General features: G+C 38.1%; 1 protein-coding gene across 1 annotated transcript; it reads left to right on the forward strand.

Annotated features, from left to right (window-relative positions):
- The first annotated feature begins 21,509 nt into the window (after positions 1-21,509).
- On the forward strand, positions 21,510-36,460 carry INSIG1 (insulin induced gene 1). The gene is made up of 6 exons (XM_053713810.1): positions 21,510-21,735; positions 23,789-24,140; positions 29,042-29,166; positions 29,886-30,052; positions 32,123-32,222; positions 32,610-36,460. The coding sequence occupies exons 2-6, from the start codon at positions 23,807-23,809 to the stop codon at positions 32,637-32,639; spliced, it is 756 nt and encodes a 251-aa protein (XP_053569785.1). The 5' UTR covers positions 21,510-21,735; positions 23,789-23,806; the 3' UTR covers positions 32,640-36,460.
- The last annotated feature ends 35,629 nt before the right edge of the window (positions 36,461-72,089 follow it).

Genomic DNA, 72,089 nt, shown 5'->3' on the forward strand with positions numbered 1-72,089 from the left:
CTTTCTGGCCTCTCAGGAGGCATGGGTCAAAGCACACATTTTACACAAAAATAAATGTTTTATCTCCATTCAATGCCAATTAATTTGCAAAATACAGTGAAGGGTGCTATAAACTTCAAAAGCAGTTAAACTAGTATGTTATACTTGTCATTTTGGGTGTATGGTTAAATAACAAATCTCTGGCTTAAAATGCCCAGGCTTATTTTTGGTCCCAGTCCGGCTCTGGCATCCACCAGTCAGCAGATATCTCCCAGCAGTGGTTTGCTGCTCCTGAGCCCACCTAGGTAATTATTCTTTTAACCCCTTGAGTGCTAACGACGGCTCTGAGCCGTCGCAGAGTTTCTCACTCAAGTGCTAACGACGGCTCAGAGCCGTCACTAGCACTCTCCCACCTTGAGGGAGATCTGGGGGCTCCCACCCGCTCCTACCCCGGTGTTCGTGCCTGTAGAGTGACATGCATCGCCGGGGCTTTCCGTTTTGCGTGGTGACATCACGCGTAATGACGTGATGACGTCACCGCGCAACTTTATTTAAAAATGACAATTGACAATATAGGGAAAGGGGCATGCTGCTTAGAAGCCTGTATCTCAGGCATCTAAGCAGCTACAGACCCCCAAGACCCACCGTTGGAAAGGTAATCGCCTAACCTTTCCAATAGTATAAGTCTCGGGGATCTGAAAAGAAAAAAAGTTTAAAAAAAAATATTAAAAAAAATGTAAAATTAAAAACCCTTAAAATGTGCTTAGCACCCAGGTGGGAAAGTGCTTAGCACTCAAAGGGTTAAACAAGGGTTGGAAAATAAAAAAACAAATTAGATAATAATAAAAAATGAAGTAAATGTATGTTGTTTAAAATTGCATGCTCTGTCATCTGAATAATGAAATAAAAAACTGTGTTTCATATCCCTTTAAAGGGACAGTAAAGTAAAAAAAATAAACTTTCATGATGCAGATAGAGCATTCACTTTCAAACAACTTTTGATTTTATTTTTATTGTCAAATTTTCTTCATTCAGGTGAACTTATGACAATATATGCCACCAATCACCAGTTAGCTCCCAGTAGTGCATTGCTGTTCCTAAGCCTATCTAGGTACTTCAATAAAGGATTCCAAAAGAACAAAGAAGAATTAATAAAAAAAAACATAAGCTGGAATGTTATAAATTGCAAGCTCTATTTGATTCATGAAAGTTTGATTTTTACTTTACTATCCCTTTAGAGATTCTAAATATCTGGTATGCTCAAGATCTTGAGAAAAGGAAATTAACTCAGTTTGAATCAACAGTTTTTCCAGTTGAAGTACAGAACAAAATGTAAGGTACATCTTACAGCATCTGACCATTTGCTTTTGAGACAGAACGTAAAGTAAACCAAAGTGATTTGTCCAATTTATAACTAAGGGGTAGATTTATTAAGCAAGCTGCATACACAGCTTTTTTGGCTAGGTTGAACAGGTTTGCATAAACACGCCTGCTGCACATATAACGCTTCTTTCTCCTCTCCGCCACCTTAGAAGCAGCAAGATCAATCACCCCAACACATGCTTGTTTGGGGTGATTGACATTCTCTGCTCTAGCGCAATTGGTTGTTGTTAAATTTTGCAGTGCCATACAACATCGCAAGTGGTAGATGCAGGCGAACAGGTTTACTACTTGCAAACCTGTCCGCCTGCAGGGATAGTAAATCTATCCCCAAGAACTACAATACACCAGAGCAATGTTTTGAAATATATCCAGCAGAGTTTTTGTAAAAAGTCAGTACTTGTTAAAAGGTGCAGTGTCTGAAGTGTGATTTCTTTCTTTAGTGCTGGTAAACAGAGACAAAGCTGCAATTGGAATACAGTTGTGTTTAGTCAGTGCTGGTCAATGTTATGCCCTATTTGTAGGGCACTGTTTATAATTAGGATCAATGATGGACAGTGGGACTAGGACAGTGTCTGTTGAAAAAACCCACATGTAATACCGTAAGTGAAGTTACATATCATATGGTCAGTAATGTAATTTACAATGTAAAAATTGTATGCTATATATATTGTCACTAGTGTGTTTGTGCAGGTTGTCACTAATAAAAACTTGGTGGACGATAAAAGATTCATTTTGTTTAATTTAATTTTAAGATTTCACTGGCTGTGTTTAACAATTAATGAAAGTGGTAATAGTGGTAAAGTGAACTAGTATTACAGAATAGTTCAGATTATTTTATGATCTACAGTAATATACATATGCAATATAGTGAAAAGAAAACTTTCTCTATAATTTAATGCATTTTTATTTAATTACCGTTTCATTATTTGCAGAGCAAATATTCCTCAGGCATTTCAACATCACCTGAGCAGACACACCCTCTGGTTTTTTTTTTTCTACTGTAGATATGACCGAATGTAACCTGTCTTATTCGCCACTCTCATTGCAGAACAGGATCTACTTCAGCAGAAAAATATTCTTTCAATGTGCAATTTCAAATTCTCCAGGATAATGATGAATATCTAACTATTTTTCAAGATTTATAATGTATTTAAAAACGAAATACAATATCAAGAAAGAGTATAAACTATTCTTACAAACTCAAGAGACAGAATCAAATGTTGCACTTTTGGGAGTAGCATTTATAAAGTTGTTTTTGCCTATAATTCCTCACTCCATTGGTTCATATCTGCTAAACATAACGTTTTAAAAACTTGCTCACAAAGATCTTTGTGCTTTGAAACACACATTTGTAATAGTTACATGGAAATAAACAATGCATAAAATAACTATAAGAATACTTATGTGCACATATAATAACATATATATTTGCACTGAAATCCCAAATGTCTAAATAAAAAAGAGCCAAATACAATATAGCAATTAATATATAATATGTATAGCCTTACACAATAAATTATGACATAAATAAAATGTAAATGTTCTATTAGACCTTTAATTGAGTATATTTTGGTAACTATTTGATTAGTACACAATATAACCAATTTTAAAGGGACAGTCTAGTCAAAATTAAACTTTCATTATTCAGATAGGGTATGCAATTTTAAACAACTTTCCAATTTACTTTTATCATCAAATTTGCTTTGTTCCCTTGGTGGTATTTTTGAAAAGCTAAACCAAGGCAGGCTCAACCTGATTTCTAAAACCATTGAAAAACCCCTCTTAGCTCAGAGCATTTTGAAAGATTTTCACAGTTAGACAGTACTAGTGCATGTGTGCCATATAGATAACATGGTGCTCAGTCCCGTGGAGTTATTTAGGATTCTGCACTGATTGGCTAAACTGCATGTCTGTCAAAAGCACTGAGATAAGGGGTAGTCTGCAGAGGCTTAGATACAAGGTAATCACAGAGGTAAAACATATATTAATATAACTGTGTTGGTTATGAAAAACTGGGGAATGGGTAATAAACGGATTGTCTATCTTTTTAAACAATAGACATTCTGGTGTAGACTGTCCCTTTAAATGCATTGAATATAATAGACTAGCTGTGGTGTGAGTAAGTGAGATTATATGGTTTTGTCAAAACATAATACTAAGTTGTTTCTAGCTAAATTATATCCTTCAGCCACAGCAGTCTTTTAAACCACGCTGTTAATAGTTCACATATGTGGAAGTTACTCTGATATATTCCACATTATAGCATAGTTTGCACTGAAGTAATGTTTTTAAAAAGAGCCATTGCCAGCAAGGTAATATAGTTGGTGTATAGTAACTAAACAGTACACAAGGATACACTTCCACCGAGACTTTGTATCGCGGCTTACACTGCCTCTCCACTCTCTCACATCCAACTGGGTGATGGATCGGCATATTTCCTTAGTGAATTGTCTTTGAAAAACACTTAGAAGCTTGTGCAATTATATATAAAATTGTATAATCTTGTATAAAATAGGTATTGTAGCATCCAGAAATCAATGAAGTGCAAAGTCTGAAAAGTTATGGCTACTGATCTGATCACCCCTTTGGGTAGATCTTAAATGGGCTCCAGCAGTATATTAAAGTGTTTTATATATATATATATATATATATATATATATATATATATATATATATATATATATATATATATATATATATATATATATATATATATATACAGTATCTCACAAACGTGAGTACACCAATCACATTTTTGTAAATATTTTATTATATCTTTTCATGTGACAACACTGAAGAAATGACACTTTGCTACAATGTAAAGTAGTGAGTATACAGCCTGTATAACAGTGTAAATTTGCCGTCCCCTCAAAATAACTCAACACACAGCAATTAATATCTAAACCGTTGGCAACAAAAGTGAGTACACCCCTAAGTGGAAATGTCCAAATTGGGCCCAAAGTGTCAATATTTTGTGTGGCCACCATTATTTTCTAGCACTGCCTTAACCCTCTTGGGTATGGAGTTCACCAGAGCTTCATAGGTTGCCACTGGAGTCCTCTTCCACTCCTCCATGACGACATCACAGAGATGGTGGATGTTAGAGACCTTGCACTCCCCCACCTTCCGTTTGAGGATGCCCCAGAGATGCTCAATAGGGTTTAGGTCTGGAGACATGCTTGGCCAGTCCAACACCTTTACCCTCAGCTTCTTTAGCAAGGCAGTGGTCGTCTTGGAGGTGTGTTTGGGGTCGTTATCATGTTGAAATACTGCCCTGCGGCCCAGTCTCTGAAGCTCTGCTTCAGTATGTCACAGTAAATGTTGGCATTCATGGTTCCCTCAATGAACTGTAACTCCACAGTGCCGGCAGCACTCATGCAGACCCAGACCATGACACTCCCACCACGATGCTTGACTGTAGGCACAACACACTTGTCTTTGTACACCTCACCTGGTTGCCGCCACACACGCTTGACACCATCTGAACCAAATAAGTTTATCTTGGTCTCATCGGACCACAGGACATGGTTCCAGTAATCCATGTCCTTAGTCTGCTTGTCTTCAGCAAACTGTTTGCGGGCTTTCTTGTGCATCATCTTTAGAAGAGGCTTCCTTTTGGGATGACAGCCATGCAGACCAATTTGATTCAGTGTGCGGCGTATGGTCTGAGCACTGACAGACTGACCCCCCACCCCTTCAACCTCTGCAGCAATGCTGGCAGCACTCATACATATATTTCCCAAAGACAACCTCTGGATATGACGCTAAGCACGTGCACTCAACTTCTTTGGTCGACCATGGCGAGGCCTGTTCTGAGTGAAACCTGTCCTGTGAAACCGCTGTATGGTCTTGCCCACCGTGCTGTAGCTCAGTTTCAGGGTCTGGGCAATCTTCTTATAGCCTAGGCCATCTTTATGTAGAGCAACAATTCTTTTTTCAGATCTTTAGAGAGTTATTTGCCATGAGGTGCCATGTTGAACTTCCAGTGACCAATATGAGAGAGTGTGAGAGCCATAACAGCAAATTTAACACACCTGATCCCCATTCACACCTGAGACCTTGTAACATTGAAAAGTCACATGACACCGGAAGGGAAAATGACTAATTGGGCCCAATTTGGACATTTCCACTTAGGGGTTTACTCACTTTTGTTTCCAACGGTTTAGACATTAATAGCTGTGTGTTATTTTGAGGAGACAGCAAATTTACACTGTTATACAGGCTGTACACACACTACTTTACATTGTAGCAAAGTGTAATATCTTCACTGTTGTCACATGAAAAGATATAATAAAATATTTACAAAAATGTGAGTGGTGTACTCACTTTTGTGAGATACTGTATATATAAATATACAGTCATAATCAAAATTATTCAACCCCCATTGCAAATCAGATTTATTGTCAAAATGTACAGACTTCCAGCTGTTTGCAATAATCAAATCAAACAAAGGCAACTGAAATAGCTTAACACAACGAACGCTTCAAGTGGTTCCCCAAACTCAACTGAAAATGCAACTTTTAATGAATTTTGCAGTCTCAAAATTATTTAACCTCCTGAATAGAATCCCTCACAACAGCACACATATGCAAAACAGATGCTGTCTCAAGCACATCTGATGCAACTAATCAAGGGCTTCATTAGTTGCACAGGTGTGCTTGGGTGTCACGTTTGACTGCATGGTAAAAATATGGCTAAGTCAAAAGAATGGTCCAAAAAGTTAAGAGAAGAGATCATCGCCCCTCACAAATAAGGAACAGGATATAAAAAGATATCAAAGGCACTGAATGTTCATTGAGACACAGTTGGAAATATACGGCCAGTTTTGCGTTATGAGCTGTGCAGTGCTAACCTGCAGCTTTTTTTCACCGCTCACTTACCTGCAGCGCTAGTATTACAGGTTTTTACAAACCCGGTGTTAAAAGACAAAAAGTGAGCATAGAGCAAAATTGAGCTCCACACTACACTCCAATACCAGCGCTGCTTAAGTCAGCGGTGAGCTGGTTGTACGTGCTTGTGCACGATTTCCCCATAGACATCAATGGGGAGAGCCGGCTGAGAAAAAGTCTAACACCTGCCAAAAAGCAGTGTAAATCTCAGTAACGCAGCCTCATTGATTCCTATGGGGAAACTAAAGTTATGTTTACACCTAACACCCTAACATGAACCCCGAGTCTAAACACCCCTAATCTTACACTTATTAACCCCTAATCTGCCGCCCCCGACACCTACATTATATTTATTAACCCCTAATCTGCCGCTCCAGACATTGCCACCACCTACATTATATTTATTAACCCCTAATCTGCTGCCCCCAACATCGCCGACACCTTCATTATATTTATTAACCCCTAATCTCCCTCCCCCAATGTCACTGCAACCTACCTACATTTATTAACCCCTGGCTGCAATCAGCCAATAGGATTGAGCTGGCATTCTATTGGCTGTTCCAATCATTGGTTTGATTGGATCAGCCAATAGGATTGAAGTTCAATCCTATTGGCTGATTGCATCAGCCAATAGGATTTTTTCTACCTTAATTCCGATTGGCTGATAGAATTCTATCAGCCAATCGGAATCTAAGGGAAGCCATCTTGGATGACGTCACTTAAAGAGATATTCATTCCGAAGAAGACGTCGTTTGAAGAGGATGCTCCGCGCCGTATGTCTTGAAGATGGAGCCGCTCCGTGTCGGAAGGATGAAGACAGAAGATGCCGTCTGGATGAAGACTTCTGCCCATCTGGAGGACCACTTCTGCCCGTCTGGAGGACCACTTCTGCTGGCTTTGTTGAGGGCATCTTGCCACTTGGATGAAGACTTCTCCCGGTAAGTGAATCTTCGAGGGTTAGTGTTAGGATTTTTTAAGGGTGTATTGGGTGGGTTTATTTTTTTAGGTTAGGGCTTTGGGCTGCAAAAATGCTAAATGCCCTTATAAGGGCAATGCCCATCCAAATGCCATTTTCAGGGCAATGGGAAGCTTAGGTTTTTTTAGTTAGGATTTCATTTGGGGGGTAGTTTGTGTGGGTGGTGGGTTTTACTGTTGGGGGGTTGTTTGTATTTTTTTTTTACAGGTAAAAGAGCTGATTTATTTAGGGCAATGCCTTTTAAGGGATATTTGTAGTTTAGTTTAGGCTAGGTTTTTTTTTTTTTGGGGGGGGGCTATTTTATTTTGATAGGGCTCTTAGATTAGGTGTAATTAGTTTAAAGATCTTGTAATTTGTTTTTTATTTTCTGTAATTTAGTGTTTGTTTTTTTGTGATTTAGCTAATTTAATTTCATTTATTTAATTGTATTTAATTTAGGGAATTGATTTAATTGTAGTGTAGTGTTTTGTGTTAGTGTAACTTAGGTTAGGTTTTATTTTACAGGTAAATTTGTATTTATTTTAGCTAGGTAGTTATTAAATAGTTAATAACTATTTAATAACTATTCTACCTAGTTAAAATAAATACAAACTTGCCTGTAAAATAAAAATAAACCCTAAGCTAGATACAATGTAACTATTAGTTATATTGTAGCTAGCTTAGAGTTTATTTTATAGGTAAGTATTTAGTTTTAAATAGGAATAATTTAGTTAATGATAGTAATTTTATTTAGATTTATTTAAATTATATTTAAGTTAGAGGGTGTTAGAGTTAGACTTAGGTTTAGGGGTTAATAAATTTAGAATAGTGGTGGCGACGTTGGGGATGGCAGATTAGGGGTTAATAAATGTAGGTAGGTTGCGGCGACATTGGGGGAGGGAGACTAGGGGTTAATAAATATAATACATCATATTAATGTACTTAATAAAGGCTTAACCTTTGCACCCGCAACAGATTTTGATTTATTCAGCACTCTTTTAGACACAAATAAATTTGTAAGAAAAGTAGTACTAAAAAAACATTTTTTTGGTATAGACACACAATCACACACCCCCACCACAACTGACACACACCCTAACACTATTGGTTTACTATTTTCTGATTTAACAGACCTTACCACTCTCACCACACTTCAACAACACTCACCCAGTTCATATACTCATTCCTTAGGTACCACTCAGCAATACACTTTTAAGGATAAATCACATTTTTACCCAGTTAATGCACGTGATCACATAATAGATTTATTTCAAAGGACCGTAGAAAAGGAACTAACTGACCTTCACAAAACACTCCAGTCAACCACAATTAGTAAAGCCAGAGATAATTTAAGCCGCCATGAGAGAAAAGCACTGAAAGATCTACAAGATAACCCCAACATAGTCATTACTAAGGCGGACAAAGGAGGGGCTATTGTTGTCTTAAACACCACCGATTACTTAGATGAAGTACACAAACATCTAGAGGATAAAGATCAGTATATGAAACTCACATTTAATCCTACCATAAATTTCGTAAGTAAATTGAAGAGTCACTTAGACACAGGCATTGAATTGGGCTACCTAACGGAAGAACTAGCGTCATTTTTTCTGATAAAAGACCCTACCATACCAAGTTTTAGAACTGTCCCTAAAATTCATAAAAATCTCACTAGACCACCAGGTAGACCCATTGTGGCAAGCCAAGGATCCCTATGTGAAAGGCTTGGTGGGTGGCTTGACCACATACTTCAACCAATTGTCCAATCATTACCAGGCTACATTAAAGATAGCGGCCACCTAATCCAGCAACTTAACACAGTTAACTGGAATAGTGAATACACTTGGCTCACAATTGATGTAGCTGCTCTTTATTCAAGCATTCCCCACACGACAGGCCTCACAGCGCTTTATGAGATGTTACTTAGACATACTGACTATGACACAGGTTTCATTACATTCATAGTAGAAACTGCAGAATTTCTACTAAAACATAACTATTTTGTTCATGAAGGAATTTATTATTTACAGCAAAGAGGCACGGCCATGGGGGCAAAATTTGCCCCGGCCTATGCCAATATTTACATGGGTTGGATGGAATTTTGTTTTATTTTCTCAACTGAATTCCAATTTAAAAACAATATTAAACTATACGGTCGCTTTATTGACGATCTTATAATCATTTGGGACAAGACAGATAATGAGCACACTATAGAACAATTTATGACCTATATTAACAACAATCAATTAAACCTTGTCTTTACACACAAAAGTGACACCCAATCCATTGACTTTCTAGATCTAAAACTTAGTGCAAATTTATCGAAATTAAGAATTTTTACTTCCACATACAGAAAACCCACCTCAAAAAATACAATTTTAAGGGCAGATTCATGCCATGTCCCACACCTCAAAAAAGGTATACCCAAAGGTCAATTTCTACGACTTCGTAGAAATTGCTCCAACTTAGATACCTATAGGCAAGAAGCTAAAGAATTAACCAACAGGCTAGTCAATAGGGGATACAATAGATCAAAACTAGATCTAATTAATAAAGAAGTAGAAAGCACACAGAGGAATATGTTATTCCAGAAAAAGGATAATATACAAAATGAGGAAAATATAGTGTTCTCTACCCAATTTAGTAGGCAATACTATAAAATCTGTAAAGTAATTAAGGATAATCTAATAATATTAAAGAGCGATGACACATTGAAACAAGTAATATCTAAAGGCATTAAATTTGTTGCTAAAAAAGCTCCATCAATAGGAGACTTAACAAATAAAAAATTCTCAGAAAGACCACAAACACAAACTAACTGGCTGGGCCTCAGTCCTGGATCTTTTAAATGTGGCCATAGACCTTGCAAAAGTTGTGAGTTTACCAACATAACCCACACTTTCACCTCTAGTAACACTAAGGAAACATATACTATTAAGCAAAGGATAGACTGCACTTCGCAGTATGTAATATACCTCATTACATGCCAACTTTGCTTTCAGCAATACATAGGCATCACTACACGTCCGTTAAAAGATCGCATTAGGGAGCATTTACTATCCCTCATTGAAAAAGAAGCTAGAACTCCAGTGGCCAAACACTTTCGGCAACATGGAATAGGTACTGACCACTTCTCATTCCAAGGAATAGAGAGGGTTGTCAAAGAGGCCAGAGGGGGTGATAGAACTGCCAAACTCCTAAAAAGAGAAGTCTTCTGGATAGTGAAATTAAATACTAGATACCCTAATGGGATAAACAGAAGACTTGATGTGGATTTATATGTGTAATTCATTCCACTTGGACACATTCTAACCCCTCTAGAACTAATCAAATATGTACTGAAGTTAAAAATTCCTCGAAATATTAGATCTAATTACACAATAGATACATCTTCAACACCAAGATTTGAATACATATAATCAATACGACTCTATCGATTCAAGTTATTCAGTATACATATACAAAAACATAAACAATAACAACAATAAAACTGACTCTTCTATCTATTAGCCCTCCTTGTAGTCTCCCTAGCAATACATAACCATCTTATATATATATATATATACATACTCCAGCTAAGACGTCTATATACATTTACACACATATAAGATACCAGCTGAGTTCAGTATAGTCTATGATACCTTTAGATCTTATAATCCATTATTTAATTATCAATGGGATAAATAGTTTCCTTAATAAGATTGACCACTACAAACAGTGTTTAAAACTAGATTCTAGTCTTCCTTAGAAAAGATTTTCTTATTTTTTCAGCCTTTTTTAACACAACATGAATAATACATATAGGTAGAAAAATAAAAATACAAAATATATATAAAGGATTAATTTCCCCCTTCAAGATGAAGTGCACTTATACTCAATTAGTTAGCATAGATATTTAGAACCATATCTTCTATTCTGATGGTAGGAAATTAGTTTTTACCTATTTATTTATTCATTGATTATTTTTCTTTCAATTTTACTCACATGTTACATTTTTACTTTTATTTTTTACTTTTTATTTTTCACTTATATTCTCAGCCTTATTTTTACTTTTTATTTTTCACTTTATCATTTCATATTCCTTGTCAATATTTTTACTCATTTATTTCTCATTTAGTTTTTATCTATTTATCAAGGCATTCATTATGAGAATTATTTATATTTATTTACTAGTTTTTCCAGTAATCCTTATTTTTCATTTTTTTACTTCTGTTATATTTAAACAATGTTTAACAATATTAAGTATTTTATTTATTGATGTGTACCTATCAGTGTTGCCGCAAGAGTTAATATTATAAGCCTCAGTAACAAGCTGAAGATACTTAATAAAGGCTATACACTCACCGAGGCAACACTGATTGGATTAGACCACAGTCCCTTCAGGATTGGTGAAAACCAGGTTTAAAAGGCTCACACTGTCACACTCCATCAGCCTCCGATGAAGCGCATGTACGCATGCGCGAAACGCGTCAGGCGTTCCTAACTGTGACCCTGTATACCTGTACCTGTACTTATTTGGTCTTCAAATAAATTCATGATTTCCAGCAATTCCACTGTGAGCAAGCGTACCTCTCTTTTTGCCTGTTAATAAATATAATGTAGGTGCCGGCGATGTTGGGGACGGCAGATTAGGGGTTAATAAATATAATGTAGGTTGTGGCGATGTCCGGAGCGGAAGATTAGGGGTTAATAAGTATAATGTAGGTGGCGGCGATGTTAGGGGCGGCAGATTAGATGTTAATAAATGTAGGTAGGTTGCGGCGACATTGGGGGAGGGAGATTAGGGGTTAATAAATATAATATAGGTGCCGGCGATGTTGGGGACAGCAGATTAGGGGTTAATAAATATAATGTAGGTTGCGGCGATGTCCGGAGCGGAAGATTAGGGGTTAATAAATATAATGTAGGTGGCGGTGATGTTAGGGGCGGCAGATTAGGGGTTAATAATATTTAGTGTTTGCAAGGCGGGAGTGCGGCGGTTTAGGGGTTAATATGTTTATTCTAGTGGCGGCAATGTCCGGAGCGGTAGATTAGGGGTTAAAAAATGTATTATAGTGTTTGCGATGCGGGAGGGCCTCGGTTTAGGGGTTAATAGTTTATGGGTGTTATTGTACTTTTTAGCAGTTTATTTATGAGTTTTATGCTACAGCTTTGTAGCTTAAAACTCATAACTACTGACTTTAGAATGCGTTACGAATCTTGGAGGTAGAGGGTGTACCTCTCACTTTTTGGCCTCCCAGGACAAACTCGTAATACCAGCGCTATGGAAGTCCCATAGAAAAAAGGGTTTACGAACTTTAGGTAAGTAGGTTTGCGGTAAGCCCAAAAAAGTGTGCGGTGCCCCTAAACCTGCAAGACTCGTAATAGCAGTGGTATTGAAAAAGCCGCGTTAGGACCTGTTAACGCTGCTTTTTTAGCTTACAGCAAAACTTGTAATCTAGCCGATAGTTTACAAGTTCAAAGTTAAAGGAATAGTGGTTACACTACCTGGACGGGGCAGAAAAAGAAAACTATCAACGGCTGCAACCAGGATTTAACCCCATAGTAACTTTCTGGTGGGATTTGAAGAAAGTGGTTGCAGCACGCAAACCCAAGAATATTACTGAACTGAAGGCCTGTGTTCAGGAGGTATGGGCTAAGATTCCTCAAGAATGCTGCAAGAAGCTGGTGTCTGGCTATGCATCTCGTTTGCAGCAGGTCATACCAGCAAAAGAGTGCTGTACTAAGTACTAAAGATGCTTGCCATGAAGGTGTTGAATAATTTTGAGACTGCAGAAATCATTAAAAATTTAATTTTCAGTTGACTTTGGGGAAAACACATGAAGCATTCGTTGTATTGAGCTACTTCAATTGCTTTTGTTTGATTTGTTTATTGCAAACAGCTGGAAGTCTGTAAATATTGACAGTAAACCTGATTTGCAATGGGGGTTGAATAATTTTGATTTCAACTGTATGTGTATATATATATATTCGATATTTAGGGAAATTTGTTTTCCTGAAAATTTGTTGCCTGCTCTATTCGATTTACGTTTAGTTTCAAATTAAATGAAAATTGAATTTTCATTAAACATTTACATTTGTTTTCATTAAATTAATTTAAATGTTCCAAAGTTACAGGTGAAAAGTTCACCTATCTGGCAGTCTGATTGAAGAATCTGTGTGTGGCATATGCCAGGAGAACTCTACCTACCAGAATGCATAGCACCAACTGTAAAGTTTGGTGGAGGAGGGAAAATGGTCTGGAGATGTATTTTAGGATTTGAGCTAGGCATTTGGTATCAGTGAAGGGTCATCTTAAAGGGAAATTAAATACTAAATACTGTACATTATTTAAGAATAGTATTAAAGTTATTCCCCGCCTCCCTCTAGTCATTGGTGCCACCATGTTGAACTCTGTCTTTCACAACATTCCATTGTTGACGTGTTTACACATGTGCAGAAACTCTCCTTCAAATACCTACAGTGTAATCTAGGTTCCATAATGGCAGCAACCATAATTAGATGCAGGTGCATGATATACATTTAGTACAGTGGCTCTTTAATGCTGCAGGATACAAAGACATTTTGGACAGTTGATTGCTTCCACGTTTGTGGCAACAGTTTGGAGGAACGCCTTTCTGTTCTAGCATAACTGTGCCCCTGTGCACAAAGTGATGTCCATGTAGACATAGTTTGATGAGTTTGGTGTGGAGAAACATAAGTGGCCTGCACAGAGCCATGACCTCAACCCTTCTAACACCTTGGGGATAAATTGAAAAGTCAATATTGAGCCAGACCTTTTTGTCCAACATCAGTGCCTGACCCCACAAAGGATCCTTTGGCACAATGGGCACAAATTCCACCAGACAATCCACTTACAAATAGCTTATTTTTTAATTTGAAATTGTGGCTTTTTCCTGCTCTAACCGTCACCTATCTTGATAATACTAAAGTAATGTGTACAGAAAATTATATAAACAAGAACCAGAGGGAGCTTATACTCACAGTGGAAGGTGGGGGAAGATAGTTGCTAAAGTGCTAAATGTAGAGCGTACTATAATGTTTTCTCTTATTAAAGGGGTTCTCAATGAACTTTTAGAATTGCTAGGAATTATTAAATTGTTTACAAATAGATGCTTTACCTTTATCATTTGAAACAGCTGATTTTGTCTGTTCTATACTGAAACTTTAACCACTTGTCGCCGTTAGGACATTCTATGTTGTCCTAAAAGCAATGGGCTTAAACCCCTTTAGGAACGTCGAAACTTTTGTGGCGTCCTTCTCTATTCTGAAACGCGGCTGATCTAAGGGACGTGCCTAGCAACGCAGGCAGTTCCCCAGGAGTCAATCAGCCCCATTTTTGAAGCACATGATCACAGTGACGATCATGTCCTCAACAGGTAAATTAACTTAAGTACTGTTATAGAAAAACTAGAAGGTTTAGATAAAACCATGCTCCCAGTGGAGGATGTGACAGAGAGATACTAAAATGTTCATGTTTCTTCTTTTTCTGTATATTTTAGTGTTTAAGTAAACAATGAGAAGATAAAGATTTTGTTTAAATAATTAGACATCAGATGTACTTATTTCGGTCTGTTTTATTTACAAGCTCAGCCCCATTTCACTAGGATGTGATGTTAATTAGCAAAAACAGCTATTACTCATACACAAAATATACCTAAAGGTGTAATTTCCCATACATTTTAAATTCTGCAGCTGGAATAACAAGTCATTTAATTTGTAATTGTTACCTCAGACACAAGGATGCTTTGGGATAGATTTATCATATGTCGGACGGACATGATCCACTGTAGTGGATCAATTCCGCCCAACATTGCTAAATGCCGACAGCATACGCTTTCAGCATTTAAAGGGATACTGAACCCAAATTTTTTTCTTTCATGATTCAAACAGAGCATGGAATTTTAAGCAACTTTCTAATTTACTTCTATTATCAATTTTTCTTCATTCTCTTGCTATCTTTATTTGAAAAAGAAGGCATCTAAGCTAAGGAGCCAGCAAATGTTTGGTTCAGGACCATGGACAGCACTTGTTTATTGGTGCTGTCCAATCAGCAGGGACAACCCAGGTTGTTCACCAAAAATGGTCCGGCATCTAAACTTACATTCTTGCTTTTCAAATAAACATACCAAGAGAATGAAGAAAATTTGATAATAGGAGTAAATTAGAAAGTTGATTAAAATTGCATGCTCTATCTGAATCACAAAAGAAAAAATTTGGGTTCAGTGTGCTTTTAACATTGCACAAGCATTTCTGGTTAAATGCTTGTGCAATTCCGCACCCTGCACATTTGCCGCCAACCGACCACTAGCAGGGGGTGTCAATCATCCTGATCGTATCCGATCGGGATGACTGCTGCCCGCCACTTAAGGAGCAGAGGTCTTATAACCACTGCTTCTTAACTTGAGTTTCAGGCAGACTTGAAACTTCCGGAGTAGATAGCAGCATCCGCTGCTGGATAAATCTACCCCCTTGTGTTTATTTAGAGTAATGATATAATGAAGTCTGTTCTACTTGCAAACTCATTATATTTTAATGGGTTTGCAGTTCCAAAGAACAAAAACCGCTACAAAAATAAATCTAAATGTGTTACTTTTGATACACCTTAACAAGTCATTAGAAAATAGGAGTGATGATCAGGCGTCCACATACTTTTGGCCATATAGTGTATATTAAAGATTTTTGTGTTTTAAAAAATATATATGCCTAAGGACCAGATTATGAGTAGAGCGCAATTTAACCCTCCCGCTCAAGCGTTAATTGCGCTAGAAGTAAGCTTTTTGTGCTTGTCAGGTTTCGCTCATATTATGGGTTGAAAGCATACTGTTTTTGCTCGCGCACTAACCCGACAAGCACAAAAAGCCAAACTTACAATATCGCATGCACGTTCAAGTCTCCCCCATAGAAGTCATGGAAGATAAAAGTGGTAAAAAGCCTTATACCTTACTCTCGCGCAAACCTGATTGCATATTCTCAGGTGCGCTAATCCGACATGAAAATATGAATATTTTGCATCCCAATGTTCTTCACATACAAGAATATGCTCTATTTATTCAGAAATATATACAGTTGTGCTCATAAGTTTACATACACTGGCAGAATTTATGATTTCTTGGCCATTTTTCAGAGAATATGAATGATAACACAAAAACTTTTCTTTCACTCATGTTTAGTGTTTGGCTGAAGCCATTTATTATCAATCAACTGTGTTTACTCTTTTTAAATCATAATGACAACAGAAATTGCCCAAATGACCCTGGTGATTTTGGCCTGATGACATGCACACAAGTTGACACAAAGGGGTTTGAATGGCTATTAAAGGTAGCCATCCTCACCTGTGATCTGTTTGCTTGTAATTAGTGTGTGTGTTTAAAAGGTCAATGAGTTTCTGGACTCCTGACAGACCCTTGCATCTTTCATCCAGTGCTGCACTGACGTTTCTGGATTCTGATTCATGGGGAAAGAAAAAGAATTGTCAAAGGATCTGTGGGAAAAAGGTAGCTGAACTGTATAAAACAGGAAAGGGATATATAAAGATATCCAAGGAATTGAGAATGCAAATAAGCAGTATTTAAACTCTAATCAAGAAGTGGAAAATGAAGCGTTCTGTTTGATAACATACTGCATTAACCTTGCCATCAATTCTGACCAAATTTCATGTGCCTTTGTAGCTCACACATCCCCAAAACATCAGCGATCCACCTCTGTGTTTCACAGTAGGAATGCTGTACCTTTAATCATAGGCCTTGTTGACTCCTCTCCAAATGAAGTGTTTATGATTGTGGCCAAAAAGCTCAGTTTTGGTCTTATCACTCCAAATGACTTTGTGCCAGAAGGTTTGAGGCTTGTCTCTGTGCTGTTTGGCGTATTGTAAGCGGGATACTTTGTGGCATTGGAGTAGTAATGGCTTTCTTCTGGCGACTCGAACATGCAGCCCATCTTTCTTCAAGTGCATCCTTATTGTGTGTACATCTTGAAATAGCCACACCACATGTCCTGTATTTCACCTGAAGTTAATTGTGGGTTTAACTGAAGTTAATTGTGGGTTTGTCTTTGCATCCCAAAAAAATTTCCTGGCAGTTGTGGCTGAAATTTTAGTTGGTCTACCTGACGGTGGTTTGGTTTCAACAGAACCCCTCATTTTCCACTTCTTTATTAGAGTTTGAACACTGCTGATTTGCATTCTCAATTCCCTGGATATCTTTTTATATCCCTTTCCTGTTTATACAGTTCAACTACCTTTTCCTGCAGATCCTTTGACAATTCTTTTGCTTTCCCCATGACTCAGAATCCAGAATCATCAGTGCAGCACTGGATGAAAAATGCAAGGGTCTGTCAGGAGTCCATAAACTCATTGACTTTTTATACACACACACTAATTACAAGAAAACAGATCACAGGTGAGGATGGTTACCTTTAATAGCCATTCAAACCCCTTTGTGTCAACTTGTGTGCATGTTAACAGGCCAAAACCACCAGGGTATGTAAACTTTTGATCAGGGTCATTTGGGTAGTTTCTGTTGTCATTATGATTTAAAAAGAGTAAACACAGTTGATGGATAATAAATGGCTTCAGCCAAACACTAACCATGAGTGAAAGAAAAGTTTTTGTGTTATCATTCATATTCTCTGAAAAATGGCCAAGAAATCATAAATTCTGCCAGGGTATGTAAACTTATGAGCACAACTGTATATATTTCTGAATAAATAGAGCATATTCTTGTATGTGAAGAACACTGGGATGCAAAATATTCATATTTTCATGTCGGGTTAGCGCACCTGAGAATATGCAATCAGGTTTGCGCGAGAGTAAGGTGCTAGGCTTTTTGCCACTTTTATCTCCCATGACTTCTATGGGGGAGACTTGAACGTGCATGCGATATTGTAAGTTTGGCTTTTTGTGCTTGTCGGGTTAGTGCGCGAGCAAAAACAGTATACTTTCAACCCATAATATGAGCGAAACCTGACAAGCACAAAAAGCTTACTTCTAGCGCAATTAACGCTTGAGCGGGAGGGTTAAATTGCGCTCTACTCATAATCTGGTCCTTAGGCATATATATTTTTTAAAACACAAAAATCTTTAATATACACTATATGGCCAAAAGTATGTGGACACCTGATCATCACTCCTATTTTCTAATGACTTGTTAAAGTGTATCAAATGTAACACATTTAGATTTATTTTTGTAGCGGTTTTTGTTCTTTGGAACTGCAAACCCATTAAAATATAATGAGTTTGCAAGTAGAACAGACTTCATTATATCATTACTCTAAATAAACACAAGGGTGTAGATTTATCCAGCAGCGGATGCTGCAATCTACTCCCGAAGTTTCAAGTCTGCCTGAAACTCAATTTCAGCAACATCCACTGCACACGGTACAAGCAGCACCAAACCGGAGACAAATAATAAAGATGCAGAGGCTCAATAAGGTTGAGTTAAATCGTCTGTATTCTTTGTATTCAAAAGCCAGCCGATGGCCACACACAGAGCGGATGTCTGAGCGCGCTCACGTTGTCGCTGTGCCTGAAACTCAAGTTAAGAAGCAGTGGTTATAAGACCTCTGCTCCTTAAGTGGCGGGCAGCAGTCATTCCGATCGGATACGATCAGGATGATTGACACCCCCTGCTAGTGGTCGATTGGCCGCATATTCATATTCTCTGAAAAATGGCCAAGAAATCATAAATTCTGCAGGGTATGTAAACTTATGAGCACAACTGTGTATATATATATATATATATATGATGTTTTTGTCTTACAATATATATCTATGTATATATATATATATATATATATATATGAATATATATTAAAATATACTTAGAACATATTCTGGTATGTGCAGAAGATAGGAATGTGAAATAGTTACAGTAATGCACTTATATTTATATGCCCATACATGTATACATTTTATTTGTGTTTATGTGTATATTTGTCTGTAAATACATAAATATAAATACATATCTACAGATATATAGACATATATACATACATATCCATCTTTAAAGATGTATATGAATGTATCTCAATGTTAGAGCTCTGAAGTCACAGTAATTATTCTATCGTAAATCACGACTGCGCTCAAGTGACAGTGTTTACTTTCAACTTATTATACCAGTGGTAAGCCCGACAAGAGCAAACCCCAATAAATCCCTTATCGTTCCGGCGTAAACACTCGTAATCTGGCTCTTAGGTCTATATTTATCAAAGGCTAGGCGAACTCTGTATGATCTTCGCCTGTAACTGCGCCCCAGCTCGCCTCCGGAGAGGCGCACATGTGCGCCTAAATTTATCAAAAAAATAGACGTAACTTTGCGCAGGCGAGCTGGGGCGTAGTAATGTTAAATTGCGCCTGTCGGGAACAGCATTTACTCCCTATTTACTCCCTATAAATATTTGCGCCGCCATGTTTTGATTATTAAAAAAACGTTTTTTAGGTAACTAATTAGCTAATATTTATATTACACAATGTTTCTGTGCTGTTTGTGCCATAAGTTGACACAAAAATGAATATATCAATATATCGATATATACATATAAAACTTTTAGTACCATATGCGCCTGTGGAAGCGCAAATTACTGGGAATAACAGGATCTTCTTTGCACTGAACTTTTGAAAAATTAGTTGAAAGAGTAAAGTACTGCATCACAAGATGTAAAAGCATTTATTATAATGGTGTTCGACTGAGTCTGTATGGCGAAATATACAACACGCAATTACAGCAGGAATTATCGGCGCAAAGCAATGATGAATAAGCAACTGGGCGTATTTGTAGGTCGGGCTGTTAAATTACGCCTATTACTAATGTATATTGGTGCACTCGGGAGTGCGCCCGTGCGCCTAGGCGAATGCAAGTGAAGTGCGAAGAAGTTTCTTTCAGATTTGCGCAATTATAGGCGCAGAGTGCTTTGATAAATATGAGGATCCGTTTGTATGCGTTATTTTGGACGATATTAGAGGAGAATGGCTTTGATAAATCTAACCCTTAATGTTTCTTACAAGCCAGTAAGTTCCCCTCCCCAAAACTAGCTGTGCACTTTACATAGTTGTAAAATGCAAATAAACAGTTCTAACAACTTTTTTCATCATATATGTTTTTACGTGTATAAATGGTGCATTATCATACCAATGATACAAGTGTTGACACTTTGATTACGTTTTCTATTTCTCTATAATTACACATTTTCTTGTGTATGTGTGTTACACTGCCTTCTTGTAAAGAGGATATCTTTTAAAAACAAGATATATATCTCATAATCTCAGTGTCTTTAGATCATCCAGCAGATTCCCATATATGGAAAGATCTGCCTCCCTTTCTTATTGCCTCATATAACCCCGTTGATGAGTGGAGCAGTATTCCAAAAAGAATCACATATTGACAATTCTAGCATGCGGACTTCCAGAGTGCCCAGACATCTAAATATTACATATACTTAAATCACCAATAAGTTATTTTTGCTGAAAAGTACTTGCACCTAAAATAAATGCCATACCAAAAAGGTGAACGTTATTTATGCTTAAAATTAATTCAAATAATATATTGAAAACATTAAATATAGTGTGTGTGTGTGTGTGTGTGTGTGTGTGTGTGTGTGTGTGTGTGTGTGTGTGTGTGTGTGTGTGTGTGTGTGTGTGTGTGTGTGTGTGTGTGTGTGTGTGTGTGTGTGTGTGTGTGTGTGTGTGTGTGTGTGTGTGTGTGTGTGTGTGTGTGTGTGTGTGTGTGTGTGTGTGTGTGTGTGTTTCGTAGAAAAATCATAGTAATTAAACTGCCACACAGTCAATAGCCTCATAACCCAAGTTGAGCAGCTGTAGCTGAGTGCCCTAACAAAGATAACAGAAATCCGAGCAACTATATTATCAATATGACTTATTTTTGGATACATCCATACTAATAGGATATGGAGGTAACCGACAATCAGGTCGTTAAACTTTGTTCGTGTTAATAGGTCACTAAACAGGAACATACTAAACACATCTAATGTCCCCGCATCCAGGTTAGGTACTTTATGTCAGTCACGTTTTAGCCTTTGAACCTCTGCGCGAGACCATCTTTTCCCGCCCTGAAAACTTCAGGTTACATCGAGCGACTGAGGCCACATAAAGTCACGCGCATTGAGTGACCAAGTTGTTTTGATTTTTTTTATTGCAAAGAGAGCGAGCTGGGCGGGTGTGTGGTGTGTCCTCTACGTCATATGGGCAGCCCGTAGCTGATTGGCTGGGGAGGCCTCACCAGACACGCATGTTGTTTTCAGTCAGGCCAGCTGCAGGCAGACCTGCCCCCTTATGGACTCCTCTGACTACTGAATCATATAGGGAGGAGGACGGGGCAGCGGAGGACACCGACTTGTCTGGGGGGGGCGGGGATGGAGGTGTCACTATTAGTGACAACTAAACCGTCCCCTCTTATTTAAGCAGTACTCGGATGCTACTGTGGATGGAATCTTTAAAGAGGGCAAAAGTTTATCAGCTCTAACAGCTGCTGTCTTCCGCCTGAGGGTGAAATTACCACGAGTGCTCTAGTGTACAGGGTAAGGGACTACTAGTCCTTGGTATCTGGCGAGGGAGGGGATTGGTTATGCCAGCTTAGAGAGGTGTCGTACTGGGGATATTGTACAGGTTTATACCTGAAGTCAGCCTCAGTACTGGCATTTGTTAGCTTGTAGCGTTTTACCTGTGGAGACTTGATGCAGCACCACTGGGTGGTAATGATAGTATTAGATGGTAGATAACTGGGTGAAGCTATTTGTGACATATTCTGTATGTGATGTTCTTGCTAATAGTAGGCAGTGCAGTGGCTGGCTTGATACTGAGTAATGTTACTACACACAATGATTAGAACCCATAGGAAATTGTACCACCGAAGCATAAATATAGGTTTTAAGTAGTATTTTAGTGGTTGAAATGATTATTTATTGCTGATATGGTGAGCATTTGCTAGCATGTTACTGTTTTTGCTAATTATGGGCATTTAGTGGCACACGGCTGTTTAACATCATTGCTTGTTGTGGGTATTCGGTATAGTGTACAGTTTGGTAGTGTAGGTAATAACTAGTAGATAGTAATTGTGCTTATTAAACTAGGCATCAATGCTAACATTCAAAGAATAGCTAAGGGAACAATAGAGGGAATAAATTCTGATGATAGCCAATGAAGGATATTTGTATTATAATGTACATAGGAAACATTTTGTGCTTTAAAATTGGTTATGTTGATATTGTTAAATGTTTTGATCTTTACTCATATTTGTAAATTGTGCTATTGAGTGATATGACAGCCTAGAATCTAGCAGATGGGAAGTAGTAAGGGCTAAATTTGAAGAAAGAAACTGACTAATATTGAGCTGGAGCATTGGGTATAACTGTGCACCTTAGTCCTTTGGGACATGAATTCCATTTTTTTTTCATGGTTCAGATAGACCACATACTTTTCCACAACTTTCTAGTTTACTCCTGCTATCAAATTTGCATCTTTTTTCTTGGTATCCTTTGCTGAAAGAGCAACAATCCACTGTTGGGAGCTAGCTGAGCACATCTACTGAGCCAATGGCAAGGTACATATGTGTGCAGGCACCAATCACCAGCTAGCTCCCAGTAGTGTAGGACATGTACAATTTCTTTTTTCAACAAATGGTACCAATAGGAACAAGTCGATTTGAAAATAGAAGTAAATTTAAAAATCTCTTATAATTGAATAATCTTTCTGAATAATACAAGTTTGTTTGACTGTCACTTTAAAAATGAGTTGCAGGCTTTAAGTTTCATTTCAGTTTGTCAAGTTTCTGCTTGACTGATTCCAGTAGTAGGGGACTTGAGTGCTATACACCTGGATGAATAAAACCTTTAAGCAGTGTAAATCTGAATAATAGAGAGTGGGAGGTTTCATCCAGATGGTACTAACAATTATATTTCTCAAGTATTTCCTAATTTTAAAGTTGCTTAAACCAATTGCTTGTGAGTTATTTATAGCTTTTCAAATGTATTTATACTTTGTTTTAAGGAGTTCAGTTTTGCTGAATAAGATGCTTGTACAGTGGCATACCCCTTTTTTCTCTTGGTTAAATAAAGTGTTTTAATGGTAATGATTTTTGTTTTTATGTATAAATCAAATGTTTTTTTTTTTCTTGTAGTCATCAGTAATAAAAAAAAAAATACCTTTTATATAAAGAAATAAGGTGCTTGGATTTTGTCTCCAATATGTCTGGATTATTCTAGTAAACTACCAATCATTTGATTATACCATCATTATAATGCTATAACCGAATACATATTTAGATACTGTAATAAGTAACAGGAAGATTTATGGCTTTGAAGCATAAATACCGTATAAACATTTTGAGACTTTTCTTCACAGACATCATTACTACCATATGTAGACAAGTATAATAATGTGCAATGTATCTGTTTATGTGATGTATTTCCATCACGTTAAGTGTCCCTTTATGTTTTTTCTTTATGAGAAGATGAATGATATTCTGTAACTGAATTCAAACTTCGGATATCTATTAATAAATCCCACCATTTATTTATGTCGTCTGCTCTCCTGACTGCCTAATATTTATGTATTTTTTTGTCTTTCTTACAGTTAACTAGCATTTAACAAATGCCCAGATTAGAGGAGCATTGCTGGAGTTGCTCTTGCTCAAGGAGGAGAGACCAAAACTGCACACCAGTCAGCCCTTGGATAACAAGCAGAGTTGGAAAAGTCATGTCCTCCTTAAATTCCCTCATCAGCCTTGCCTACAGCACTCTAGCCAGCAATGAAGGCCGCAGCCTGATGAGAAGAAGCATTGTCCTCTTCTCTGTTGGTGCTTTTCTAGCTTTGGTGCTTAATTTACTTCAAATACAAAGGAATGTGACTCTTTTCCCTGAGGAGGTCATTGCTACCATTTTCTCATCTGCTTGGTGGGTACCTCCATGCTGTGGTACAGCAGCTGGTAAGTATAATTGATGACTGTTTTACGTTTGCCAGTTCTTTTCAATGGACAAGATATAAGTCTAGGTTATGAGTTGGTAGCATTTTATTCTAGTTAAAGAGATATAAAAAAAAAAAAAAAAAACACTTTTAAATAGATGACGCCAGTCAAAATGCCTTCTTTGGGGTGTTTGAAAATGCTTTCTCCAACACTTTCCGCTGCCTATAAAAATAATATCCTGTAAATTACATTCATTTTGGCTCCCAATTGACTTCAGGTATGAATACTCAATTGAACATTTTATGGGTACTGAAAGGGATTTGTCAAATCTAAAATCCACATTTGTGCATTTTAAAACCTTTTAATAATAATTATTGTAGATTTTGTGATAAATGGTGCAGTGGTAATTCATTATATTATCTGCCAAGAGATGATCTTAAAAGTGATAGAGCAGTACCTCTTATTCTGTCATATAGCTATTGATACCTTGATAGTAGGATTTTCTGAGCTCTTTCAGCAAAAAGCATATAAGCAGTTGGTCTACAGTGTCAGGTTCCAAGTTTTTTTAACTCATTCAGAGCAGTAAGTAGCATATGCTGTTTATGCATTAAAGGGACACTAAACCCAATTCTTTTCTGATAAAGATAGAGCATGCAATTTTTAGCAACGTTCTGATTTACTTCTATTATAATTTTTTTTCTTTGTTCTCTTGCTATCTTTATTTAAAAAACAGGAATGTGATGCATTGGACCCAACCCATTTTTGATTGAGAACCTGGGTTATGCTTGCTTATTGGTGGGTATCTGTAAGCCTCCAAATTGCAAGCGCTATCTATGGTGCTGAACCTAAAATGGACTGGCTGCTAAGATTTACATTCCTGCTTTTAAAATAAAGATAGCAAGAGAATGAAGACAAATTGATAATAGGAGTAAATTAGAAAGTTGCTTAAAATTGCATGCTCTGTCTGAATCATGAAATACAAAAAATTGGGTTCTGTGTCCCTTTAACCCCTTAACGACCAAGGACGTACGCCACACGTCCTCAAAAAAAAGACAGTTAATGACCGAGGACGTGTGGCGTACATCCTTGGTCTGGAAAGCAGCTGGAAGCGATCCTGCTCGCTTCCAGCTGCTTTCCGGTTATTGCAGTGATGCCTCGATATGGAGGCATCCTGCAATAACCCCCCATGGCCATCCGATGCAGAGAGAGCCACTCTGTGGCCCTCTCTGCACCGGACATCGGTGGCCGGTATCGTTGGTGGGTGGGAGCAAGCCTGGGAGGCGGGTGGGCGGCCATCGATGTGCCGAGTAGAGGGAAGGGGGGCGGGATCGGGGGCGGGTCAGTCGGGAGCGCGCACGGGAGCGTGCACGGGGGGCGGCGGGCGGGCATGGGGCGGGAGCGGGAGGGAACCGCTACACTGCAGAAAAATAAAGCTGTAAAAAGCAACAAAAAAAAAAGTTTTGAAAGTTTTAAAGTAACAGCTAAGGGATCTGGAAGGGGTGGGGGGTTGGTCTTGGGGGGGGAAGCTACACTACAGAAAAGGGAATTTTTTTTAAAAAAAAGGCAAATTTTTTACTAAACTGGGTACTGGCAGACAGCTGCCAGTACCCAAGATGGCGCCCATTAAGGCAGAGGGGGAGGGTTAGAGAGCTGTTTAGTGGGGGATCAGTGAGGTTGGGGGCTAAGGGGGGATCCTACACAGCAGCATATGTAAATATGCTAAAAAAAAAAAAAAAAAAAAGCCCAAATATAGCTTTTATTTTAGTACTGGCAGAGTTTCTGCCAGTACTTAAGATGGCGGGGACAATTGTGGGGTGGGGGAGGGAAGTGAGCTGTTTGGGAGGGATCAGGGGGTCTCATGTTTCAGGTGGGAGGCTGAGCTCTACACTAAAGCTAAAATTAACCTTGCAAGCTCCCTACAAGCTACATAATTAACCCCTTCACTGCTAGCCATAATACACGTGTGAAATGCAGCAGCATTTGGCGGCCTTCTAATTACCAAAAAGCAACGCCAAAGCCATATATGTCTGCTATTTCTGAACAAAGGGGATCCCAGAGAAGCATTTACAACCATTTGTGCCATAATTGTACAAGCTGTTTGTAAATGATTTCAGTGAGAAACCTAAAATTGTGAAAAATTTAACGTTTTTTTTTTCATTTGATCGCATTTGGCGGTGAAATGGTGGCATGAAATATACCAAAATTGGCCTAGATCAATACTTGGGGTTGTCTACTACACTACACTAAAGCTAAAATTATACCTAAAAGCTCCCTACATGCTCCCTAATTAACCCCTTCACTGCTGGGCATAATACACGTGTGGTGCGCAGTGGCATTTAGCGGCCTTCTAATTACCAAAAAGCAACGCCAAAGTCATATATGTCTGCTATTTCTGAACAAAGGGGATCCCAGAGAAGAATTTACAACCAATTAAGCCATAATTGCACAAGCTGTTTGTAAATAATTTCAGTGAGAAACCAAAAGTTTGTGAAAAAATTTGTAAAAAAGTGAACGATTTTTTTGTATTTAATCGCATTTGGCGGTGAAATGGTGGCATGAAATATACCAAAATGGGCCTAGATGAATACTTTGGGATGTCTACTAAAAAAAAATATATACATGTCAAGGGATATTCAGGGATTCCTGAAAGATATTAGTGTTCTAATGTAACTAGCGCTAATTTTGAAAAATAATGGTTTGGAAATAGCAAAGTGCTACTTGTATTTATGGCCCTATAACTTACAAAAAAAGCAAAGAACATGTAAACATTGGGTATTTCTAAACTCAGGACAAAATTTAGAAACTATTTAGCATGGGTGTTTTTTGGTGGTTGTAGATGTGTAACAGATTTTGGGGGTCAAAGTTAGAAAAAGTGTGTTTTTTGTTTTTTTTTTTCAATTTTTTCCTCATATTTTATAATTTTTTTTTTATAGTAAATTATAAGATATGATGAAAATAATGGTATCTTTAGAAAGTCCATTTAATGGCGAGAAAAACGGTATATAATATGTGTGGGTACAGTAAAAGAGTAAGAGGAAAATTACAGCTAAACACAAACACCGCAGAAATGTAAAAATAGCCTTGGTCCCAAACGGACAGAAAATGGAAAGTGCTGTGGTCATTAAGGGGTTAAGGAAGTATTTAGTTTTTAACAGTATTTTAAAGAGGTTGCTGTATGTAGCAAATCATATGGTCAAATATGTTATATAGCCACCCCTTGTTATTCAATGGTAACTTACAGTCATCATAAAATACCTATAGATTTGTTGCAAAATTAACCAAGTAGCAAACGGTTGACACATTTTTCTGTTTTCAGTGGAAAAACTAAGCATTTTAATGTATTTGTGCTTTTTTAAATGTATGTATTGATGGATAGGCATGAAATGAGAACACACATCTTGAGAGAAAAATAATACAGAATTTATATAACTTGTTACTGTAGTATTAACAAGATTTTGTTTTGAATAGCAGGGTACTGTTTAGAAATGCAAAGTTACCTAACTGAACTGACATGAATAAATTGGTTTAGAACTCCTCCCTTGGTTTTCTTTAAACTGTATGAAATCCTATATCGGAATTGAAACAGTTTCATCTGCTGGTTGCTGACATCTGCTTGGCATACTTCAGATAGCAAAGGAAGTGGTGTTGTAAGCCTGTTATCTTCTCATTGGCTACCAGCTAAACTGGTGAGCAAGTTGGCTCAGCCTCCATTGGCTGCTGTGTTTAACATGCCACACTGCCTAGAATCGAAAATAAGGAAATGATCAGGAGTTAAAAAGCGGAGACTAAGATCTGCTGCAGAACGTTCCAACAGGAAATATCACATATGTTGTGCAAGCCAAATAAAATGCTAGAGCAGAGGCTATAGAAGATTAGTTTTACGGCTTTTATCTGAACTTTTTATAGTAAGCTTTTTGTACAAGCAGAAAATTACATTTTGTTTATGTATTTTCATTCGCTTTTTTCAGTGTCATATCGTATAAAGAAGTAAATATTACATACCAAATGTTTTGTGATGGCATTTTTAAGATTATTGTACCAATGTTGTTGAGATATATATATATATATATATATATATATATATATATATATATATATATATATAATGAGAGAGATTTAAAAAAGATGGAATTTGTGTGTGTGTGTGTATATATATATATATATATATATATATATATATATATATATATATATATATATATAAATACATACATACACAAATTCCATCTTTTTTAAATCTAATAGTTATTCATTTTATTGCCTGACATTTCATTATGAGCTAAATTTATTAATGAAATTGCTGATAATTTGACAGTTTTCAAGCTTGATTTTATTTATATTAAAATAAAAAATATTATAACTCTGTATGTTTTATATTTTTGGAGGAACATTATAGTTATTTTTTTTTTTTTTTAAATCTTGTTTATTAGCATACAAGCGTGTAATTTCATGCTGGCAATAGAAATTACAGCAAATAATTAATACTATTATTAAAGGGACATGAAACCCAAAACTTTTATTTTGTGATTTGTATAGAGAATACAATTTTAAACAACTTTCCAATTTGGTCCATTCTCTTAGTATCCTTTGTTGAAAGAGCAGCAATATTCTACTAGGAACTAGCTGGACACATTGGTTAGCCAATTACAAGAGGTATATGTGTGCAGCACCCAACCGGCAGCTAGCTCCTGGTTGTGCATTGCTGCTGCTAAACCTGGATACCAAGAGAACAAAGCAAATTAGATAATTATAAATCAATTCTAAATTGGAAAGTTGTTTAAAATTGCAGGCTCTATCTAAATCACGACCGTTTTTAATTTCCTGTCCCATTAACCTCTTCACATTCTAGTTTTGTGTTAGCCTGACTGTTGTGTATACTTATTTAGTGTAGTGTATTAATTCATTTTTTTTTTGTTCCACAGCTGTTGTTGGTTTGCTGTATCCCTTTATTGACCGTCATCTTGGAGAACCACATGAATTCAAGAGGGAATGGGCCAGCGTTATGAGATGTATAGCAGTTTTTGTTGGAATTAATCATGCAAGTGCTGTATCCTTGACTAGTGCAAAATTTTTTTCTTCCTTTAATAAGAGTATATTCTACTACTCAGATAGAAGATGAGCCATCTTAATAAAGGCATGCTTATGAAGTTAATAGTTGTTTAATCCAAATATAGCTCCCAGTGTACAACTTTGTTAGTAGAAGATGAGCTTGCAGTATACTAATACTGCACTCTATGGGCCACATTTACCAATATATGGGCATAAATGGTTCCCAGGTAGCAAAGTTGTCATCTGTGGGGATTTTATTTGTTTGTTTTTTTCTATAGTGGACAGCTAACAGCGAGCACTGTTCGTCCACTGCCCAAGCGGCCCCTGCTCTTGTTTAAGAAGAAGCTTAACTTGTGGTAAACAGGCTTGCATTAGTGATCCTGCATAGCAAGGGCTCCAAAGCAACCTCCACTGCTTAATAAATTTAGCCCTTTATCTTTATTGTAGTATATGATGTGCTACTCACAGAATATCCTTAGATATTGGCGTTTGTAGCCAAAATATAAGCTGCTCTACTAGACCCAAATATAGAAATACTGTGAAGACCATTATATCTAACTTTATTTTCTTATTGTAGCAGTTAACACATCCTAGAATTTTTAGTAGAGCAAGTCCTCTTTTTGTTAATAAATAAACCTGTAGGATTGTAGACTAAAAATGAATTATTTTCTTAGAAAAACATGGTTTTTCTTTTCCTTAACCTTTTTCTTTTACTAGAAACTTGATTTTGCCAACAATGTGCAGTTGTCACTAACACTTGCAGCTTTGTCTTTGGGCCTGTGGTGGACATTTGACCGCTCTAGAAGTGGTCTTGGGCTAGGAATTACAATTGCCTTTCTTGCAACACTCATAACACAATTTCTTGTGTATAATGGAGTATACCAGTAAGTATTTGATGTTTTTTTTATATATATATTTTTAGTCTATGTACTAACGGCAAACTGGAGCTGAAATATATCAAAATATGATAATGCTGTTTATCATATATACTTAAGATGTACGTGAGAGAGCACTCAACTAATTGGGGGAAAAACTGTACAGTAATGTATTTCCTTCGGTTTAAAATTACTTCACTCTAAATCACTCATACTAATCAATAGAGAGCTGCAATCAAGTTGAATGTGTCATTATTAAGCAATAATTTTAAAATAATTTATATGACCTTCATATTCTAAGATAAGATGTAATCTGACGTAACTGGATGATTTAGGGCCAGATTATGAGTAAATCGCTAACAGTTACATGCAAGCGAAGAGGGGTTTATCTCGGGTGTTTGCATGTGTTGGGTTTTGTGCTTGTATTATATAAAAAATAAATATATATATATATATAAACACAAAGAAACACCCAGCACTCACCAGCTAGCTCACAGCTAAGATAAAATCACAACTGGAAAGGTTAGTTACCGCATCTGGCCAAATGGGAAAGCTCAGGCACGTCAAGGTCCTTTCCATTGCCTGAGTCCCTAACACAGCCACACCATCATGCAAGCTCACAAAGCCAAACAAACTGAGAACAAAGAAGGGGTGCACAGGTGGATGTAATCACCCATAGAAAATACAAAACATGGAAGGGAACTGTACTCCAAGACCGGATCAGGTACACATCCTGTGACTCGGCAACATCCAGCCCTGGGTGCTAAATAGCACTCCAAAAAAGCTGTGATGTCACCAGAGCCACAGGCAGTTAACCCCAGTCCGGAATGGGTGCAAGAAACAAGGGGGATTACAAATAAAAAGTAATACAACACATAGAAACACCCAGCACTCACCAGCTAGCTCACAGCTAAGATAAAATCACAACTGGACAAGTTGTGATTTTATCTTAGCTGTGAGCTAGCTGGTGAGTGCTGGGTGTTTCTATGTGTTGTATTACTTTTTATTTGTAATCCCCCTTGTTTCTTGCAAGACCAGAGTGCCAGTCTTCTGTTCAGTTATATTCAATTACATTAGCACCCTGGCAGTTGATGGGCTGAGTGAGAGTGCTCTCCTTTGTTTAAAAATATATATATATATATATTTATTTATATTTTAACGTATTGTTCTATGTGAAGAACATTGTAATGTGAAAAATTCATATTTGTATGTTGGGTTAGTGCACTTGAGAATATGCAATCAGGTTTGCGCGTGACTAGGATGTTAAGGCTTTTTTTCCACTTTTTTTTTGCTCTATTGACATCTATGGGGGAGGAGTTAATCCTCAAGCAGGAGCGTTAAATACTGCTCCTCTTGTAATCTGGCCCTTAGTGTTTTTTGTGTTATTTCCAAGCACCTTAAAGCCACAAGTGATGAATCAAAGTACTAGAAACTATGTCTGATTGATTTATTTTGCAAAACATTTAATTGTAACAGATGGATTTGATTGTGGCTATTTAACTGTACATCATCTAAATTAATTTGCTATTGTTTCACTGACACAGTAAATCAACTTGCAAAGGCTTTGTTTTTATTCAAGCTATCGAGCTTCCTAGCCCCCTTGTATGTTTTTTACTTGAATTAAAAGGATCTCTTTTTTTAAAGGATGGTAAAGCCCTCAAAACGCCTTTAATGTTCTGTGAACATAACCTACTTTTGTACCTTAACATAAATGTTTGTTCACTTCTACAAGGCTGTTTTTTTTTTTTTAAAGGGACATTTTAGTGTCAACATGTTTTGTTTCAGTACAGCATTTTATTTTTAAAAATTCTGCCTTTTACTTTGTGTTAAACACCTGTAACAAAATTGTGTTCATGTTTCACCCAAGATGAGGCTGAGCAAATGAGAAGTAGCTACATGTGTATGCTACAGTCATTGGCCATATCCTCATCTGGGGCAAAATAGTTTTTTTTTTGTTTGTGCTTTTTAAAAAAAATAAACAAATATTTATAAATAGATACCAAGAATATGGAGTTTGTTTTACTGTATTATTTAAATCATTTTCTGAGTTTCTAACACTATTTTATTGTTTTATTTTAGATATACGTCACCAGATTTTCTCTACATACGTTCTTGGCTGCCTTGCATATTCTTTTCAGGAGGTGTAACTGTCGGAAATATAGGACGGCAATTAGCAATGGTATGCAGCTTTATTTCGTGCTTAATCATGTTTATACTAGGCCTGTGCATTTGACAGTTTTGTACACTGACAACTGCGGAAAGAAGACGACTGCTAACGGTTTTTCGAAGCCGGATTTCTTGTTGTGAAAGTGCAAAATACTAAGAACTAGATTTGCACAGATCTTAGTGTGTTGAACTTTCACAAGAAGAAATCTGACTCCAAACAGATCCGAATGCACATTCGGCAGCGAACGTCGGTTTCGCTCAGGTCTAGTTTATACTCACTTGTATCTGTGAACTACAATCCCAGTTACAAAATGTAATGCAGTATATTTTATAAATCAGATTAGAACATTGTACAGATATTACATTTTCTGATTTATTTATATTTTTCTTTAATTTTCAGGGGCCTCAAGAAAAAGTACACAATGACTAAGTTATCGCTTAAAAGGCACCACTACACAAGGAGACGGACTACCTAATACTGGAAAAATTTAAAGCATGTATCTATGTAACAGCTCTGGAACTTTCCTGCTCCAACTAAAAGATCAAGGGTGTTTTTATTTTCCTTTTAGAATTTTACATTTTTGTGGTTTTCAGGTTGGTTTGTATTCCTGCTTTAGTACATCCAATAGATAACATTATGGAAAGGAAAGGGACAAATCAATGTCACAATATATCTTTTCTTCCCTAATTTGCTGCAGATTTCTTTTTGATCTTCCTGCAGTGTGGTAAGATTTGATATTGTACTATGCATGGTTAGAATAAGCTGTTCATCAGATTTACAATCCAGTATTACCATTTGACAAAATATGAACTCTCATCTCCAAGCTTTACCGAAGGGAGATAGAATTGGTGAAAGGTGCTTCTAATAGGTGTGGTGCTGAGCAGAATTGTATTATTTATCCAAGATGTAAAATAAGGCTGTAAGTGAAAAGGTTACTTGGAACAGCACTTTAAATGTGTTGTATGAAGCTGAATATTGTTAAAGACTCCAAATGGAAAACTGGCTGAAATTGTTTGTTTGAACAATTAGATATAAAACACTTCAGATTGAATTATAAATAAAAATACATTTTTATTTTATTATACCTGTATAGTTAAAATCTGTGAATATTAATTTAATAATTAATATTTTCACATGGAAGAAAATGATTAACTATGCCATATTTTTATTTATTTAATTTTTTTCTTAAATTTATTTTTGTTTCTGGGGCCAAATGGCACCTAAAAATAGTCATAGTTCCAAATTCAGTTAGTGTTCTCTAAATTGTATCAGTTCTGTTGCTCAAAAATCCATTGATCATTAACCGATACTATTAAAACATTTTTTTGAAGTTTCAAATGTCCAGTTTTCTGATTTATGTAAAATTATTATAGACCTGTAACCTTATATTCTCTTGACAGCCTTATTAATAATAATTGCAGTCTGTGATTGCCTTGTAAAAAGAAAAGTGCATTTGTCACTTCATTGAACATTGTTTTTTAATGTTATTATATTGTTGAGCACAAGTATTCATTGTATACATTTAATTACATGTAGATCAATTTCAATCTGAATCTTAGTGAAGATAAAGTGCAATGTGTTAAAAATCTTAAATATAAGCCTAGTATTATATTTAAAGGGTATATGATTTTATTTCTTGAACAAGCGCATATGAATTGGTATAACCTCCTCAGTTCTAGATTGCTTTTTACTTAAGTATTTTTCTCTTCTATATTAATGGGTCCCGACCATGAACATTCATTTTAACTTAATTTGGTTGAACATTATACACACCTGTTTATAAAAGAACTTGTTGATGACGAGATAACGTAAGTGAAATTAGAATTTTTTTAAAAAAAAATCTATTAATATTTTCCAAACATTAGTCAATATTAAAAATACATGAGCTGTTAATACTCACTGTTGTAATCATCCCACGCCAAAACTCTGGTTTGCAAGCACAGTCATCTATAATGAGAATTAGTAGTAGTGGGTTTAGCTGGTATGTATAAAAGTCAATTTAAACAAAAAGCAAATTTTAGAAAAAAATTATTATAGGTGGTGCTGTCTAGTACTGAAGAGGGTAATGCTTTTTGAAAATTAAAATATAGCAAATGTTAATATAAATTTTCAAAAAAATATGTGACATATTTGTCTTAGAAATGCTTGTCAAGCTAGGTTCAGAATTACTCCATTGTTTGTATTTATTTTATTTGTTTTTCTGTTTTGTGTGTGTGTGTGTAAAGTTGCCTTTGCAAATTGTACCTTATTGGTTTTGGTTTCAACTCTTGCTTCAAGACAGCTGTGCATCTAATTATGCTAACTGACAATTTAAAGGGATAGTAAACCCCAAAATTTTATTTTATGATTCAGATAGGACATACAATTTTAAATAACTTTGCAATTTAATTCTATTATCAAATTGTCTTCGTTCTCTTGTTATCCATTGCTGAAGGGACAGCATTGCACTACTGACGGTAAGCTGAAATTATCTATATACCCAATCACAAGAGACAAATGTGTGCAGGCACCAATAAGCAGCAGCTCCCACTAGTGTATGATATGTGCATATTCATTTTTTAACAAGGGATACTAAGAGAACGAAGCACATTTGAAAATAGAAGTGAATTTAATAGTATCTTAAAATGACATGCTCTATCTAACTCATGCAAGTTTAATTTTGACTTTCCTATCCCTTTAAACACATAAAATGTACTTCTGTATCAGTTGAAGGTTCTCCTACTTGAAACTATTACAGATAGCAATTGTACAAAACCTACCAAGTCTTATATTCATTTCCTCCTATGTGGAGTCCTGTAAACTATTTTTGTTTAGTTAAAGGGACACTGAACCCAACTTTTTTCTTTCGTGATTCAGATAGAACATGCAATTTTAAGCAACATTCTAATTTACTCCTATTATCAATTTTTCTTCATTCTCTTGCTATCTTTATTTGAAAAAGAAAATGCAGACCCTGGACAGCACTTGTTTATTGGTGGATGAATTTATCCACCAATCAGCAAGGATAACCCAAGTTGTTCATCAAAAATGGGCGGCATCTAAACTTACATTCTTGCTTTTCAAATAAAAATACCAAGAGAATGAAGAACATTTGATAATAGGAGTAAATTAGAAAGTTGCTTAAAGTTGCATGCTCTACCTAAATCACAAAAGAAAAAATTTGGGTTCAGTGTCCCTTTAAGTAATTGAAATCCATCAGTAACTTAAAGGGATACTGAACCAATTTTTTTTCTTTCATGATTCAGATAGAGCATGCAATTTTAAGCAACTTTCTTATTTACTCCTATTATCCATTTTTTTTTTTCGTACTCTTGCTATCTTTATAAAAAAAAAAAAAAAAGCAGGGATCTAAGCTAAGGAGCCAGCCCATTTTTGGTTTGGAATCGTGGATAGCACTTGCTGATCGGTGGCTACATTTAGCCACCAATCAGCAAGCACAACCCAGGTGCTTAGCCAAAAATGGGCTGGCTCCTAAGCTTACATTCTTGCATTCAAATAAATATATCAAGAGAACGAAGAAAAAATTATAATAGGAGTAAATTAGAAAGTTACTTACAATTTCTGCTCTATCTGAATCACGAAAGAAAGCTTTTGTGTTTAGTGTCCTTTTAAAGAAACAAAGTTATGTTCCTTTGTTGCACCAAAAAGAGGAGATTTTATTGTCAGCCAGTGAGTTTCTGCTCCTTGACCAGCTGAGCACTTCCCTGCACTTCATATTTGTTTCAAAATAGAAATGCCCTTTTTTGTGTGTATTAAAATATATAAATATTATATATAGTCTTGCACTTTCATATCTATTATTGCAATATCTTAAGGTTTTAAGTTCCTTAAATTGATTAAATTCTGAAGATGCAGTCACATATTAAGCTTTCAAGTAAATCTTTAAATTTATTATGTTAAAAAAATATTAAAACCAACTATCATTTTAGAGGTCCAGATACATTTGCTGAAATCGGTTACTTCTATTATTTAAATCATGACTAAGGCTTGTATTTTCATTACATTGTTTTTGTTACACTTTTCTTCATTTGAGTATATAGCCAAAATATGCAAACAAGCTTGAATGTTGCCAACTCTTGTAGCAAGTTTTTGAACCAAAGTGATCTAATTTGATTATTTTTTTTTATTTGCACTATGCTGGATTTAAACATGTGATTCAGTTACCAGATCATGTGTAGGATTTTTGTGGTATGTTAATAGATGTACATAACATATTTTGTATTATTATTAAAGGTTATGGTTCATTTTGACCTGTGTATTTTTTTTTTTTTTTAAATAATATTCTATACTGAACATGTTATATTTGCTAAGCTGTAAAGTTATGTATCTATTGCAGGACACGTCTAGTATTCCTATTTGGTGACTCTTCTTTAACATGTTGAGGGAGCAAGCTGATCTCTTGGCTTAATGGTAGGCTCATATAACATTTAGAAACTTTTCTCAAATCCAAGGAAACAGGGAGCTGCAGTTTCTACATTTTATTCTTTTTTTATTTTTCTGCATATAGCTACAGTACAATAAATTAATAACCCCAGTGAAGTGATTAGTTAGCACAAAAACTGTAAAAGCGTGATAAAAAGTGTATTCATTCAAATAGCAATCTTCCAAAAATAACCAAGTCCTCTCCATTTTGTTTATGATAAAGGTAACACTTTAAAAAGATAAGAGTATGTAATCCAGCCACACATTACAGGGAATAATTCTCCACACATGAGCTGTGACCCAACCCTAGGAGTGAAGCACTTTATAACTAATCGCCAGGCACAAACTGTATACTGTTCTTCAATTTCTTTTTATTGACACCACCTCATAGAAAAGTGTATAGAGCACAATAGTGAAGACTGTTTATATCAAGCGGATACATTTCTGCTCAGAAAGGTATTCTCACATTCGTAAGCTTTTAACCAAGCTCTAGGAGTAAAAGTAATTTATAACCAATCCCAAGGTAGGTTACAAACACAGCCCGGGTGCCAGATGATAAACAGTTGTATAGTGATATCAGTATATGCTCTCACAGTTGATGTTGCATCAGTGGTATAGGTGAAAATAAAGCAGACTGGATTCTCACAGTTCCCCAGCAGACTGATCTCCTGCAATACATTAGCACTGCCAGCAGCAATTGTCTGGTAAGCCTCCTCCAAGTGGGGGGGGGGGGGATGTATCAAACAATGAAAATATATAGCAAGTGTGAGATTTAAAAACTTACATTTATTAAAATAATGATAAAATAATAATTAAAGGGACAGAGTAAACCTAAAAAAACCTTTTTTCCCTTTTAATATTTAAAAAACATACCGCTTTTACAGACCCGCTCTCTGCTGAGCGGGTCTGTTTTTTTTAGTCAGCGCATCGGGCCAGCTGTATAGTCACAGCCCGGCTCGACCGCGCCATAAGACTAAGTGCAGCTCGCTCCTGCTCTGTCTGACAGCAGGAGCGAGCTTCACTTAATGCTATGGCGCAGTCGGGCCGGGCTATGACTATACAGCTGGCCCGATGCGCTGACTAAAAAAAACAGACCCGCTCAGCAGAGAGCAGGTCTGTAAAAGCGGTATGTTTTTTAAATATTAAAAGGGGAAAAAAGGGTTTTATAACTATAGCAGTAAAATAATGTTATATAATTCTGCACTATGTGCAGAATTATATAACATTATTTTTTAGGTTTACTGTCCCTTTAAAGGGACACTGAACCCAAATTTTTTATTTTGTGATTCAGATAGAGCATGCAACTTTCTAATTTACTCCTATTATCACATTTTCTTCATTCTCTTGGTATGTTTATTTGAAAAGCAAGAATGTAAGTTTAGATGCCGGCCCATTTTTGGTGAACAACCTGGGTTGTCCTTGCTGATTGGACAGCACCAATAAACCAGTGCTGTCCATGGTCCTAAACCAAAAATGTGCTGGCTCCTTAGCTTAGATGCCTTATTTTTCAAATAAAGATAACAAGAGAACGAAGAAAAATTGATAATAGAAGTAAATTAGAAAGTTGCTTAAAATTGAATGCTCTATCTGAATCATGAAAGGAAAAAAAATTGGATTCAGTGTCCCTTTAATAAGATAACTCAACAAGAAATTATATTTTCAAAGTATTTACTCAAAATGAAATAAATGTCACAGCTTTTAACACAATTTAAAATGCAAAACAGAGGTGTGACAGAAACAAAATTTATTCTAACCTGGAGAATAAATTTCTTTAGTGGGTTGTGTGATCAGAGCGCCTCACGAACAAGGCCAGGTGTCTGAAGTGGTGATAAATTTCTTTCTTGGTGGCCACCAGGAGAATGCAAAAACTCCCTACATCAGAGCTTTTAAGTATCCCTCCTACTTCCCTTTATCATGGATGAATATATTCCATCTAAGCGGTCACACAATGGAATAACATTTTATATATTGTGTTAATTGCAGTACAGGTTATACCTGGGTATTTCGCATTAATGAGGGGAAAGATAAGCCACCTCGATCCACCTGGTTGCCCACATTCAATTGGCACAAAATTGTGTGCAATCTTCTCCCACCCTTGCTAAATAAAGGTTACCATCTATGGCTGTACAACTACTATACCAGCATAGTTTTAAAAATGTATTTTTTTTTTTACCCTGGCGTGTGGCACAGTGTGCAAAAATCATACAGGTTTCCCCAGAAGCTGACATATGGCAAACGTAGGGGCACAACGTCGGCGTTATGCCGAGATGAGCTACTGGCCCTTTGGTTCAGTGAGAAAAAAGTGTACATGCTGTCGACAATGCACAATGAGACTATTGTGCCAGTGTCTGTAAAAGGAAAGGATGCATAGATCCAAAAAACAACGTGCATTGTGGAGAACCACAAAAATGAGGGGAGTTGATTTAGCTAACCAGTGCATACAGCCATATCTGGTTCAGCAAAAGACCAAAACCTGGAACAAAAAAGTAGCCATTTATGTAATGCAGGTTGCAGTGTATAATGCATATGTGCTGTTGAAAAAAGCAGTCACAGGGAAACCATATAATTTTCTGGAATTTATGTTAAATATTTTATAAGATATTTTGTTTAACCAGACCACTAATCCTTCCATAATTCAGTTAGAAAATGTCCAGACACATTGTGGCAGGCACTAGAATCCCCCCCCCCCCCTTTGCCTGCAAAAAGTCACCCCAGAAAAAGTGCAGAGTCTGCTATAAAAAAGGATCTAGGAAGTAGTCTAGTTACTATTGCCCTTCCTGCCATCTCAACCTGGCCTCTGTATCACAGTCACAGACTGCTTCAGAATCTACCTTGCAGAGTTAAACATTTTTCATTCAAATTACTCTGTGTTCCTGATTTATTTTATAATTCTGTATTCCTGACTTTATGCATCCCATGACCTTGTCCTGTCTCTTACGTTAAGCCTAGTCACTATAAGGTCATGATAAATTAACTACACAAAACAACTTAAATACCCTTTTTAAAATACCCTGAGTTATCTACTTTTGCAAATGGTATGCCATTGGGGGGGGAATTTTCATTGCTGGGCTGCCATAATGTCTTAAAGACAACATAGGTCCAGAAAATTAATGTGCCAACTTTACATGTTTGAAGACTAAAATGGGCAGACTCCATAATCGGCCCTGTGACTTCCATAAAAGCTGTATATTGGGGGGGGGAGGGGTAGTGTTGTACTCGTTAGAAATGGCTGATTACAAATAGTGATGTCGCGAACAGTTCTGCCACGAATAGTTCGCAGCGAACATAGCATGTTCGCAGCGGACAGCGAACATATGTATGCGATGTTCGATCCGCCCCCTATTTGTCATCATTGAGTAAACTTTGACCCTGTAGCTCACAGTCACAAGACACATTCCAGCCAATCAGCAGCAGACACTCCATCCCAGACCCTCCCACCTCCTGGACAGCATCCATTTTAGATTCATTCGGAGCCTGCATTCTTAGTGAGATGAGGGACAGTGTAGCTGCTGCTGATTTAATAGGGAAATCGATAGCTAGGCTAGTGTATTCAGTGTCCACTACAGTCCTGAAGGACTCATCTGATCTCTGTTGTAAGGACAGCACCCCAAAAAGCCCTTTTTAGGGCTAGAACATCAGTCTGCTTTTTTTTTTTTTCCCGGTGTAATCTAATTGCAGCCTGCCTGCCAGCTCAGGCTCACAGCGTATACTGTGCCCACTTGCCCAGTGCCACCACTCATATCTGGTGTAACAGTAGTGTACATTTAAAAAAAAAAAAAAAAAACTTTTTTTAATTTGAAATAATAGCAGTCATTTTCCTTCACACGTGTGCATTTGAGGTCCTGCCAGGGCATAGTGTGACACCAGTGCAAGTCATATCTGCTAAAACAGTAGTGTACATTTTAAAAAAAAAAACAACCTTTTTTTAATTTGAAATAATAGCAGTCAGTTTCCTTTACACGTGTGCGTTTCAGGTCCTGCCAGGGCACAGTGTGACACCAGTGCAAGTCATATCTGCTAAAAAAAAGTAGTGTACATTTAAAATAAAATAAAAAACTTTTTTTAATTTGAAATAATAGCAGTCAGTTTCCTTCACACGTGTGCGGTTGAGGTCCTGCCAGGGCACAGTGTGACACCAGTGCAAGTCATATCTGCTAAAACAGTAGTGTACATTTAAAAAAAAAACAACCTTTTTTTAATTTGAAATAATAGCAGTCAGTTTCCTTCACACGTGTGCGGTTGAGGTCCTGCCAGGGCACAGTGTGACACCAGTGCAAGTCATATCTGCTAAAACCGTAGTGTACATTTAAAAAAAAAAGAAAAAACTTTTTTTACTGTGAAATAATAGCAGTCAGTTTCCCTCACACGTGTGCGCTCCAGGTCCTGCCAGGGCACAGTGTCACACCAGTGCAAGTCATATCTGCTAAAACAGTAGTGTACATTTAAAAAAAAAAAAAAAAACCCTTACACTACCTGAACGATACAACATCATACCTGATGTTTTAAAGCACGTTATTCAAAACAATTTAGGAATGTTAGGTGATTTATGCCCTTTATGGATTAAAACCAGACTCTGCATCAACTATGTAATTTTCCATGGGAGTTTGCCATGGATCCCCCTCCGGCATGCCACAGTCCAGGTGTTAGTCCCCTTGAAACAACTTTCCATCACTTTTGTGGCCAGAAAGAGTCCCTGTGGGTTTTAAAATTCCCCTGTCTATTGAAGTCTATGGCGGTTCGCCCGGTTCGCCGCTTCGCAAACTTTTGCGTAAGTTCGCGTTCGCCGTTCGCGAACGCAAAATTTTAGGTTCGCAACATCACTAATTACAAATATAGGTGTTTTGTAGAAGTAAAACATAAGGATGATGAAAGAAATGGCCAAAGTGCAGTTTTTGGGTGAAAAACGCATTTAAAAAAAATGACCACTAAATTTGGTCAGGTGTTGTGACTAAGTGGCTACCTTTTGGAATATCCTGGATAGTCTTCTTTTGCAAATAGTATGCCACGATGGGGTAATTTTCATTGCTGGGCTGCCATAAAGAGGCCTTTTTAACAAATGTCTGTCGGACCTGATCCGACAGTGCGGATCAGGTCCGACAGACCTTGCTGAATACGGCGAGCAATACGCTCTCCGTATTCAGCATTGCACCAGCAGCTCACAAGAGCTGCTGGTGCAACGCCGCCCCCTGCAGACTCGCAGCCAATTGGCCGCCAGCAGGGGGTGTCAACCAACCCGATTGTACTCGATCGGGTTGAATAGTAGCGGCGATTCCTGTCTGCCTTATCAGAGCAGGCGGACAGGATTATGGAGCAGCGGCCTTTAGACTGCTGCTTCATAACTGGTGCTTCTGGCGAGCCTGCAGGCTCGCCAGAAACACAGGCCCTCAAGCTTTGTTCGGAGCTTGAAAGATAGGCCCCAATGTCTCGAAGGTGACATAGGCCCAGAAAATCAATGTGACAAATTTCCATGTATGAAGACTGAAATGGACAGGCCCCATATTTGGCCCTGTAACCTCTTGAAACCCCATTAAACCTCTACATGGGGGGTACTGTTATACTTGTAGGACATTGCTGAATACAAATATGGGTGTTTATAGAAGTAAACATATAAGGATGATGAAAACCGTAAAATTGCAGTGTTTGTGTGAAAAACGCATACAGAAAATATGACCACTAAATTTGGCCGGGTGTTGTGACTAAGTGGCTACAAAAAAAGACTGGAAATACCTCTTTTGGAATATCCTGGGTTGTCTACTTTTGCAAATGGTACGTTATGATGGGGGTAATTTTCATTCATGGGCTGCCATAATGTCTCAAAGGCAACATAGTCCCAGAAAACCCAGGTTGTTCACCAAAAATGGGCCAGCTTCTAAACTTACATTCTTGGTTTTCAAATAAAGATACCAAGAGAATAAAGAAAATTTGATAATAGGAGTGAATAAGAAAGTTGCTTAAAAATGCATGCTCTATCTGAATCACGGAAGAAAAAATTTGGGTTCAGTGTCCCCTTAAATTGGTCATCTGTATTGGTTTTGCACTTCAAACTAATGGCTACATTTAGCCACCAATCAGCAAGCGCTACTCAGGTGATGAACCTAAAATGAGCTGGCTCCTAAGCTTATATTCCTGCTTATCAAATAAAGATACCAAGAGAACGAAGAAAGATTGATAATAGGAATAAATTAGAAAGTTGCTTAAAATTGCATGCTCTATCTGAATCATAAGAAGAAAAAAAACCATTTGGGTTTAGTATCATTTTAATTATATGTGATTAGTTTCAAACACTAAACAAATGGTAGATAAAGGATATGTGGACATATATATAAGGGACATGAAACACACTAAAAAATCTTTCATGATTCAGACAGAGCATACTCTAAGCAGTTTTCCAATATTAGATTATCTAATTTGCTTCATTATCTTGGTATCCTTTTCTGAAAACCATACCTAGGTTGGTATAAAATGCAGATTTAAAAAAATAGATATATTATTATTACTTGTTTATATATAAAAATTGGTACGACCATGTTACAAACTAGAGGCTAGATTACGAGTTTTGCGTTATGCGTGAAAAAGCCTCATAACGCTGCTTTTTCACTACCGCTGGTATTATGAATTTCCGTAACGCATCAAAAATAATCATCTTCGCTCAAATCCATAACGTAAACCCAGACCCAGTAGTTAATCATATATCGATAACAAAAACATCCACAAATCACTTCAAAAACATTACACAAAGTACACTTACACTCATACAAACACTCCACAATATTTATTTTTCAGATTTAAAATTTTCATGTCAAAGTATAACGGATCAAAGTTACGAGATCTCGGGTGTTTGAAAAAAAAAAAAGGCACACAAATCCATTTTACATTGACTTACATAGACATACATGAACATACAGTCATCTAGCTACATCTAACTACAAATATTATCACATACATACACAAATCGATACATACAAACAATATACAGCACATTACCTACACAAAACATATTTTTATTATGAAATTAACACGATTTAGCTACTTTTTCACACAAGAACATGACGTCACTCACTTTACGCTCAACACAAGTGTTGGATTTTATTTCTCTTCAAATTTTTCTCGTCCATTGACTTCTATGGGGAAGACGTACTCGTGCACGCGACCGGCAGATTTACCTAACGCACGCAAAATGCGTAGACTTGAAAACTCTTAATACCAGCGTTACAATTGTGGCACTAACTCATTCTTTCTTGCGTTAGTCCCGCTATGACAAATAAATCAAGAAATTACTATTTCCCTATGGAGTTATGGCTTTTAATTGTGTGAACATCACTACAACATCAAATTCTTAAAGGAAATTACATTACATCAACTACAAATCATCATCACCAATTCGAAATCAGTTTTAAAAATTTCATCATATTTAAACGGACAGAAAATCCCCCAAACAACATGGCCAAAGCATCCCTTGTGATCGACATTGTATCAAATCGCTTTTGTGTTTTTGCATACCTTGTTACTCCTTGTGTGTTTGCTTTACTGTTTGGCTTTGTGCTGCTTAGCTTAGCAAATATGGATGATCCGCAGTTAGTTGTTGCTGGTGCTGTTGCACGAGTTGTGTTAAACCGAATAAGGCGGGCTCGGCATCTCCAAGAGAGACAAAGGGCTCGTCTGGTTAGAGGTCCTCCTGTTCACAGGGTGAGGCCCACCTTGGATAACATGAGCGACTTTGAGGTTTATGACAAGTATACGCTCAATTGCGAACAGCTCATTAGCCTTTACGATGTACTTAAACCTCATCTGGAGCCACGTAGACGTATGCGGACTGCAATCCCTGGCATGACCAAGATGCTAAGTTGCAATTCGGAGAGGGGTACATGCATGGGCTGTCTCAGGGTACCTTCTCTTTGGTTTTTGACAACTTTTTGGACGCCATGGTACTAGTCAGTAAGCATTACATAGGATTCCCTCAAAATTATGGCGATTGGAGGCGCCTGAAGAGGGAATTCTATGCAATAGCTTGAATGCTCAATGTCTTGGGAGCAATAGATTGCACCCACATTGCACTGCATGCTCCAGCAGATGACCTGCCCTTCCGAAATCGCAAACACTTCCATAGTCTCAACGTGCAGTTTGTTTGCGACGCACGGATGCGGATTATGCCGGTGTGTGCGAATTTCATGAGGCCCGCATCCTCAGGCAGTCGTCCCTGTGGTGGCAGTTTGAGGGCAGACAGTTTCCCCATGGGTGGCTCGTTGGTGAGTACTTGTGCACAACATGGTTAATTAGTTAGACAATTGCCACTGTAATCTTCAAAAACAGTTGTGTTTGTGTAATGTGCAAAATGTGCAGCTATAGGATGCGCTTTAATCATTTAATTGTCTCTTTTAGCAAATGTCTAGTTTTAGCTCTAAACAGATATGTAGCATGTAATAGCTTAAATGGGCAGCTCTAGGATGCAATTTAACCATTTCTGTCTCTTTTAGCAAATGTCTCGTTTTATGTGAAATATGCAGATGTAGCATGTCCTAGCTTAAATGTGCAGCTCTAGGATGCAATTTAACCATTTAATTGTCTCTTTCAGCAAATGTCTAGTTTTAGCTCCAGATATGTAGCATGTCCTAGCTTAAATGTGCAGCTATAGGATGCAATATAACCCTTTCTGTCTCTTTTAGCAAATGTCTCGTTTATGCGAAATACGCATATGTAGCATGTCCTAGCTTAAATGTGCAGCTCTAGGATGCGCTTTAACTATGTATTTGTCTCTTTCAGAAAATGTCTAGTTTTAGCTCCAAACAGATGTAGCATGTCCTAGCTTAAATGGGCAGCTCTAGGATGCAATTTAACCATTTCTGTCTCTTTTAGCAAATGTCTCGTTTATGCAAAATACGCATATGTAGCATGTCCTAGCTTAAATGTGCAGCTATAGGATGCAATTTAACCATTTAATTGTCTCTTTCAGCAAATATCTAGTTTTAGCTCCAAACATATATGTAGCATGTCCTAGCTTAAATGGGCAGCTCTGGGATGCAATTTAACCATTTCTGTCTCTTTTAGCAAATGTCTTGTTTATGCGAAAAACGCATATGTAGCATGTCCTAGCTTAAATGTGCAGCTATAGGATGCAATTTAACCATTTAATTGTCTCTTTCAGCAAATGTCTAGTTTTAGCTCCAAACATATATGTAGCATGTCCTAGCTTAAATGTGCAGCTAGAGGATCCAATTTAACCATTTAATTGTCTCTTTCAGCAAATGTCTAATTTTAGCTCCAAACAGATATGTAGCATGTCCTAGCTTAAATGTGCAGCTATAGGATGCAATTTAACCATTTAATTGTCTCTTTCAGCAAATGTTTAGTTTTAGCTCCAAACAGATATGTAGCATGCCCTAGCTTAAATGGACAGCTCTAGGATGCAATTTAACCATTTATTTCTCTTTTTAGCAAATGTCTTGTTTATGCGAGATACGCATATGTAGCATGTCCTAGCTTAAATGTGCAGATATAGGATGCGCTTCAACCATGTAATTGTCTTTCAGCAAATGTTTATTTTAGGCGATTTTCGTGTACACAAATTAATTGTATTTTAATATAATAATTTTAACGATATTTTTAATATTTTACATTTTGTTATGTTCATTATTTATAGGTGATTCGGGTTACATGAGCCGGCCTTGGCTCATTACGCCTATATGTAACCCCACAGACGAGGCCCAGGAGCGCGATATAATTGTGCGCACAAGTGGACTAGGGCTGTAGTGGAGAGGATGTATGGGCTCCTCAAAATGCAGTTACGATGCCTAGACAAGCCTGGAGGGAGCCCTCCAATACAGCCCTAGTAAGGTGGCAAAGATCGTTATAGCCTGCAGCGTCCTGCATAACATTGCTCAGTGGGCTGGGATGCTGCAGGCCGTCCAGGCGCCCCGAGATCACCTCCAAGATGAGGATGACGACCCTATTCTAGAGGGGCCATTCTGGGAAAAGGGGCTCAATGTCAGAGACAACATCATCAACCGCAACTTCAGACGGTAAATACTAGAAGTTATATAAGAGCATTGTGAATATGTGTGAATTTTAGGGAAATGAGAAGTAGAGAATAGTTTAAACATGTTAGGATTGTTCAACAAATGATTATCAAAATTAAATTTTTATATTTTTATTATCATAGGTAATTTAGACATCAGATGATTCTGCCATTGGCTCCTGTAATTACTTTGCCACCTGATTTTCAAAGACAACATCAGATGGATTTGCACAATGATCCATCATATGGCATACAATGTTAAATGTAGTATTTAGTTTACACATTACTAGATTTTTAGATAATCATAAAGGAATACTCTAGCAATACTATGTGATTCTAAGTCATACATCAGTGTTTAGGTCTGCACAATGTATGACTCAACTTCACACTTGATTGATAAAACATAAAACAAGCTGATACACACGCTTAGTAAGCTATTAATAAAAATTGTTTAAGAAATGTTTGGGGGGGATGCAGAACCAAGTCACACATTTTTATTAATGATTTTATTTACACGTAATCTTCAATTAGGGAGCTGATTTCGTCTACAGACTGAAAGTGAAGAATTCCAGACTGAAAGTGAAGAATCCCATACTGAAAGTGAAGAATCCCATACTGAAAGTGAAGAATACCAATGTGATCATGTCTGTGGCATTGTCTTTCAACTGTGCTGACTTTGAAAAACATACTAACACATGTTCACATGGTAAGTGGCAACAAGACTGGGGATGCAGGATGTATCTTATGGGACACACTTATGGTTGATATTTTTTTTAACATTTAGATGGTATTTCACAATCCTCTATTTTGAAAATGCTAAATATAAGACACCTAATGAAGATAAACTGATATTTTGAGAGAATTGCCTTTCAAAGACCATACATCCAGGTTAGTTTGCACAATGCATGCTACGTATGAATTATAAGAGGAAGAATGTTCAAAGAATTCAGAATATATACATGTCCTATTTTAGAATATGTTTATTTTATATACATTACCCCTACTTTGTGCTAGAGAGGACTCAGATTCTGACCAATCAGTCAAAGGGATACATTTTATAGTTGACATTTAGGTATCACATTCAATTATGTCCCTCATACAATAGAATAATTTTATATTTTCAAAATTTGATATGCATTATTTTGTCTAATTGTAAATGCTAATATGTGTAATTAAAATATTAATTAGACAATTGTATGTGATTATTTGCAAATTATGGATAGATATAGTTTTCAAGTCTGAACCTTTTTTTAATATCAAGACAAACAATACATGATAGAGCATAGACAGAAGATGAATTTTCAATTATTAGATTTAAGGAATATTTTAAGACGTGTTCATAAAATAACCTAAATGACTAATGTTTTTAATATGTCTTTTCTTTTTTTTCAGATTTTCATTTTTGATGAATTAAAAAAAAAAAATTTTTTTAAATAAATTTATTTACATACAATGTTTTTCCGTTTTATTTTATTTAAATACATATTATTTGAGACATCTCTATCACAGTAAGATAAGAAATACATCCATCTAATATTCTGATATGTAAACAAAATATTAGTCACATGACTGTTAAAGTATCTATTTTTCAAGCACATGCCTGATATCAAATAGACTCATTTAGATTAATTTATATAATGTAAAAATATCAACACAGCTTAAGCAGATAATGTTAAAGTCAAGTATCTTAAAAAATTTAAAGTGGAGTTAGATACAGCCATCTATGATTTGATTGTGTGATTTATAGATGTTAAAATCATAAAATGTTTCTGACAAGGATATGTAGTATAGATTATACATAACAACTTTGATTATTTCACTTTTAAGAAATAACAGTGTTTAAACTACACTATCACTATAATGTAAGAATTTAATGTTATATTTACATTCTAATCTCTATAATCTTTCTTAGGTATCCAAAAACATTATTCAAATAAATATAGGTTATTATGCTTCAATTATTAGCAAGGTAATATATTTGAAGTTATCTTTAAATAAAACGTAAGTTAATTTCACATTTCTACCAAACTAGTTATTGTATGCCATATTGATGACTTTTCACTATAGTGGAGTCATTTGAAGGGTCAGTTAACTATATATACAGTGGGGCAAAAGTATTTAGTCAGCCACCAATTGTGCAAGTTCTCCCACTTAAGAAGATGAGAGAGGCCGGTAATTTTCATCATAGGTATACTTCAACTATAGACAAAATGTGGAAACAAATCCAGACAATCACATTGTCTGATTTGTAAAGAATTTATTTGCAAATTATGGTGGAAAATAAGTATTTGGTCAATATCAAAAGTTCATCTCAATACTTTGTTATATATCCTTTGTTGGCAATGACAGAGGTCAAACGTTTTCTTTAAGTCTTCACAAGGTTGTCACACACTTTTGCTGGTATGTTGGCCCTTTCCTGCATGCAGATCTCCTCTAGAGCAGTGATGTTTTGGGGCTGTCGCTAGGCAACACAGACTTTCAACTCCCTCCAAAGGTTTTCTATGGGGTTGAGATCTGGAGATTGGCTAGGCCACTCCAGGACCTTGAAATGCTTCTTACGAAGCCACTCCTTCATTGCCCGGGCGGTGTGTTTGGGATCATTGTCATGCTGAAAGACCCAGCCACGTTTCATCTTCAATGCCCTTGCTGATGGAAGGAGGTTTGCACTCAAAATCTCACAATACATGGCCCCATTCATTCTTTTATGTACACGGATCAGTCGTCCTGTTCCCTTTGCAGAGAAACAGCCACAAAGCATGATGTTGCTACCCCCATGCTTCACAGTAGGTATGGTGTTCTTTGGTTGCAACTCAGCATTCTCTCTCCTCCAAACACGATGAGTTGTGTTTCTACCAAACAGTTCTACTTTGGTTTCATCTGACCATATGACATTCTCCCAATCCGCTTCTGGATCATCCAAATGCTCTCTAGCATATTTCAGGCGGGCCCGGACATGTACTGGCTTAAGCAGGGGGACACGTCTGGCACTGCAGGATCTGAGTCCCTAGCGGCGTAGTGTGTTACTGATGGTAGCCTTTGTTACGTTGGTCCCAGCTCTCTGCAGGTCATTCACTAGGTCCCCCTCGTGTGGTTCTGGGATGTTTGCTCACCGTTCTTGTGATCATTTTGACCCCACAGGGTGAGATCTTGCGTGGAGCTCCAGGTCGAGGGAGATTATCAGTTGTCTTGTATGTCTTCCATTTCCTAATTATTGCCCCCACAGTTGATTTCTTCACACCAAGCTGCTTGCCTATTGCAGATTCAGTATTCCCAGCCTGGTGCAGGTCTACAATTTGGTTTCTGGTGTCCTTTGACAGCTCTTTGGTCTTCACTATAGTGGAGTTTGGAGTGTTACTGTTTGAGGTTGTGGACAGGTGTCTTTTATACTGATAACAAGTTCAAACAGGTGCCATTAATATAGGTAATGAGTGGAGGACAGAGGAGCCTTTTAAAGAAGAAGCTACAGGTCTGTGAGAGCCAGAAATCTTGCTTGTTTGTAGGTTACCAAATACTTATTTTCCACCATAATATGCAAATAAATTCTTTCCAAATCAGACAATGTGATTGTCTGGATTTGTTTCCACATTTTGTCTCTCATAGTTGAGGTATACCTATGATGAAAATTACAGGCCTCTCTCATCTTCTTAAGTGGGAGAACTTGCACAATTGGTGGCTGACTAAATACTTTTTTGCCCCACTGTATATCAAAATAGAATTTCTAACAATTATACTCTTTACCTGTTGGATAGATATCACATATCTATAGGTATTTCCGTTACCCTTTATTTTAGTTTATTTATCCAATGTTAACTACACATATTCATAATAGTTTTGTCCTTAAAGGGACATTAAACACAACATTGTATTTCATGATTCAGACAGAGAATACCATTTTAAACAACATTCAAATGTAATTATATTATCTAATTATATTCATTCTTTAGATAACCTTGGTTAAAGAAATAGCAATGCACATGGGTTAGCCACTTACACAAGGCATCTATGTGCACCCAGCAATCAGCAGCACCTGAGCCTATCTAGATATGCTTTTCAGGAAAGAATATCAAGAGATTAAAGCTAATGAGATACTAGAAATACATATTTAAACATTGTATTATCCATCTAAATCATGAAAGTAAATATTCTTGTTTAATTTCCCTTTAAGGTAGAGCTGTAAAAATACAGCCATTGTAAGATATTTCATTCACAGTGGGGCATACAAAACATAAGGTAATACAAATATGCTTTATTCTCATGTTATCATAAGTTTGAAAAAAATGAGATGCATAGGTTTATGATCAGCAAAGCATTACTGGGAAATATCTACTTATTTGTTGGTGGGCAACAATGCATATTTACAATGTTTAGACAGATGTCTTTAGATAAATTTAAAGATTGCATATTAGCTCATTAAATGGACATTAATTCAAAACCGTTTCTTTCATGATTCATCACGAAAATATATTTTTAAACATTAAAATGTACTTATATTATCTAATTTCATTCATTATTTTGATAGACTTTCCTTTACAACCATATCTAGATATGCTCAGTAGCTGAAGTTTGGTGGATGCACAGTGATGCCTTGTGTGATTGGCTCAACCATGTGCATTGCTATTTCGTCTGTAAAGCTTATGTAAAGAATAAGCTAAATAGATCGAGTTACATTTTAATATTTAAAATTGTATTTTCTCTCCGGATCCGGAAATCAAATATTTGGGTGTAATGTAAAAAGACGCCGTTGTCCAATAAAATATGTGAGCAGTTCAGACCAATACAAGCTTGAGGTTTATTTACTAATAATGAACAAACGTGGATTTTAAAATCTATAAATATTTTATCCAAGTTACGTCCATTATAAATACAAATTACGCTTTTCAGAAATATAGCGTGGTAAACGTATCTTGCAACACGAGATTCGCATCTTTAAAATTCTATTCTAATGTCACGTACTAGCACACAATCGATTTGCATTGTTGGGATTGTAAATACATTTAATCGATCAATGTCAATACTTCACAACGAGTTACGATATTTCTTTTATAAACAATGAATACATACAATGTTTATGTTTTACAATAAAATATATTTATAGTAAATAACATGATCAATATTAAACATCCAAATGTGTAAAACATTTACTAATGTGACTGGATTATATTTACTATCGTGATTAAAAATAAAATCGAGGGGGGCGGAGCTAGCCACAGCACTGTATGGACGTGCAGACACTGAGCTCCTGAGCTTAAAAGTTTTAAAAAAGGGTCATAACTTAAGAATATCTTAACCTAAACTGACCAAACTATTGGTGAATATAGACTACCACCTTATCTTCAATAGTTTGGGTCCTACCTATACTTTTAAGCAGCAACATTAAGGTTATTAAACTAAATGCTTAACCTGCTGCGAACAGATTTGCTGCTTATTTCGGCAAGATTGCTGCCTGCTCCGACTTGGAGGGTTGGGGATCCACTCCAGAACTATCGGACATCCTCTACTCATCATTAGGCACTGCTGAACAGCCCCTGTGTAGCTGAAGAAGAGACCTAAAAAGAAACACTAAGGCGACATTTGATGCTTGGACTGGGTACTCTTGCCTGTGTGTGGCCGCAGTGGTCCCTTATCTCCGGAGGGTCGGGGCTCCGCTCCGGAGAACCAGCTACCGTCTTTTACTGTCCCTATTAGTTTCCAGCTTACTCCCTCTTGCACTGCTCCGGAGGGTAGGGGATCCGCTCCGGAGCATACATCCACCAAGCTATCTACTCACCGGGAGGTCGACGAGCGCTCTGGTGCTCTGCCCGGGTATACCCGAACGATCCTACTTGTTTGTGACCCCTTGGGGCGGGAGTCTGAAGAGAGCTGCCGACACTGCTTGCCGTGTAGGAGATCCGGTCCTAGCTGGAATTGACGGACCCTACACTTCCCACAAAAGGTACCTGTACTTCCCTGCTGCGCAGCTTCTCAGTGAAGGCGCGAACATCCACCATCTTGGGCCTAAGTGCTCCTCCACAGGCAGCTCTGATCCGGACGAAGCATCTAGCTGAAACTCGGTGCTTCTTGCTATTACAACCGGACGGCTAGTGATCTCCTGGTATGCACTTCTAGTCCCGCACAGCACAATGGACAGAAAAGGAACATCTGGAAGTACTGGCAGTTTCTCCCATCCTCCAGTGTTCTCTGAGTAGGCCTCACCAACGTGGAAAACTCAGGTATCCATCCCCTACTACAGGGAGTGCAGAATTATTAGGCAAGTTGTATTTTTGAGGATTAATTTTATTATTGAACAACAACCATGTTCTCAATGAACTCAAAAAACTCATTAATATCAAAGCTGAATAGTTTTGGAAGTAGTTTTTAGTTTGTTTTTAGTTATAGCTATTTTAGGGGGATATCTGTGTGTGCAGGTGACTATTACTGTGCATAATTATTAGGCAACTTAACAAAAAACAAATATATACCCATTTCAATTATTTATTTTTACCAGTGAAACCAATATAACATCTCAACATTCACAAATATACATTTCTGACATTCAAAAACAAAACAAAAACAAATCAGTGACCAATATAGCCACCTTTCTTTGCAAGGACACTCAAAAGCCTGCCATCCATGGATTCTGTGTGTTTTGATCTGTTCACCATCAACATTGCGTGCAGCAGCAACCACAGCCTCCCAGACACTGTTCAGAGAGGTGTACTGTTTTCCCTCCTTGTAAATCTCACATTTGATGATGGACCACAGGTTCTCAATGGGGTTCAGATCAGGTGAACAAGGAGGCCATGTCATTAGATTTTCTTCTTTTATACCCTTTCTTGCCAGCCACGCTGTGGAGTACTTGGACGCGTGTGATGGAGCATTGTCCTGCATGAAAATCATGTTTTTCTTGAAGGATGCAGACTTCTTCCTGTACCACTGCTTGAAGAAGGTGTCTTCCAGAAACTGGCAGTAGGACTGCGAGTTGAGCTTGACTCCATCCTCAACCCGAAAAGGCCCCACAAGCTCATCTTTGATGATACCAGCCCAAACCAATACTCCACCTCCACCTTGCTGGCGTCTGAGTCAGAGTGGAGCTCTCTGCCCTTTACCAATCCAGCCACGGGCCCATCAAGACTCACTCTCATTTCATCAGTCCATAAAACCTTAGAAAAATCAGTCTTGAGATATTTCTTGGCCCAGTCTTGACGTTTCAGCTTGTGTGTCTTGTTCAGTGGTGGTCGTCTTTCAGCCTTTCTTACCTTGGCCATGTCTCTGAGTATTGCACACCTTGTGCTTTTGGGCACTCCAGTGATGTTGCAGCTCTGAAATATGGCCAAACTGGTGACAAGTGGCATCTTGGCAGCTGCACGCTTGACTTTTCTCAGTTCATGGGCAGTTATTTTGCGCCTTGGTTTTTCCACACGCTTCTTGCGACCCTGTTGACTATTTTGAATGAAACGCTTGATTGTTTGATGATCACGCTTCAGAAGCTTTGCAATTTTAAGAGTGCTGCATCCCTCTGCAAGATATCTCACTATTTTTGACTTTTCTGAGCCTGTCAAGTCCTTCTTTTGACCCATTTTGCCAAAGGAAAGGAAGTTGCCTAATAATTATGCACACCTGATATAGGGTGTTGATGTCATTAGACCACACCCCTTCTCATTACAGAGATGCACATCATCTCATATGCTTAATTGGTAGTAGGCTTTCGAGCCTATACAGCTTGGAGTAAGACAACATGCATAAAGAGGATGATGTGGTCAAAATACTCATTTGCCTAATAATTCTGCACTCCCTGTATACTGTGCCCATAAGTGTTTTCCCTGCATCCAGCCATATAACTGAGCACCCACGCAGTTTCCCTGAGGCGCACTCTTCTCATCGCTGGGTTTGCCATCTGCCCCCCACTGGGATATTCATAAGGCATATAATTGCATATTCTGCTGACATTTATTGCCTCTGACTGCTTTGTCAGCTTTCATAAACTTTACCTTGGCCCTTTGAAGCCATACTGACTGATTATTTCTATAAGCCCCCAACATTGGGCACTAATAATACCTGTAAGGGTTGGTCCTTTACCGTTTCCTAACCACAGGCTAAACTAGCATGCCTTTTCTCTCTTGTGGAACTCTGCATTAAAGCTTGTGCATGGATTTTTAAAAATGTATACAGAACAGTTCACCTTAGCTGCTGCGCCAGCATATGTGTCTCTGTGGTTAATACCCGGAGTGGAGTGTTTTTTTTTTCCTGTATTTGTGTGTAACTCATGAATGCTTAACCTGCTGTTTTTTTTCTTTCAGGCAATGTGTTTTTAACATCACTCATGTAGGCATGACTCACTAACACACATAGCACTTATTGGGATACAAGCTTCAGGCAGCATATAGGCCCATGATATGGCCCAGTAGCTCACTTAGTACATGATATATACCTTCCCTGGTATAACAAGATATTCAGTTCTAAACTTTGTATATTTTATAGACATAGCTGTTGAGACAGCTGAGGTATACTTGAACAAATAATATAGAATTCCTCCTCAGGTATTAGGTGTGTCCTCTCCTCCCTTTCCCGCCAGGCTATCGCTGGCGGGTCATACCCCTATTCCCTTTTCCCACATTATCCTATGGTGACAACTTCCCTAGGAGAGGGCCACATAAGTTAAGAATAATAAAGCTGTTTTCACCCACGATCAGGAAATCAGTATAAATATTGTACTCTGGCCTATTGCAGATAGGTGGGCCACCACCTTTATGGAGGTTCTCCATAGGCTGTACGCAGTTTTATACACCCTGAGGGAGTCCGTCAGCAGAATGTTAATCTAAAAAGGGCCCTATATGCCCCCCCCTACTTATATATTTCAAGAAGATAGCATCTAAGCATAGATCAGTACAGTGGCTATACTAGCAGTGATAGTGTCAGCCAACATGTCGCAACAAGCGAAGAAGAAACAAAAAGGCAATTTTGGGCCTAAGAAAACAGTGATGGACCATTTCCATCCACGGGGACAAAGAGATTTCGTAAGATCTGAAGATAAGCAATCTATTGCCTCTGACATGCCAGATTACCACATGGATAGTAGGCTTTTTAATTCCAGTACTCCCGGCAGAAGTAAGGGGGACCCCCCGGCTCTACCGCTTGAGTCCATCCAGCACATGTTTGAAAACCAGAACCAGACCCTTACTAGATGGTTTGACAAATTGGAAAGATCTTTTAAAGATCTGAGACGTGATATATCTTCTATTAGTGAAAGAACTGACACCATTGAAAGGAAACAAGAAGATCTCATGGTAGACCATGCCAACTGGGTGGGGCAGACACAACATTTGACTGATCAAGTATCTTCCTTAGAGGCGAAAGTGGCAGATCTGGAGGATAGATCCAGGCAAAATAACGTGAGGCTGAGAGGAATTCCTGAGTCGGTCCTCCCGCAAGACCTTGAAGAATATGCCCAACGTCTTTTCCAGTCAATCCTTGGCCCTGCTACAGGTGACACAAGTAGAATTGATCAGATTCATAGGACGGTGAGACCTAGAAACCTCCCTCCTGGTAGACCCAGAGATACTATAGCCCGCCTACACTACTACTCATACAAGGATAAGCTGATGAGAGCAATGTTGCAATCACCACAACTCAACGGGCAATTCAGGGAGGTCTCGCTGTTTCCGGACCTGTCTTCTTACACCTTGGCGCAGAGGAGAAGCTTCTCAGAAGTCACCAAAGTCCTACGAAACAACCAAGTTCGATACAGGTGGGGGTTCCCAACTAAGTTGATAGCCACAAAAGATGGAGCTCAACATATTATTTTGACACCCCAACAGGGGCAGGAGCTCCTAAGTCGGTACCCCCCCGGCCTCCCAGAGGAGGCCCCCTAATGATCCCAATGTGCCAGCCCGCTCACACAGAAGGAGCCCAGACCTGAGGGCGAACGCACAGGAATGGAACCCAGGAAGCCCATAACTTTAGGTCTGACCCACTGCTCTTATAGGCCTGATCTGCTTTAAGCTTCTTATATAAAATTTATTTAGATCATATTACCTAAACACCCTAGTGGGTATACTGAGGTTTAGAGTTACAAATGGTCTGTTGATATCTCACTATCCCTACTTAATGCCTGATATAATGTTCTTACAAGTTGAATTTCACTAGGTCCAATAGGAGACGCATCCTTGGATCCCATTTAAGTAGAGTGTACTAGTATACATACAGAAGTCAAAAATGATCATTGATCCTACCTTTCTTTTTATGTCCTTAACAATGTTATTTTGTTCTATATGTTTTGTTAAAAAGATTTCAATAGTTGAGACCTGGTGGACTTATAGGGGTTAAATAAGGTCACTGGCCTCCTCATATGTTTATGTTTTCATTGATGTTATCTTATTATATATGCCTTTCAAATTACATGTTTGGGGGGGGGGGGTTGTGGGTCTATTGCTAGCTTGGCCCCCCTCATCTCATCTCACTTCATCTCATTTCATTACATCTCGTTCCATTTTACTTCATCCCATTGCATTCATCTCAATACATTCCATTTTCTTTACTTCATTACTTTCAAACCCATTAAACTAAATAACTTGCGGTTAGGGGACTCTAGAGCCCTCCGCATACTCCCGGCAGAGTTGGGAACTCTCCGCCATCTCGGAGCAACAGGGCCCTTGGCCTGTTAAGTTCAAGCTCCACATAACCTCCCTTCCCAGGCTTTCCCCACTATACTTCTTCTCCCCCTCCCCTTTTTTTTTCCTCTCACCCCTGTATCTCCTTCCTAAACCTCAAACATGAAACTATGCACTCTGAATAGTAAAGGTCTCAATTCCCCAACAAAACAGAGTTTACTACTCAAATTCCTCAAACACCAACACATGGATCTAGCTTTTCTACAGGAGACTCACTGGACAGAAGATGCAGCTGCCAGACTTAAAACAATACACTACCCAGCTAATATCTCATCCACGTTTTAAAAGAAGGCAAGGGGGGTGACGATACTGATAGGGGACAAAGTAGCTTATAAACCTATATACACAGACTGTGATTCGGCGGGGAGGTATGTGATTTGCGTGTGTCGCTTAAATTGTGTTTTGTATACACTGGTTGCTACATACTTACCCAACACTAATCAAGCTAGTTTTCTCAGGAAGCTGCTCCTACGAGTAGACAAAGTGAAGCAAGGCCATACCCTCCTAGCAGGTGACTTTAATATCATATTGGACCCCAAGAAAGATAGGAAGGGGAACACAAAATTGATGGCAGACAGAAATAGGGATTTTATTACCCAAAAATTTAGGGAACTGACAGCTCAGAATGATCTCTATGATATCTGGAGGGCTTTGTACCCAGATGCCTGCGATCATACTTTCTATTCAGCCCGCACTCTTCCTTTTCCAGGCTGGACTATATATTTTGTGATCCTTGGGCAATGCAGAAGGTACGAAGTTCTGTCATAGTGCCTTGCACGTGGTCTGACCATGATGCGGTGATGGTTAACTTGGATGCGAGGGGTGCCTTTGAGGGATCTAGGAGATGGCGTATGCCTGAACATCTACTTCAAGATGTTTTCATGCCCGAATGGTCTAAAGAGACTCTTGATTTCCTGAGGACAAATGACAATGGGGAAACCTCGGTGTCCAAAGTTTGGTTGGCTTTGAAAGCTTATATGAGAGGACTCCTCATAAAAAAGGAGTCTCAAAATAGAAAACAGAAAAAAGAGACATTGGCACAGCTGTATAGCAGGCTGGGTTTGCTCAAGAGGAAGGCCGGGACTAGTGCCTCCTCCTCAGACATTATGGAGTGGCAGGCCATAAAGGCTCAAATTCAAAATTTGGAGTTGGAACAAACCCAAAAAAATCTTATATCTGAATTTGAGATTCTACCATAGTGGCAATAAAGCTGATCACCTTCTAGTGAACAAACTACGCCAAAAAACATTATTAAACAGAATATCTTATATACAAACAGGGGAGGGGAGGTGTTACTCACCTAGGGACATTGGAGAAGCATTTGTAAAGTATTACAGTAAGCTTTACCAGATCTCCTCCTCAGAGAAAAGACAGACTCTCCCAAGAGATGATATAGTGAGGTTTTTACACAACCTCAATCTGCCTAGGGTCTCTAATGAAACCGAAGAACTATTATCAACCCCAATTACTATCAATAAAGTGATTCAGTCAATTAAGGGGTTGAAATTACATAAAGCCCCGGGACCAGACGGCTTCTCTTCTATTTTTTACAAAAAACGTTTGGCTGAGGTTGGTCCCATTCTGTTTTTAATTCAGCCCTCCAGACTGGACACTTCCCCAAAGAATACTTGGAGGCAGAAATTGTGACTATCCCCAAACCAGGTAAAGATCCGAGTCAATGTGAAAGCTATAGGCCTATATCCTTGATAAATGTGGATATTAAATTATACTCGAAAATTCTGGCCAACAGGCATAGCAAGGTACTCCCCTCTCTGGTTCATTTGGACCAGGTGGGCTTTGTGCGAGGTCGGCAGGGCTCAGACAATACGCGCCGCCTACTAAATATTTTCGCTGAATCTAAATCTCTGGGACTCCCACTAGTTGCCCTGTCATTAGATGCAGAAAAAGCATTTGACAGGGTGCGGTGGGAGTATATGGAGGAGCCATTATGGCGCTATATTCTAGCCCTTCAGCCAGAGTTAGAGGGAAAGGGTTCTGCTCTAGATCCTTTGAGATCAGGAATGGGACCAGACAAGGGTGCCCGTTGTCCCCCTTCCTCTTCGTACTCACAATTGAGCCTCTGGCAGCCATGATTAGACAAACAAACGAGGTACAGGGATTATTGATCCATGATACTATGCAGAAGCTTGCATTATTTTTAGACAATCTCACCCTGTTCGTTACAGAACCTGAGACCTCAATGCCAGCGGTATTTGAATGTCTACAGAGGTTCGGCGAAATGTCCTACTATAGGCTCAACTACACAAAGATGGAGGCCTTGGCCTTGAACCTCTCTTCGACACAACTCTCCTGGCTTAAGGAGACCTACCCATTTGATTGGTCTTCAACCCAATTACAACATTTGGGGGTCATCCTCTCATCGGATCCGAAAACGGTAATACACGCGAACTATGATCCACTTTTAAGAGAATTAAAAAATCTTACCGCAAAGTGGGCTAAATATGAGATTTCATGGATTGGGAGAATCCAGTCCGTTAAAATGACATTATTACCTAAGGTCACGTACCTCTTTCGGTGCATCCCACTCATAATTCCGAACTATATTCTAAATTGTTTTCAATCAGTGATAAACAGATTTATCTGGCATGGTAAACCCCCGAGGATTGCTATGCAGCAACTGCAAAAGCCTATCCTACACGGAGGTTTGGCGGCTCCCAACGTCTGTAAATATTATAAAGTGGCCATGCTCTCCCATGTGACAGCATGGGGGGTCCCGTCTGAGGATACCAGATGGGAACAACCTGAACAGGCTGTGCTCCCTTTGGGTTTGTTACATGAGGATCTTATATGGGTCCCTCAGCACACAGATGTACTTATTGGAGTTGACAACCCTATTATCCAAGCCTGCATTAGAACTTGGAGGGAACTCCATAAGTTGCACCACACCCATCACCTGCGCATTCAGTTAGAGCGCTATTGTTTTGTCTACCAGAGTCGCACCCGCAGATGTGGTCTGTCTGGGTTATAAAGCATGCCCAAGACCTTTTGCTCACCACGTGGCTTAGCAATGCAAGCTCCAGATTTACCAACTATAGATATTCCCAAGAAGTATAATTTTGAATATTTCAGGCTCATCTCTATGATGTTAACCTGGAAGTTCCAAAAAAGTAACCCTAGAGCAATGACCCAGTGGGAAAAGAGGTGGCTCACGGGCAGACCTCTCCGAAAGGCCATGACAATTCATCACCAACTCCTATTGGACTCAGATGGATTTGTGAAGATGTTCCGTGTGCTGGAATGGGAAAGAGATATGAGGCGGGAGCATACAGAATTAGAATGGCAACAAGCCATATGGTATACCAGAGCGGCAATACACTGTGTTACATTGTACAAGTTATTTATAAAATTGGTGTTGTGCTGGCACAGAGTCCCAGATCATTTACATAAAATGTTTCCACATACATCAGACAGATGCTGGAGGGGGTGTGGCCACAGGGGTTCTCATCTCCATATTTGGTGGAGTTGCAATAGAATACAGGGGATATGGGAACAAGTGGCGACAATGCTGGACCAACTGGGCTTACTACATAGATTAACATCAGACACTGCCCTTTTTCATTTAGGACTGGGGAAATTGACCCAATTGGAGAGAACGTTGTGTGTTGTCATACTCCTGACCACAAAACTAGCAATAGCAAGGTTTTGGTTGGCAAACTCACAGGTTTCACTTAATATGGTCAGAGATATCATTGAGTATATTTGCTCAATAGAAGAATTCTCCTTGAGATGCATGGGTAAACTGGGCTTACATGGACAAGTTTGGGTACTTTTTTGAAAATTGGGGGAACCGGGCAGCTATTTAGGGTATAATGACAATTATAAGTGGATGCTGATAACAGCACTGGACATGCTCTTTGACCCTATCAGAGAATATTTTTGGCCTCCAGTTTCCCCCTCCCAGCTCCCCTCCCCTTTTTTTTTCTCTCTTCCTCTCTTTTCTATAGCCCTGTCGCTCCGGGGCATACAACTCCCTTCAACATTCAGAATTATCACTTACCCACCTGGATACGTCTGCAATATAAATGAAACATAACCCCTCAGACCTATTAAAGTCTGGGGAGGAAGCTTAATTCAGGTGACAACTAATATATGTGAACCTAATCCCTGTGCCATACTGTTTAGTTATATATTCTGTTTTAGATAATATGGTCAATTACAGGCCTACTCACCCTTATTTAGATATTTTTTACTGATACCAGGCCTAAAGACCGTTGCATGTTAGTTCGTATGTCAATGTCCATTTGAAAATGCATGTATGTAAAATGAGGTACTACCCATGGCTTGACAAATCCCCTTATGGGTTTGGATCTAAGACTGGTTATGATGTATAAGACATGCCTCTTGTATGGGGCATATAAAGATTACCGTATGTCAAATATGCGTGTTGCCATGCTGCTTGCCATTGTATGTTGTTTATGTACTATTACCTCAATAAAAATTACTTTAAAAAAAAAATTGAAATAAAATGTTAACAATATATTAATATTTAATGGATCACGTATATTAAATCTGTGTCACACATATATGCATCACAGTCCCAGAAATTACAAATAAGTCTACATGCCAAATGTAGTAACAGCACCCTCAGGAGGTATGTGTATGGAAGTTACAGAGATAGGAAACATTAAGGAACGGCCAATCAGAGTTCATAACACAAACATAACTTGAGTCAGTATGGCCTTACAGACATGATAACAAAATTTCAATATTTTATCCAATCAGATGTACAGATACCATATCCCATGGTGCATATCATGTTTACTTCACCATATAAAAGTCCATTACACATTATCATTTTTGTCAGTTCTCTAATGCCTGCTGGCACATATATGTATCTAATATATTAGACAACCTAGCAGGCATTGTTGGGTTATAGTCTCTGTACTCTATGCTTTGCTTCATTTCTATGTTATATTACTGCCTACTGTTACAGGGTCATGTTATTGTTTTGCACTTCTGCTTTTTGTTACACTATAAAGACCTTTGTGTTGCTACAAATAAAGAGAGCTGCTAAGAAATTATTCTGTGTCTGCGCCATGTTTCTTGGTGGTCTGTTATAAAAATGTACCCTTTTGCACAATTAAGCATTTAGCCCAATATTTGGTTACGGAATCTTGGAGTCTTCACGGTTCAGTACAGCTGAGCTGAATATATTTTGTTTTTTTTGCAAAAGGATAGATTTAACTTGCTACTATTATTGTGTTGTTACGTATGAAATAAATATTGTTGCATATACGATAAGTTAAGAGTTGAGAATGGGCAAATCCCAGTCTAATGACTTTTCATCACCTAGTCCTGGGGAGACTTGTAGAGATTATGTGGGAAGAGTATCGCCTGAGGAATACGTATATGTCGTTCCCTGGGTGGACAATATAGCGGGATGGACGGAGGCCATGAGAAGCTCCAACCCATTCCCTAGAGATGGGGATAATGATAAATTTCTTATGAATATGATCAATATGATGGGTTGTGTCTAGGCGATGAAGAGGCTTTTCCTTGTTATAAGGGTGATCCTGGCTGGGATATGGAATATATGAGGAAGGGTGGAGAGCATTGGTTAGCCATTGCCCCACATTGGCAGTACACAAACACTAAAGGGAATAAAAAGGGGAACAAGAAAAATCATAGACAAATAGTGTAAATACGTCCCTCGGCCCCACCTCAGTCACAGCCTCCATTACCATCATATGATAAGTTATACCCTAGTTTAGTAGCCCCCTCAGACGATGAAATACAAACTATTGCAGTAGCATCGCTCTGACCTAGACACAATCAAAATTATTCAAGTACTTCAGTAATGTCTGATCCATCTGCTCCCTCTACCCTCCCATATCACCCCTCTACACCCTAACGCCAATACCCTCTGGGTCCTCTAGCCCAGTCCTTTTCCCACCCCTTCCCTCTGATTATTCAAGTAGCTCTTCCCTCCTTTCATCACCAACTATATCCACCCTCACTCACGCCCTCTCACCCCGCACGATACCCTTAACTAGAGGACAAGCTAAGGGTCTTTGGAAATTTGAGAAAATTCAAAGCGACAGGCAGGGAGGGCATAGTAACATAAAACAAGAAGACAATTAGGTACCTTATCAAATGCCTTTCCTTACTGTGGGTGACCAACTTATAATTAAACCTTTGACACGTAGTGAGTTGCGCAAAATTACTAATGGAGCACGTAACCCCTGCCAGCACCCGTCCGCATGCATACAATATTTAAAACGCATGCTAGAAGGACAAAACATGACATAGACAGATATACGTATTGATGCATTACTAGATCATGACACTGAATCAGGGTGGGACTGGGGAAAAGTTAAATCCATTAATGATTTTGATAATGATACTTCTACAACTTATTCATTAAATAATCCTGAGCAAAGGGCAGCTATGTGGGTAGAACTATCTGTAGAAATGCATAGAGTATGGAAAGATAAGCAAAGTATGTCAATTGCATTAGCTTGCAAACAGAATCAGAAGGAAACATTGGTTGAATTTGTTAAACGTTTTTATAAATGTTGGAAGGATGAGGCTGGGATGGAATCAGATGATGCAATGGGCTCTTTAAAGATTCAGACCTGCATAGGTAATGTGCAGCCTCAATTTTCTTTGTTGGTAAAACAGCTTGTCTCAGAGTGGCCGGATTTAAAATCCGGTGAATTCTTGAAAAGAATTCATGAAATAGAGGGGGCACGTTGTTTTGACATCAGGAAACTTGAAGGAAAAAATGCTGCTTTTTATCAAAAGCAGGGGTTGCAACACTGTGACCCATTCCAAGCCAGAGAATGTATGGGAGAGGACAAGGTAGAGGAAGGGGATGTGGACGGGTAATTATAACTCAAATAGGACACAATGTTTTAATTGTGGGGAGCAGGGTCACTGGAAAAATGAATGCCAAACCCCCCCCCCACAGTAATTCTGGCCCCCCTTACAATCCCCGACAGTATAACAGACAGCCTTATATCCCCCAATCCCCTGCGGATGCACCCAAACATAACATACAATGGCCATAGGGGTGGCCAGAAGTGTAGCACTCCAATTTTTCCAGTGGTGTCCACAACTTATCGTGAGCAACCATACATGGTCCTAGAGGTGGAGGGTCAACCCCTTCCATTTCTAGTTGACACCGGAGCCACATGCTCCGCTTTATGCTTGGATATGTATGGGGGCACTACTGGAGAAACTGAACCTTCTTTAGGGATTAATGGAGTGCTGACTCAGACTCATATCACACCACTACTTGAAGTTAGGGTACGCAGTACTGGCCAATACATATTTCACCCATTTCACATAATAACCGGATGTCCCCTGAACCTTTTGGGTCGGGATCTTATGGGTCCCCTATGAGTAAAAGTAAATGTCACCAAAAAGGGTGGGTTAGATGTAAGCATGGGATCCACTAACTTGAGTTTTTACAATGACTTATTGAGCGATGTCCCACCTTCAGTGTGGGCATCCTCTAAGTTAGATGTTGGGTTGATTAAATGTACCCCATACAAGGCTAGGTTAAAACCCAACACTTCTCCAGTATACATAAAACAATACCCATTATCAAGAGAAAAGATAGAGGTATCAAACCTATAATAGAGGAGTTCCTTGACAAATGAATTCTTCATCCTGTGGTTTCCCCCTATAATACCCCTTTAAATCCAGTCCCAAAGAAAGATAAGGAATATAGATTGGTCCAAGATTTAAGGGCTATTAACAACCTATTGCCCCTATTGTCCTGATGTTACAATCTTACTCACGGCCATTCCACATGACTCCCGTATATTTACAGTAATTGATTTAGCTAATGCATTTTTCTCTGTCTCATTGGACCCTGAGACACAACTACTTATGGATTTTTGTTACGGTGGCCATCAACTAACTTGGGTCCGCCTTCCTCAAGGCTATGTCTCATCACCGGCGGTTTATTCGCTGGTGCTCCAACATAACTTGTGGTCATGGACACCCAGTTAACGTTCCGTCCTCCTTCAGTGCGTCGTTGACCTACTGTTGTATAGTCCTAATCAGGAGGCAAATACAGCAGACACTATTAGTCTGCTAAAACACCTCGCTGCTGAAGGTCACAAAATAGCTAAACCCAAGTTACAAGTAGGAGTGAAAGAAATAGAATACCTGGGTTTTGTACTTTCCCAGGGTCACAGGTCCATTAGTTCTAAACGTATACAAGCAATCCAAAGAGTCCCCAAACCTAACACTAGAAAAGACATGCTCACTTTTCTAGGGATGATAAACTATTGCAGACAAAAGGCGGTAGCCCAGAATGCATTCAATGGACCACAGACATGACTAAATCCTATATAGCACTTAAGACCAGTATTATTAGTGCCCCTGCTTTAGGACTACCTGATTATTGTAAACCATTTCATTTGTATGTGAGGGACAATTGTAAAACCATGGCTGCTGTCTGTGCCCAAGAACATGGCGGAGGCAATATGCGTCCCGTAGCTTTCTTTTCCAAGGTAGTGCCAAAACCGGTACAGGGGATGCCGGCGTGTCTCCGAGCATTTGCGGCATGCACCATGGCTGTAGAGATGGTTGAGACAATCACACTAGGCCACCAGGTAGTACTACACACAAGTCACCAAGTTTTACATCTTGTAAAAATTTTTACCACGCAACACATGACTGCCCAGAGTCTATCTGGCTATGAGTGTATATTGTTAAATAACGCTAATCGGACTATTAAATATAGCAATAGCAACTTGGGTCCAGCCCAGATTCTGAATGACCTACTTTTAGGCTCACCAGACCTGGCAACTGACCATGACTGTTTAGAGGTAATATATCATATCACCACACCACGACCTGACTTAATAGACAAACCTTTTGACCATGCAGATAACGTATTTGTTGACAGCTCCTGTTCCAGACCTATTGACGGGATTTATAAGACAGGGTATGCCGTTGTGCAGTTACCAGACATTGTACTAGATGCAGGACCTATTGTTTATCCTTCTGCACAAGCTGCAGAACTAATAGCACTCACAAAAGCATGTAAAATTTATGTTATAATAACATTTCAAATATATTGACCTTAACAACAATGTATCGTGTAAGTTACTTCTTATGTTAACTATACAACCCATCTTTTGTCGGACCTTCCTCCCCGGTTTATGGGACTGCAGAATAGGTGGAGTTTCCAAATAAATAATAAATAAATCAAGTTCACTTGCAGAGGAAAATAGAATATTTGGTGACATACAATATTTTATATTTTTCCTTAGACGTCACAATCTAACAACACCTAACACAACCACCATACAATATGGTGGAAATCAAACTACTGTGATTACATGGCCCCAAAATACATACCTTGTACTTAAGAATTCACGATATGTGCCTGAGGCCAAGTTTGATGCAATTGGGCATGGTGGTTTTATACAGTTCTGTAATCCGTATACAACACCTACTATCATACCGGTACATACGATACCCCTTCCCAATACTTGTGTAAATACTACAATATTTTCCCACATGGTTCACATGTCCTTGAATATATCGACCCCAGATGTTTCCCTATGTCGTCCTGCACGCAGACAACGTGAGTGGTATGACACCTTATTAGGGGGAACTGGTGTAACCTTAGGTGTTCTTAATGGTATTGATAGTGAAGTTATACGTAACAAATTATCAACTGCTGGTGCAGATATTGGATCAGCATTACATTTGACAGGTCAATGGGCCCCCACTATATATGAACCCCAAAAGAAGAGTCTCCAACTTGAATCTAGTATGTACAAATATTTGAATAATATAACCATGGCTGTGGAGAATTTAATCTCTGATAGTAGTAGTTGGAGTCTTTGTGGTCTACACTATGTATTCATGAGTCAACAACGTTTAGAGTTAGAAAACATTCTTATGCTCCCTAAGAGTGATAAACTACACAGATTGTTAATATTGGATAACCCAAAGGATAATGTATGGTTGAATATTGACACTTCTAGCGTACAGTGTGTAGAATGGGAATATAATGGCAAGGTTTCCAAACACTTTTGTCTGGTATCAATTACAGCTTACACACCTGCTACTGTCAAATTGGCTTGCAGATTCTTTGTTTTACCTCATCCGGTTTTCAGTGTTTTGCACTCCAATTGGACGTGGTGGAAACCTACATATCATGGTAAATATATAATCTCTGCCGACAATACCACCACATCCCTTGAACATTGTGATAAAACTGACCATGGTTTTGCTTGTAGGCATGCTTCCCCAATCTTTGAACCCTGTCTATTGGCATCTGAAATTAATTTGTGTACGTGGCAGATATATCCTGAAAATTTCTCTGTTATGCTAGAGATAGCCCCTCAAACTGTGTGTCTATCCACAAATGTTCAAGTTGGCATTCCTACTATTGACAGCCAGTTGCCATTCTCTGGGTGTGTGTGTAATGTTAGCTTCATGATATGGGTTAGCAATGGTTATTACCTACAGTCCGCACTGACTATACATAAACATACTTTATTTGTGCCCCATGCCCTACCAATGTCTTTTTATCAATTGCTGATCTCTACTATACTGCAGTTAATAGAAGGTCAACATGACATGTTCACTCACTTACAAGAACATGCAAAAGCTATATCTCATGGGGAAATACAGGCCCATTTTGTTAAAAACAAATTAATTTCTATTTCCTCAAAAATACAACATGATCTTGCACATCACTGTTATGACTCGCTTACCGGATGGTCTCCTACAGGCACACATATGCTGCAGATGTCCTTTTATCCAATCCTCATAATATTGCTTACACTGTCATTATTACCCCTGTGGAATCTTTACCTTACATGCACCCTTTGGAGAAGAATTAAGTCCACTATTTAAAAACACACTGAGCATGAATATGAAAACTTGTTCAGAGGCATACACCTTCCTCATATGAAACCCCCGACAGTCACATATATGCCTTAACCGACACTCACGTATAGGCCTTAGCTTTTTTTTGTGTGATCACGTTGTGATCAAAGAGGGAAATGTTGGGTTATAGTCTTTGTACTCTATGCTTTGCTTCATTTCTATGTTATTGCCTACTGTTACAGGGTCATTTCTTTATCACTTGTTCTGCTTTATCTTTGTATTGCCAAATGATTTGTTCTGCTGACAACCACATATTACTTACTGCTGTTAATTATATATCATGTGCTGCTGAGAAGAATATATTGTTTACTGCTGACAATGATATTATGTATTGCTGACAAGCTCACAAGATATACCCAAATGTGATACAACCATATATGGCAAAACCAGACTTACTTCTGCTTTTTGTTACACTATAATGACCTTTGTGTTGCTACAAATAAAGAGAGCTGCTAAGAAATTATTCTGAATCTGTGTCATGTTTCTTGGTGGTCTCTCCAGGGCTCTGTGAAGGAAGGTGCCTACTTACCCCAGTCAGGGACCCCCCGGCCAGAGGACAAACCCCTACAGGCATGACATCTCCCAGGTTCACACGGGCAGAGAGTGCAGCACTAGTCAACGTGGTCGAGGACTTCTATCCGCAGCTGTTTGGGAACAAGAAGTCAAAGAAGCAGAACATTAGGAGTGCTCTCTGGCTGGCTGTCACCAATGATGTTAAATTGGTGTGTGACATCCAGAGGACCCTGGAGCAAATCATGCAGAGATTTGGGGATATGAGGTTGCGGCTCCGCAAAAAAGTCCGCCTCATGAGGGAGTGGGTAAAAGACTGTCAGAGGGATGGAAAAAAAGGATCCACCCCCACGGAAACTATACCTGCAACCTTATGAGGAGACTTTATGCACCCTCCTCAATCTCTGCTTTCCCAAGCAGATTTGCATCCGCACACTCATCGAGTTCTTCTTCTTCCCCAGCTGCTGGATCTGAAACTCCCGACCCGGAGGCCAGTGAAGCAGCTTCTCCGATTGGTGACCTGGGAGAAGAAGGTAGAGAATCTGAACCAGGTAAATATCACACTTCATATAATATATTAATATTTTGTATATATTTAAGCAATGTGTATATAGTCATATATTCAACCTATATAGATCTCACAACACACGCTACATATGATGTTTAGATATCTGAATTAAGATTCATCACACATGAAATAGGAATGATGTTTCTTGCGCTCTACAGAATATGCATCACAGAGCGAAAATGGTATTGCGCATCCGTGAAATCAAGATCATCCACCATTTCATACATTGAATATCCAATCATAACAAAGTTATAAATATTTATTGGTATCATTCAATATAAAAAAAATATCTGATTTGAATATAGTAATATACCCAATTGCAAAAATATTTGAAATATTTATGCTTTAAATGATACTCATCACACTACTACAGGGAGTGCAGAATTATTAGGCAAATGAGTATTTTGACCACATCATCCTCTTTATGCATGTTGTCTTACTCCAAGCTGTATAGGCTCGAAAGCCTACTACCAATTAAGCATATTAGGTGATGTGCATCTCTGTAATGAGAAGGGGTGTGGTCTAATGACATCAACACCCTATATCAGGTGTGCATAATTATTAGGCAACTTCCTTTCCTTTGGCAAAATGGGTCAAAAGAAGGACTTGACAGGCTCAGTAAAGTAAAAAATAGTGAGATATCTTGCAGAGGGATGCAGCACTCTTAAAATTGCAAAGCTTCTGAAGCGTGATCATCGAACATTCAAGCGTTTCATTCAAAATAGTCAACAGGGTCGCAAGAAGCGTGTGGAAAAACCAAGGCGCAAAATAACTGCCCATGAACTGAGAAAAGTCAAGCGTGCAGCTGCCAAGATGCCACTTGCCACCAGTTTGGCCATATTTCAGAGCTGCAACTTCACTGGAGTGCCCAAAAGCACAAGGTGTGCAATACTCAGAGACATGGCCAAGGTAAGAAAGGCTGAAAGACGACCACCACTGAACAAGACACACAAGCTGAAACGTCAAGACTGGGCCAAGAAATATCTCAAGACTGATTTTTCTAAGGTTTTATGAACTGATGAAATGAGAGTGAGTCTTGATGGGCCAGATGGATGGGCCCGTGGCTGGATTGGTAAAGGGCAGAGAGCTCCAGTCCAACTCAGACGCCAGCAAGGTGGAGGTGGAGTATTGGTTTGGGCTGGTATCATCAAAGATGAGCTTGTGGGGCCTTTTCGGGTTGAGGATGGAGTCAAGCTCAACTCCCAGTCCTACTGCCAGTTTCTGGAAGACACCTTCTTCAAGCAGTGGTACAGGAAGAAGTCTGCATCCTTCAAGAAAAACATGATTTTCATGCAGGACAATGCTCCATCACACGCGTCCAAGTACTCCACAGCGTGGCTGGCAAGAAAGGGTATAAAAGAAGTAAATCTAATGACATGGCCTCCTTGTTCACCTGATCCGAACCCTATTGAGAACCTGTGGTCCATCATCAAATGTGAGATTTACAAGGAGGGAAAACAGTACACCTCTCTGAACAGTGTCTGGGAGGCTGTGGTTGCTGCTGCACGCAATGTTGATGGTGAACAGATCAAAACACTGACAGAATCCATGGATGGCAGGCTTTTGAGTGTCCTTGCAAAGAAAGGTGGCTATATTGGTCACTGATTTGTTTTTGTTTTGTTTTGAATGTCAGAAATGTATATTTGTGAATGTTGAAATGTTATATTGGTTTCACTGGTAAAAATAAATAATTGAAATGGGTATATATTTGTTTTTTGTTAAGTTGCCTAATAATTATGCACAGTAATAGTCACCTGCACACACAGATATCCCCCTAAAATAGCTATAACTAAAAACAAACTAAAAACTACTTCCAAAACTATTCAGCTTTGATATTAATGAGTTTTTTGGGTTCATTGAGAACATGGTTGTTGTTCAATAATAAAATTAATCCTCAAAAATATAACTTGCCTAATAATTCTGCACTCACTGTATATCCAAATCAATTCTGAATCACGGATGCGCAATTACGCTTTGAAGAATTGCACAATGATCATGAAAAATATAATTGTGCATACACGTGAACATGTGTTTGCTGTAACAGTGGCATTACTTTACACATGTTGGTCATTTCACGGATGCGCAATTCCACTTTGAATCATTGCACAATGATCACGAAATATATAATTGCGCAGAGATGTGAACATGTGTTTGCTGTAACAGTGGCATGCTTTAGACATGTTGGTCAAATATATACGTGAATTAGTATATATGTGAAGAATACAGTATCCTTATGTACAATCTTCTACATTAGAAAAGCTATACTAGCAAGATATAAATAAAAATTGAACAATCTCTATCAATTGATGACAATGCAAGAAGACAAAAAATGACTTAAAGCGACAGTCAACAACATAAAAGATTGAAATTAAGTATACATGATGTCTTTATTTATACATTAATTTATAAAACAATAAACTCACGTGAATACAAATCTAATTTTACTTTGTCAATTAGAATAAAAAAATCTGATTGTTCGTGTCCATGGCCTGATTTGTATTAATGATATCCAATCCTGATTAAATATTTTACAGATATGGATGTTGGTGCTGGAACCTCGAGCCTGTGTTCGTCACAGTATAGCATGTCTCATTTAATTTACCTTTCTCTTACAAACTTTGACATAACATTACATAATCCATTCACATTGATCTATATTAATATGGATACTCTAATTCTCTTTTCTTGTTATTTTAAAATAAGAATCACAAATCAGAGTTTGGATTCCATTGTAATACACATCTCAATTTATGAGTATTTGAAGATATTCCTTCTATTCTTGATATCTTCATTTTCATGTAATCTTAGGGTCATGGCTATTTTTTATTCTGCCCCTG

The sequence above is a fragment of the Bombina bombina genome, chromosome 5, assembly GCF_027579735.1.
Source record: "Bombina bombina isolate aBomBom1 chromosome 5, aBomBom1.pri, whole genome shotgun sequence".
In the NCBI taxonomy this organism is placed as follows: domain Eukaryota; kingdom Metazoa; phylum Chordata; class Amphibia; order Anura; family Bombinatoridae; genus Bombina; species Bombina bombina.

Excerpts from the sequence above, each read along its gene's own strand:
- INSIG1 (XM_053713810.1), top strand. The coding sequence starts at position 23,807 with ATGCCCAGATTAGAGGAGCATTGCTGGAGTTGCTCTTGCTCAAGGAGG. Across the intron at positions 30,053-32,122 it reads GTGTATAATGGAGTATACCA|ATATACGTCACCAGATTTTC; the intron begins GTAAGTATTTGA and ends GTTTTATTTTAG. Across the intron at positions 32,223-32,609 it reads TAGGACGGCAATTAGCAATG|GGGCCTCAAGAAAAAGTACA; the intron begins GTATGCAGCTTT and ends TTTAATTTTCAG.